This window comes from Hemitrygon akajei, chromosome 29 (assembly GCF_048418815.1).
Source record: "Hemitrygon akajei chromosome 29, sHemAka1.3, whole genome shotgun sequence".
NCBI classification, from domain to species: Eukaryota; Metazoa; Chordata; class Chondrichthyes; order Myliobatiformes; family Dasyatidae; genus Hemitrygon; species Hemitrygon akajei.
The window spans coordinates 28,691,811-28,755,028 of record NC_133152.1 but is presented as its reverse complement, the minus strand read 5'-3'; the positions used below and the strand labels follow the sequence as shown (position 1 = coordinate 28,755,028).

The window sequence follows — 63,218 nt, the reverse complement described above, 5'->3', positions numbered from 1 at the left end:
ACGTAGCATCCGGGCTGTGGTCTTAGCAGGCCCCAATATATTCTCAGTAAGATGTCATTACTCTAACTCAAATTCTTTTCCAATGAAAGTAGAAACATTGTTTGCCTTCCTAATTGCAACTTCTTGTAATTTTTTGTGATTCATGCTAAGAAACACCAAATTCCCCATGGACATGTTCAGGAATACCAAGATCTCTATTAACATGTTCAAGAATGCTAGGTTCCCTCTGAAACACCATCACTGTTCAATCTCAGCATTAAAGAACATTTCACACTTTATTCACAACATTTTCTGCCTGCCGTTCTCATTTATTCGCTTGGCCTGTCTATATCCTCCTGAAGCCTCTTTGCATTCTCCTAACTTGATTCTCTAAGCTTGAAGATTCATACGGCCAGATTTGGGAACAGCTTCTTTCCAACTGTGATAGGACTGCTGAATGGATCCTGACCCAGATCTGGGCCGTACCTTCCAAATATCCGGACCTGACTTGCACTACCTTACTTTCCCTTTTCTATTTTCTAATTATGATTTATAATTTAAATTTTTATTATATTTACTTCGATTTGTACTTCAGGGAGCGTGAAGCACAGAATCAAATATCGCTGTGATGATTGTACGCTCTAGTATCAATTATTTGGTGACAATAAAAATAACACCCATCTGTTCCATTACTAACATCTTATGAGGACCTTATGAAAGTCCAAACATACAATTTCAATTGGCTCCCCCCCACCCCCACCTCTTCTGCTACTTACTGTCCAATTTCAGATTTAGCCCCAAGATTCAGGGAAGTAGATTTAGGACAGATAAGGAGGAACGTTTTTTCCCAAAGAGTGGTAAATCTGTGGAATTTGCTGCCAATGAAGCAGTGGAGGCTACTTCAGTAAATATACTTAAGACAAGGATGGATACATTTTTGCATAGTCGGGGAATTAAGGGTTATGGGGGAAAAGGCAGGTAGGTGCAGATGATTCCATGGCCAGATCACATCTTATTGAATGGCAGAGCCAGCTTGGCAGGCCAAATGGCCAACCCCTGTTCCTATTTCTTATGTTCTTAGTGAACAGGATTTCTCTTTCAAAGTGCCCTGTCACCACTTCCTCTGAACCTGATCCAGCATTGTTTCAGCACCACTGCCAGGCTAACTTATCACTTTCTCTTCCCCCCTTTGTTAAATACAGGTCCTCCCCAGCTTACAACAGGAATCCATTCCTGTGCACTGTTCACAATTTGGAGTGTTTGTAAGCCAGAAATGTGACCACAGACAGAGTTCCCAGGTGACGGAAGATGCCTGCAACGTAGCATCAGCTGCCAAGACCATCCAGCTGGCATCACAAATGCTCATTCATATGTACATAAGTCAGGCATTTGTAACCAGAGGACCACCAGTACTGGGATCACAGTTGTTCCCTTCTATTCAGTGGGAACCATTCTAGAATGTATCTCTCCACCGCCAGCTCTTTAAAAAATCTTAGGGTGCAGCTCCACACATCATAAGAGTCATAGCAGAGAAAGAGGCCCTTCGGCCCATCTGGTCTGGGCCACCACCTACTCCCATCGAACAGCTCCGGGACCGTAGCCCCCCCCCCCAATACTTCTACCATCCGTGTACCTATCTAAACGTTAAAATCGAGCTCGCACCACTTGCCCTGTTCGCACTCTCACGACCCTCTGAGAGAAGAAGCTTCCTCCCGTGTTACCCTTAAACTTCTCACCTTCCACCCTTAACCCATGACCCAGAGTCGTATTCCCACCCAATCTTGTATTATGGGTTTTGCTAGTATTATCGCTTTAGCTTATTAATTAAGGCTGGACTTCTTATCCTGCTGGGGTTTGTGTCTTTAAGAATATATATTAGTCACTGCTTGTTTACTGTCATACATTTTAATGTAGTTTCCCCAATCCACCACAAATAATTCACGCCTCATTGCCTGGTTAGTTAGACTTTAAGACCCCGGTTCCCAGAATGAACTATCTCACTTTCATTCTTTATAGAAAATTCTATCATGACGAAACCGTCTATCACTTGTCAGGTGGCTCGGATGGCGGGCATTCTCCGCCGAGATGGTCAGACTCGGCACGTTAGGGGATAGGGAATGTGATCAAAAATATTGCTCCATAAGACGCGCCAGCGAGGGGAATTCTTAACCTAGGACAGCGAGGCGAAGTAAGAAGGAACATTTGGAAGAAAAGACTGTCATTATCAGGGTAGAGTTTACACGCGTTTCTCTCTCTCTCTCTCTCTCTCTCTCTCTCTCTCTCTGTCTAATCAGGCGAGAGCGCCCAGCTGCCATCCAGCCTACAAAGAAAACGACGCAGGACTTCAAAGTGACTTTGACCAAGCTCCTGTAAACACGGGGAAATAATTCTCACTCCCCAGTTTGCCGAGCTTTAGGAATACCACGAGAGAGAAAAAAATCAAGAGCAAGGCTGTTAGGAGCGCCGCGTCCCCCGCCTCCTGCCTTTAAGGAGAGTCGTAACAGCGCCCACGGTCCGCGAGGTCCGCCGCCCTCAAGGGCAAACCGCCGCTGACAAGGCGGCACTGGCGAACGACGCGGACGCAATCCGAACGTGAACTACACGAAAAAAAAACATCACTGCTGACCTTTATCCAACGACGCGAATGGAAACATTCAGAGTTCAGTCACCCGGCCTTTCAGCGGTCTGCTCTTGCTAAACAAAGATATTGTACATAGATTATGTCACAACCCGGTTGCAGCTCTAAACCTTCCCCATTCCACCACTTGCACAGAACTATTTAGATCTATAACTGAGGAACACACCACTTAGCCCAACCTGTGCACGCAAGCACCGGCCCCTGATATCCCTACCTAGTTAACCATCTATCCCCTTAGTGTCCGTGTACTGTAGCCTTCGCCTAAGTACGTCCAACTATTTGCCTCAAATATGTCTTGCAGGGAACTCGGTGAGACATCACCTTTAGAATTGTGAACAGTTTGGGTCTCTTACATAAGCAGAGGCGTGCTTGCCATAGAGGAAGTGCAGCCAAGGTCGATAGGTGCCTTTCCCGCCGGGCCGCTCTGTTCGGAGTTTTACACAGAGCTTCTGTGTGCTCCCAGTGCTCAGCCTCCAGCATCACCCCAAATGCTCCCTCACTTTGAGCAGTCATGGGCCAGAGGTTCGTTGCATTTCTTAAAGAAGGTTTTGAGCAGATCATGAAAATATTTTCTCTGTCCACCTAATGATATCTTACTGTGACACATCTCCTTTGCCATCTGGGACATACCTTCTTCTAATTCATACCTTCTTCCATCAAGGAAGAGGTACAGGAGCCTGAAGAAGCGTACTCAACATTTTAAGCTATATTGCAATATATTTTTATGTCTTGCAACAGTACAAATTTCATGAGATCTGATCTTGTCAGATGGGGACAAGGTGTACAGGAGTGAGATAGGTCAGCTGGTTGAGAGATAATTGCAACAACAACCTTGCACTCAAGGTCAGTAAGACCACGGAATTAATTGTGTACTTCAGGAAGGATAAGTCAAGGGATCAGCAGTGGAAAGGGTGAGCAGTTTCAAATTCCTGGGTTTTAACATCTCTGAAGATCTATCCAGGGCCCAACATATTGATGCAGTTACATAGAAGGCACAACAGTGGCCATACTTCATTAGGAGTTTGAGGAGATTTGGTATGTCAGGCACCAAGAGATAGCAGCATGGCAGGAGATTTGGTATCTAGCAATTTTCTACAGATGTACTCAGGCGAGCATTCTGACTGGTCGTATCGCTGTCTGGTATGGAGGGGCCACCAAACAGGATTGGAAAAAGCTGCAGAATATAAAGACGGAGATCACGTCACAACTTCATAGAACCTTGCTTAGGGCTGCAGCCGAAGTGTACAATGTTTATTTTCAGACAGCAGTGCGATCCTGCAGTGGTGGATTTGTAGAGGGCCTTTATGCTGTAGATCTTAACTTGTGTTAACATACAGAAACAACTTCAATAAAGACTGGTGTCAAACAGAGCTGTGACATTGCTACAACATTGTTTTCAATCCTTTCAACCTTGCATCTCATGAATGGAAAACTATTCAACCAATGGCAACTATATTTCAGAACCAATTTCACCCAAACTTTAGTCAGAAAGCTGCAGTGTGCAGACAGCACTTGCGTCTGCACATGTTCAGAGGCCAGACTCCAATCTATTATCAACACTCTCACTAAAACGTGCAAGAGAATCCATATACTATCAGCGGGCACTTTATTACACACCTGTACACCTGTTCATTTATGCAAACATTCAATCAGCCAATCATTTGACAGCAACTCCATGCATAATCATTCCGACATCGTTAAGCAGTTTAGTCATTGTTCAGACCAAACATCAGAATGGGGTAGAAATGTGATCTAAGTGACTTTGACCATGGAATGATAGTTGGTACTAGAAAGGATGGCTTAAGTATCTCAGAAACTACTGATCTCCTGGGATTTTCATGCACAACAGTCTCTAGAGTTTACAGAGAATGGTGTGAAAAACAAAAATAAACATTCAGTGACTAGCAGTTCTGTGGGTGAAAACACCTTGTTAATCAGAGAGGTCATTGGAGAATGGCCAAACTGGGTCAAGTTGACAAGAAGGTGAAAGTAACTTAAATTATCACGATTTACAACAGTGGTATCTCTGGACACACAAGACATCAAACCCAGCAGCAGAAGACCATGAACCTACTCTCAGTGAACACTTTATTAGGTACCAGAGCTACCAAATAAAATTGCAACTGGGTGTAGCTTCCCATTCATTCTGGGGGAAGTCTGTTGGAGATGAGATGCAAGGTTTTGGCAACAAAAATTGAAAAATGTGTTGCGGCACCAGTTTTTATTGAGACTGTTTCTGTTGTAGACCTGCTGGTTAATATCACAGCTTCTGGGACACAGTGTAAGACAGAGATGAAGTTCTGTGGGCAGTTGTATTTGAGGAGAGTGTTCCATATTCCTCTCAGCTGATGCAGTCAAAGGGTTTGGTGATGTTAAAGAAGACCATGTACCATGGCTGGTGCTGCTTCCTGCATGAAAATTGTACCTAAGCACATCCACACTATGATTCAGGGAGTAGCCCTTGAACTACAGGGAGAATGCACTTGAAGACGATCTCAGTAATGAGTTTCTCTGTGACACACAGCAAGGAGACCACACCGTTGTCACTACATCATAAATGTCAAACTCAAATGTCAAATCCGGCCCGCGGTGGAATTACCTTTGGCCCGCGAGATAATATCTAATTACTATTAAAGCCGGCCCCAGTAATCGAAGAGCCTCTGGCGTATGATATGGCTAATGCTGAGTTTATTCAGGTACCAGGTTTTCAGGGTTTTTAGTGTTTATTCGGCAGTCTTCTTCATAAGAAACGGAATTTGTAAAGTGAAACACTTTGTAGTTATAGCAGAGACTGAGACACATGAGAGCAGGCTGAAAAAACGGAGGCAACGAAAGCTGCGTTCGCACGCGTCCGACTGATCCGGCCCGCATGAAGCTGCATTTTGCTCAATCCGGCCCGTGACCTAAAATGAGTTTGACACCCCTGCACTACATTTAGGCTTGCCTCAATTGTTGCAATTACAGCATCTCTGAGATTCCCTGGAAAGTCCTCCTCTTCCCACATGTAGGTCAGAAGGCTGCAAATTTGTGACTAAACTGGAAGACCAGCTTGTGGGGCCTTGTTATTTTCAAACTGGGGTATTGCTTTATTTTCAGTCAAGAATGGCGAAAAGGCAGGCTTTAATAGATTGCTGTGGGATAGAGTCAAGGACGGACATGTCAAAGACAGAGTCACAGTTATGCAGGTCTTTGAAAGGTTCTTTCCAGCAAGGATGACTGTCTCTCTATTTTTCCCCCCATTCTTGTTCCTTAGATGGAGGAATCTTGAGTGTTTTGACCATTGATGGCTTTTAAAATGGTGAAGAGCCCATGCATGCTTTGATTTGGCAAGTTATTGAACCTCCTATCGTCTCTCCATCTACCACCTGTTCTTTAGGTCATAGGTTTTCTGCTCATCCTCTGCCTTCAGGGATCTGTAAAACTGTGTTGTTTCCCTTGAGTAAAGATGGATAGAAAGACCTTAGGAGTCTCAGTAAATGTGACATAAGCACACAACTCGAACATCCAAGACTCCAACAGCTGATAGCTAGCAACAGGGTTGAACTTGCCAGGGACAGAAAGGCAGTCATCATCACTGGCTTGCGACAACCTCAACCACAACTATGTCCTTGATCTGAAAACATATGATTCTTTTTAACAGAAGTCCCTTTGGCCCAATCTTGCTGTCATTCCTGACGGAAAAGTTGAAGCTTCTAATTCAGGGATGCCTTTTGTTTAGAGATAATTAGCTCTTGATTTCCTGGTCATTCTCATCAAGACCATCCTTAATCTCCTTTTTGAGAAGCCAAGAACCTCTATATAGAGACAGTAAGCAGTGGAGACCTTATGGTTCAGAGATGGCGGATTACTATAACTGAGTCTTCCATTGGTCATGGTCAACCAAAGATGTTGCTTCCTAGTTGTCTATGTACTATATATGCAAGCCAGGGCAGTATGATACGGAGGGCAAGGTGTTACCCATGCAGCACGTAGCTGATGAATCCAAAGGAATGGCAAAGACCAATATAGTTTGGTACCAGCGGCGTCTCAGGAGTTGCCAATGAACATGGAACTCAAACTAGGACTGCCTTAGGGACTCCAGATTTTTCCTCCCGAAGCCTTCCCCATGAGTAGGTATAGTTACAAGGAGGCAGAGCTTTGAGATCAGAGTTTTTCTTCTCCCCATTGAGGTGCCAACCACGGCTGACGAGCACTATCTGCCCAGGGCAATTGACTTTAAGGCACCAGTAACCCACCTTTGCCCCTTCTGTCAGTAGAAACGGTTCCACCAGGCTTAGTACCTAAGCCACATGTGAAGGCCAGGAGCTGGACTTGATTGTCAGAGGCTATTTGATGCACACTATTGGGAACATTTAATAAATAGTGGGAGCTCAGTCCCACTACCATTCCCCCCACCTGTGACAACTTTAAGGAACCAAGTTGGTGTACCTTAATGTACACTAACTACTTTTAAAAGACAGTTAGACAGGTATATGGATAGGAAAGGTTTAGAAGGTTATGGGGCAAACGCTGGCAAATGGGATTAGATTGGATGGCATGGTGCTCAGCCTGGTCCAGTTTGGCTGTAAGACCAGTTTCCACACTGTATAATTCTTGACTCTGTAACCTTATGAATCAAAAGTCAAGCCTCAGCTCCTACACTCTAGTGAAAACAAACACAGCCTATCCTATCTAGCACTATGTCTAAAAACTCTCTGTTCCTGGAGACATCCTTGATGCTCTTGCGAAGCCCTTCTATTACCACCACATCCTTCCTGCACCACAGCCAATGTTTTGTATAGCTGCAGCATCATACCCAGCTCTTATACTCAGTCTATGAAGGCAAGCATACCATCTTCTTCACTACCAACATTCCCTCTCATTTAGTTTTTACAACTGCATGGACCAACCCTTGCTCTGAGCAGGAAATTTTTACATGGCCTGAAAAGTGTGTGGCAAATTATATAAGAGAAAATACCAGCTGCACAGCAGTAAAGGCTATGGGTGTGACAGCATTTCAAATTTCACTATACATACCAGTGCTGATAAACCTGATTCTGATTCTGATTCTGATACTGGTGTGGTTTAGAGGGAACAGTGTCCGCTCTCTGTGTCACCAGTTTCAGAGAACTATGATGTCTCTGTACATCAATATTCCTAAAATCCATACCACTTACTGTTTAAATCCTGCATTCATTCGATCTTCCAAACTGCATTGCTTCAGACTTGTAATTAAGTTCTGTGTGCTAGTGCTCCAGCTAACCCATGCCCCTCTATAACTTTGACAACTCTTCCTCACTGTCTACAACTCCACATTTTTGTGTCATCAGCAAATTTACCAATAAGACCACCTATTTCATCGAAGTCACTTCCACATATGACAACCTACACATGTCCCAGCACTGATACCTGTGGTATGTTACTGGTTTCCAGTTAGAATAACCGTCTACCTCTACTCTTGTCTCCTGTCAACAAGGCAGTTTTGGATCCAGTTTCCCAACATGCTTATATCAAATGCTATGTGCTTTAATCTTCTAGATCAGCTTACCGTGCTTAAATTTAGTAAAAGCCTTGCTATATACAGTCCATGTATGCCACATTTATCATTCCACCTTCATCAGTTTTCTTAGTTATTTCCTTAAAAGTCAAACAGGTTTGTGAGAGGGTTTCCCCTGCACATACCATGCTGATTCCCCCTGCCAGTCCCTGTGTCTTTCCAAGTGAACATGCATTCTGTCTCTTGGTTTTTTCCCCAATAATTTCCTTTGTTAATGATCGATGGCTTACTGGCCTGTAGATTCCCTGCTTATCCCCTGCTACCCCATTTGAATAAAGGAAAACTTGCCTTCCTCCAGTCTGCCGGTCACTTCACCTGAAGATATCAAATATTTCCATTGGAGACACGAGGAGATCTGCAGCTGCTGCAGATCCAGGCAACACGCACAAAATGCTGGAGGAACTCAGCAGGCCAGGCAGCATCTGTGGGAAAGAGTAAACAGTTGACATTTCGGTCTGAGACCCTTCATCGGGACTGGAGAAAAAAGAAGTCAGAGTAAGAAGGTGGGGGAGGGGGGAAGAAGAATACAAGGTGGCAGGTGATAGGTGAAACCCAGAGAGGGGAGGAGTGAAGCAAAGAGCTGGAATGTTGATTGGTGAAAGAGATACAGGGCTGGAGAGGGGGAAATCTGATAGGAGAGGACAGAAGGCCATGGAAGAAAGGGAAGGGAGAGGAGCATCAGAGGGAGGTGATAGGTAGGTAAGGAGATAAGGTGAGAAAGGGAAATGGGAATGGGGAATAGTGAGGGAGAGGTGGGCCATTACCAGAAGTTCAAGGAATTGACGTTCATGCCATCAGGTTGGAGGCTACCCAGACGAAATATAAAGCGTTGCTCCTCCAACCTGAGTGTGGCCTCATTGCGACAGTAGAGGAGTCCAGGGACTGACATATGGGAATGGGAAGTGGAATTAAAATGAGTGGCCACTGGGAGGTTTCACTTCTTCTGGTGGGCGGAGTGTGGGTTCTCGGTGAAGCAGTCTCCCAATCTGCGTCGGGTCTCACCAATATACAGGAGGCTGCACTGGGAGCACCAGATACAGTAGACAACCCCAACAGACTTGCAGGTGAAGTATCACCTCACCTGGAAGGACTGTTTGGCATCCTGGATGGTAGAGAGGGAGGAAGTGCAGGGGCAGGTGTAGCACTTGTTCTGCTTGCAAGGATAAGTGCCAGGAGGAAGATCAGTGGAGAGTGATCCCTGCGGAAAGCAGAAAGTGGGCTGGAGGGAGGGAAAGTTGTGCTTGGAGGTGGGATCTTGTTGGAGATGGTGGAAGTTGCAGAGAATTATGTGCTGGACAGGGGGGCTGGTGGGGTGGTAGGACCCCTGCAATCTCCCCTTTCTTTCCACAGCATCCCAGATTAGATCTCGCCAGGCTCTGGGGAATGATCCACCTTAAGGTGTGCCAATATCATTACATACGTGTCCCAGAATATCAGCACCCCCACCCCCAAACTCGTCATCCTCCACACCAATGCTCCCGGTGACGACTGAGGAGACAAGACGCTCTTCATCCCTGTTCGGGTGCCAGCTCAATCACTTCATCGTGCCAGCGGTCACCATTTGGGGTTCAATTCCTGCCACTGTTTCTGTCTGCAAGGGGTTTTAAACATTCTCCCCGTGACCACGTGGGTTTCCTCCGGGTGCTCCCGTCTCCTCCCATGTTCCAAGCACATATGGTTAGGGTGAGTAGCGAGCAGGCCGTGCTGATGCCAGAAGCATGGCGACCCTCACGGGCGGCCCCCAGCACACGCTGGGGCTGTGATGGCCACGGAGGCAGTACAGCCCATTTCACTGTCTGTTTTGTTCTTTCGCTACATGTGTGACCAATCAAACTAAGATTCCTTTGTTCATCCCCTGAGCTACATCCTACCTACTATGTCACCAGAGACGCCCTTTTCTATCAAAATTATCTCTTTCCATCCTGCCCCATCTTATCATGACCACAAATCTACCCTTGCCCTTATCCTGATCTTCACCTACCCCGCCCGGCACCCCTACACTTCCTACCCCATCACACCCTCGACCACCACACATCCTCATCTCCACTCCACCCACATACTCTCTCTCCACCCTGCTCAGACATCTACCATGGCCCTCACATTCCCCTAATCTTCCACCTCCCTTATCCATATCCCTGTCTGGACCTTTCTCATCCTGGATTTAATACCCGACTCTAATGTAAAAGCGTTGAATTTTATAATTAAACCACAGAATAAGCATTTTACTACATTTTCAATGCGTCAACTGTTAATTAATCACGTCGCATGGCTCCAGGAGCCGTCGACTTCTTCGTCCAACCGGAAACGCAATTACAAGGGACTGAATGGGCAAGAGGGATAAACTTTCACCCCCAGAAGATCTGCCGAACTCAACCCAGCTGGAGGGCTAACGCGAGCGCACACTGCCCTTAAATTACTGACCCCCGGCTCCTCGTACAGTGAACTCTGAACTTTCACGGGTCGTTGATTCCAGAAACGGCCGCGAATTAAGAAAGTTGTGAGCTCATTTCTTCCCCGCAGATTAAACCGTGGGCGGGTTTATTTTCAAATTGGAATGAGGGACTATTTGCTGGGAGAGTTTCCTCGAAAGGGTAGTTTAAAGGGGCACAGGTAGAGGCACCAGCCCTGAAAACTTCCCCAGTATAGGAACACCTAGATGCCGATGGGTTCGGCTTTTCGCCACTCACGCATTAGTTTTAAAATTAAGGAAGAAACTCTCACGGGATTTCCCAGAGAATGAAATTCATTGTGTTGAGGAACTTCTCCATTAGCGAACTAATGTCTGAAAAGTCTGCTAAAACCACGTTGGTAGCTAAAGAGGGATTCCATACTATGGTTTGAAGTGACCAACAGTTAAAAATTGTGGGCAGGCATTAATGTCAGTGAAACAAGTATCAATGTACAAGTACTGGTGGAACCATTTCTCAAATGAGTTGCAAAGGTGTTGATAGTGGTGCAGAAAGGTGGAGATATCAGTGTTGATATTCTGACAAAATCGGAGAAACAGTGTGTCCAAATCAGCGGCAGGACACACTGACCACGGTGTCACGGACAGGTTGACTTCCTGCGTGGTGCGCTCAATGCCACATGAGCGGAGACTATCCTTCGGAAGTCTAGAAGTTGAGGCCCAGTAACGAAAACCCTGGATCTGCAAGACCTCTGGAGAAGTCAGAGGCAAACCCGTGAGCCCACGGGGGCCGGGAGATGGTCTGGAGGACTGTGTACGTGCGCGGGTGGGAGGAACAAGGCTTGTTTTGCTGTTTTTGTTGCTTGTTGTGTTCTGCATTGTCGGCATGCTATATTGCTGCCGGAATGCGTTGGGACACTAGCACACTACCCCAGAACATCCTTGGGTTGTGTTGGTGAACACTAATGATGCATTTCACTGTATGTTTCAATGTACATGGAAAATATAGATATAGGAGCAGAATTAGGCCATTCACATTATTGTCTACTCTGCCATGCAATATATTCCATTGTATATCTTACTGTATATACCATTTATGACAAATTACTATCATTTGTTCATTGCACATTCAAGCAGAGATGTAATGATTTTTTACTCATGTATGTGAAGGCTGTAAGAAATAAATTCAATTCATTTCAATAATGGCTGATTTTTTTCCCAACCCCATTCTCCTGCCATCTCCCCATAACTGTTAACTATCCTGATCAACACAGACTGCACTGCCAGTTCTTCACTCAGGGATAAAGATGGGTTCCCGCCACCTTTGAATGGAGAACCTTGATGAAATCCCTCTGTAGTTGGTTGGAGCATGGCTAGGCCAGGAGGTTGAGGATCAATTCACCATCAGCACTGTCCAGCAGCTGTCAGCAGATCACAGAGACCCCTAACGTGAAAGTCTTAGCCCCTGGGTACATTGCTCTTCCAGGAATTGGACAACGAAGTGTAGATTAGCAAAGCCCTGGCTGGTTTCTGAGCTCCCCCTTTCTTCTCCCATCTCCCCAAGGAAGCTATGGCTTCAGATTCCCTTTGCTCATTCAGGCTGGAGATAATGACAACTCTTGTTGGACGGGATCATCACACCTCACTTCAGTTGTACAAAAGAAGGGGAGAAGGTGCAATTTTCTGGCTGGATTTGGTTGAAATATGTCCCCAACACACCAGCAGGTAACTGGGGAGCCCCTTAAAACTGTGGAGAAGAGGAGGTGAGGTTTCTTTCTGCTTTTCATAGAATCAAGCAATTAGCTTGATAGAATGCGATTGATCTCAACTCCATTCTCCTGGTTGAAACCTTTAATGCATCAAAGGTTCCAGGCAGAAGGAAAGAAAACAATTGAGGAAAGATACATCAGTTGTGATTGAATGACAGAGCAAACTTGTCAGTCCAAATGGACTAAAATTAGCTCCTATGTGTAATGGTTTTATGGTCTCTTTGAATTGACTTTATTTCTTACATCCTTCATATACATGAGAAGTAAAACTCTTTACGTTATGTCTCCATCTAAATGTACAATGTGCAATTTATAGTAATTTATAATAAGTAGTACGTACAACAGGACAGTCAATACAGTTTTGTCAGCATGAATTAATCAGTCTGATGGCCTGGTGGAAGAAGCTGTCCTGGAGCCTGTTGGTCCTGGCTTTTATGCTGTGGTACCATTTCCCGGATGCAGCTGGAACAGTTTGTGGTTGGGGTGACTCAGGTCCCCAATGATCCTTCGGGCCCTTTTTACACACCTGTCCTTGTAAATGTCCTGAATATTGGGAAGTTCACATCTACAGATGCTCTGGGCTGTCACGCGATCACAAGAAGTATAGTTCCCATATAGTTATCAGGCAGTGATGCAGCCAGACAGGATGTTCTCAATTGAGGTGTGAAGGTCATATGTAGTTTCAAAGAAAGCATTGTAGATACATTGTAAATATAGAATTGTCCATTGATGTTTAGCACATAAAATACCGAGCCCCACGGTGGGCCAGCAAGGCCTTTCCACCAAAAGCATCTCTATGTGATGCCTGCTGTACTGTGATTGGTCAAATAAAGAAGCTGCTTTGTATCTACCAGTCATTTTCTCAGGTGACTTCACTGACGTCGCAGACTAATGCCATTTTGTCTTACAAAACTTCATTTTGTGTTACACATTTTACCAGCACTGTAGCTTAATGCTTTACAGAGCCCGCAACCTGGGTTCAATTCTGGCTGCTGTCTGTAAGAACACATTCTCCCCACGCCTGGGTGGGTTTCCTCCAGGTGCTCCAGTTTCCTCTGACATTCCAAAGGGAGACAGGTTAGTAGGTTAATTAGTCTGGACCAGACAGGCTCATTGGCCAGAAGAGCCTGTTACCATGACGTATCCCAAAATATATATATATATATAAAGAAAGGAACCGAATGTAACTCTTTCCTTATGCCAGTAGTCAAGGAAGGTGGGCAAAGGACTGGAGAGTTTAACATCGGTAGCTGAGCGAAGGGCGCTGAGTAGGCTACGGTCAATTATGGATAACTCTGAACATCCTCTACATAGCACCATCCAGAGACAGAGAAGCAGTTTCAGTGACAGGTTACTATCAATGCAATGCTCCTCAGACAGGATGAAGAGGTCAATACTCCCCAATGCCATTAGGCTTTACAATTCTACCTCCAGGACTTAAGAACTTTTTAAAAGCTATTAATGCTTTTTGAGACGGTGATTTAGATGCATATCATATTTTTTTACTGAGTTAAGTATTGTATGTAATTAGTTTTGCTACAGCAAGTGTATGGGACATTGGAAAAAAAGTTGAATTTCCCCATGGGGATGAATAAAGTATCTATCTATCTATCTATCTATCTATCTATCTTTATAATCCAGTTTCTAGACCTCTGTGAAAACAGAGCACAATCCTGCTCCTCAAAACAGGACAAAAATGTTGGTAGTGGTGTAGGAGAAGGCAGCGGTTCAAAGGAGATTCACCTGGCTAATTCTTGGGATCTCACGGTAGTCCGAGCAAGAGTCGGTTAGAGAGTTTGGGTCTGTATCTCTTGGAGTTTGGACCTTATTCAAATTCTTGGGTTTCTAAGGGAGCTTGAGAGGGTAGATATTGAGATGTTTCCACTAATGGAAGAGTCATGCACAAGGGGAAACAGCAACAAGATAAGAGATAGCCACTTAAGACTGAGGTGTATAGAATCTTCTTCTCTTTGAACACAGTGAATATCTGGAATTCTCTGCCCATTAAGGTGATGGAGGCCAGATCATAGATAACTTTCAAAGATTCAAAGTATACTTATTACCAAAGAATGTATAAATTACACAACCTTGAGTTTTGTTTGCTTACAGGCAGCCACAAAGCAAAAACCGGAAAGGACCTAATTTAAAAAATAAAGACCAACACCTAATGCATAGAGAAAGAGGAAAAAAAACACAAATCACACAAATAGACCTGAATCCCTGCAGCAGCCCGGCATAGGCCCAAAGCCTCATCATATCGCGAAGCTCGCAGACCTGAAGCACAGCAATCAAAATCAAAAGCTTCAGCACAAAATCAGCCGGACCCCCACCTCCAAACCAGACACCCAGCCTTCCCAGTCTACCTGGGCTGGTGGTTGAATTGTCGAAACAGCAGATTGTGCCTCGCTTTAGGACACAGGCCCCTCTGCAGCAAAACGCTCTGGGGTTAGACCTCACTGGCCAGCCTAAAGCCATCCTTGACTTCTCCAAATCAGCTTGGCACTTTGAACAATGCGATTATTTGAAGGGGAGATAGATAAATATTTGAAAGATCAAGGAATTGAGAGTTATTGGGAACTGACATAGAAGGGGAGTGAAGGCAGCTTAGATTAGCCATTGCATACTGAATGGCAGGGTAGGCTTGAGAGAGCATATGGGCTAATCTAGCTCTTCCCCTGTGTTTTTGCTCATTCTGTTGGTTACTGAGTGGGTGGGTGGAATCTCTTAGATCTCCTTCTCATGCTGTCCCACCCTCTAATGGCCGGTCTTCAGTTAGACAGGAACTGGTGAATGAGCTAGAAGGCAAAGATGGCGAAGATCAGATCCAGCCCCCACTTCCACCAGGCTCCTGGTAAACAAAATTCTGGACTTCTGAATTTGCTGTAGTGGTCATTTACTAGATTTGTAAGCAGGAAGGCTGGGAGGTCTGCTCATGTGGCAATTTGGCAAATGAAATCCTGTGTAAAAGTCTGGAGCTAGTTGGGGCAATGATACAAAGTTGGATGGCACAGAGGTGCAGCAGTTACTTTCCAGTCCCAATGATGGGTTTCAGCCCAAAATATTAACTGTTTATTGCCTTCCATAGAAGCCTGTCTGACTTGCCGAGTTTTGTCTGTGTTGTAGCAGTCGGTGGCTTTTCTCAGCTCCAATGACCCTGGTTCTCTTCGCGCAAGTGAGATGTTCATCTGTCATCTCTTGGGGAGGGGGATGTGATAGGGTCCACTGAAACAACACAAAGACAAGCAGAGAATTCCCCTGGCATCCTGCCAGTGGTATATCTTCTCACAAATATCACAGTCATTCTCTTTGTGGGAGGTCACTGTGTGCAGTTCTAGTGCCTGCATTCAACAATGACCACATTGTTAAGGACATATTGCACTACTGAAGGGTGCGATATGTTTGTTGGTATTTTAGGTATTTCCTTCCCACTACAAGAACTGCGGGAGACCTATTACAAAGCAAAAAACAGGCCACTGATTCATGCATTTACGAGAGACACTTCCTTACAACATGAGTAACCCAGGCTCAGCCATGACCACTAGTCCCCCCGTGGACTTTGAATGAACTCCTGTGAGTGTGGGGTTCTTCCATGTGCTTCATATGAAAGGCTAGCTGCCACCATATTTGCCCCATATCAGCAAATAAGTGAAAGAATCAAAGGGAAGTTGATGGGAATGTAGGGAGCATAAAAATCAGTTAAGCGTGTAACTCTGGCTGAATCATACTTGCATTGTAGAAGGAGAGCGCCAGCCCATCGGTTCTTTGAAAGAACTACCCAGCTGTACTCTTTATGAGTTAGTCAACGGGCAGTGAATAGGCTGGTGACATTAGGTTAAAACTTTTCACACCATTAAGTTCTTGTTCATGATCTGCAATGGAATTTGGATTTCTCAGTGTCTGATGCAGCCAATCGTAAGCAAAGAGTTTCTACAGATTCTGCAAATGCATGCTAACACACACAAAATACTGGAGGTCCTCAGCGGCATCTGGAAAGGAGTAAAGAGTTGACATTTTGGGTTGAGACCCTGTGGCCTGGAATGTCACCTCTGTATTCCTTTCCATAGATGCTGCCTGGTCTACTAAGGTCCTCCGGCATTCTGTGCGTGATCCAATCACCCCTGTTCTATAAATATCCTCATAAACCCAGTGTTTCTTAACACCCAGATCACTGTGATGAGACCTGATGAAGGGTCTCAGCCCGAAACATTGACTGTTTACTCTTTTCCATAGATGCTGCCTGGCCTGCTGAGTTCCTCCAGCATTTTGCGTGTGTTGCTTGGATTTCCAGCATCTGCAAGTTTTATCTTGTTTGTGATTATTAACCAGTTGATTCAAAAGGTAATCAGTAGGCATGACCATGCATGAACATCCACAGCATGGCTACTCCCAACACCTCTGCCCTGGCTGTAAAGCTGGGCAACTGAAGGGCAATTGTCAAAAGGACCCTGGTCAGACCCCACTTGGAGTACTGTGCTCAGTTTTGGTCGCCTCACTACCGGAAGAATGTGGAAGCCATAGAAAGGATGCAGTGGAGATTTACAAGGACGTTGCCTGGATTGGAGGGCATGTCTTATGAGGATAGGTTGAGTGAACTTGGCCTTTTCTCCTTGGAGCGACGGAGGATGAGAGGTGACCTGATATAGGTGTATAAGATGTTGAGAGGCATTGAACATGTGGATAGTCAGAGGCTTTTTCCCAGGGCTGAAATGGTTGCCACAAGAGGATCCAGTTTTAAGGTGCTGGGGAGTAGGTACAGAGGAGATGTCAGGGGTAAGTTTTTTACGAGAGAGTGGCGAGTGCGTGGAATGGGCTGCTGGCAAAGGTGGTGGAGGCGGATACGACAGGGTCTTTTAAGAGACTCCTGGACAGGTACATGGGGCTATAGGTAAGCCTAGTAATTTCTAGGGTAGGGACATGTTCGGCATAATCTTGTGGGCTGAAGGGCCTGTATTGTGCTGTAGGTTTTCTATGTATGTTCTCTAATTAAGTTTGTAGTTTTTAAAGTCGCTGTGACACATTTCTCAGAGATAGCTCAGACACTTCAAGTGATCTGAATAATCTTTAAGAACATAAGAAATAGGAGCAGGAGTAGGCCATCCGGCCCATCGAGCCTGCCCCACCATTCAATAAGATCATGGCTGATCTGTCCATAAACTCAGCTTTTTTTTTTAATAAATGGAGTATTTTTGGAGTATAGTGACTGTTGTAATCTTCTTCTTAGGTAGCAGACATCCGGGATGGGGGATAACCTGCATTCACTCTTGTTCTGTGGATACTGAGGTAAGACCAAAATGGAACCCACAGATATTGCCATTGATGGGGCAGGAAGTATTTGATGGATGGAAAGTTGGGGAAGTATTTTTGGACGGCTTTTCGTCATTTCTGTTGCATTCATAACAATGGACCCAAGTTTTGCAGTGGCATCCTAAATAATCCTCCTGGGTGGAAATAGGCTCAACGTTACCATAATTCAGTGGGAATGTTAAACTGTTTTGAAGGAAGCATCTTTGAATATCTTCCTCTGTCCACCTGGTGATCTCATGTTGTGATACAATTCAGATGAAAGGATCTGTTTCTGGAGTCTGTTGATGAAGTGGTCTTAGTGTGTAGATGAGTGGTGGAATGTTGTGGGAGTTGAGGGGAATTGGGGCTGGAGGAGGAAAGGTGCCAGTAACAATCTGTTTGTGGCGAGTTTGGATGGACGTGCTTTGTGCAAAGAAATCTTTTGAAATCTTGTTATGCAGGCATTGTTTGCTTAATAATAATAATACACACATATTTAAGTGATCCCAAATGGGAAATTCTTTCATTACAGCAGCAACATTTAAAAACACACTTAGCAGTGTGCAGACTTCTCTAATAATAAAGTACATAATAATTATATACACCATAATAATTCACCGATGTGCAATCATTAGCAATAATCTGCAATAATAATCTATGAAATAATAAAGCACAGATTATTGTGCTCTGATGCATGTTCTCCTGTCACACAAAGATAAACTGTTGTATATGCTCATTGTATTTGGTGGGAAAGATTTTCTGTAACGATCCTTGTCAACGTGGATTCATTTTGCTTCAATAACACTGCAGATATTAGGAGACATTAAAGCTTTTACTTTTTCAGCTAAAACATATCCCCCATTATGAATTTGGTATATCATTCCATAGTTTGACTTGTAATATGAAAAGACATGTCAAACAGCTGAGGCAGCTGCTAAGCAGCGAAGAGCTGAGGTTCTGTGCACTCAGTGAGGCCCAGCGAGGGGAGAGGCAGAAAGAACCCTACCTGTAGGTGGAGAGATGACTGTTTTACCATGAACTTAAGAGCTTTCAGTCAGTGTTACTGCAGTCAGGAAGGATGAACTGATTGGTTGGCAGTCAATATTTGCAGGTGGGTCTATGCGTCAGGGCTAATGCCAGGAAGGTAGTGATTCAGTCTGAAGAATTGTACCCCATGAGAAGGTTATCAGATTGATAGCTGTGAGTGTACAGTGAGTTCAGCTACGTGTCTTAATGTAGTCTATACATAAATGTACTGTCAACTGTCACCTCAAAATAAGCATCTTTTTCTCAGTAACTTACTCATCCCTTAAATACACTCAGTGATAAATAAGTTACCAGCATGGCATCAGAGTTTATCATCAGAGATTTGGTCAGTAGATCAAAGTTCAAAAAACAAACAAACTTCCAAGTAAATTTTTAATCAAAGTACATATACAACCCTGCAAGATGCTGCCTGGCTTGCTGAATTCCTCTAGCATTTTGTGTGTGTTACTTGAAGCTATCCCTTTTGGTTCAAGAGCCTAATGGTTGAGGGGTAATAACTGTTCCTGAACCTGGTGGTGTGGGTCCTGAGGCTCTTGTACCTTCTTCCTGATGGCGGCAGCAAGAAGACAAGCATACCCTTGGTGGTGAGAGTCCCTGATGTTAGATGCTGCTTTCCTGTGACAACATTTCGTGTAGATCTGCACAGTGGTGGGAGGGCATTACCAGTGATGGACTGGGCCATATCTATTACTTTTTGTAGGATTTTCCATTCAAGGGCAATGGTGTTTCCATACCAGGCTGTGATGCAGCCAGTCAGTATACTCTCCACTATATATAAATAGAAGTTTGTCAAAGTTTTAAATGTCATGACGAGCTCCTAAGGAAGTAGAGCTGCTGCTGTGTTTTCTTCATTATTGAACTTACGTGCAGAGTTCAGGACAGGTACTCCAAAATAATAACAACTAGGAATTTAACGTTGTTAACCCCCTCCACCTCTGATCCTCCAATGAGGACTGGCTTATGGACGTCTGATTTTCTCCTCCTGAAGTTAATAATCAGCTCTTTGGACTTGCTGATCTTGTGTAAGACGTTGTATTGGCACCTTTCAGCCAGATTTTCAATCACTCGCCTTTGATTTGGCCTACGACGGAGGTGTCATCAGCAAACTTGAATATGGCATTGGAGTTGTACTTAGTCACACAGTCACAAGTATAAAGCAAGTTGAGCAGGGGGCTAAGCACACAGCTTTGTGGCCCACCTGTGCTGGTGGAGATCATGGAGATGTTGTTGTCAATCCAAACTGACTTTAGTCTATAAGTGAGGAAATAAATAATCCATTTTGCACAAGGAAGTGTGGGGCCAAGGTCTTGAAGCTTATTGATTAGTTTTGAGGCGATAATGGTATTGAATGCTGAGCTGTAGTCAATAAGGTGCATCCTGATGTAAGAATCTTTGCAGATGTTCCAGGGTTGAGTCCATTTACTGTTGTTCCACTAGGCAAATTGGAACGGATATAATAACTTCCCAGGCCAGAGTTGGTATGTCTCATCACCAACCTGTCAAAGCACTTCATCACAGTGTGTGTAAGTGCTACTGGATGATAGTCATTAAGGCAGGTTACCACGTTCATCTTAGGCACCGGTATAATTGAAGCCTGCCTGAGATACGTGGGAACCTCAGACTGCAAGCGAGAGGTTAAAGATCTCACTGAACACTGCAGCCAATTCATCAGCACAAGTTTTTAGTTTTTGGCCAGGTACCCTGTCTGGGCCGGAAAGCATTGAGCTCATCTGGAAGCGAAGCCCTATTGTCGCCTGTGTCACTTGATTTCACTTTGTAGGAGGTGATAGCATTCAAGCCCTGCCACAGCTGTCGAGCATCCTTCAGTCCAGAATTGCCACTTCACCTGTGAGATGGCTTCCGGAGATCGTACCTGGACCTCTTGTAACTTCCTTGGTCACCAAGGGTGAATACTATGGGTGCAAAAGGAGGACATTTTTACAAACAGGGGCATAAACCTAGTTGTGAAATCCATGGAGATATGGCAAAGCTATAGTCTGAGGTCCTGTTTTGTTCAGCAATCAGCTGAGGCTTGAATTTTTTGGGGGAATTGGTTGAACAATGAATGAACCTTAAAGAATGACCTCAGCGAAGGCTCTGATGCTGGGTGACGACACAGGGTGCAACTTGCTGCAGAGCGAAATGGCATTTGAGCAGATGATTTTCACACAGTTGAGCACAGGCAGTTACCATTCACACAATGAGTATGAGCCCTACACAGAACTTCCCACGTCTTGACATCATTGATGGGACCACCTCCCCCTTTGCAGCAGCCTCCGGTTAGCTCAGTCAGTTCAAGAAGCTCTGCGAGACCTTCCTATCCGAAACCACAAAGATCTGCTTAAAAAAAGCAACACTCTTACACGAGATGGAAACTAAGCATGAAGTTTTAAAAGCTGCACAGGCAGGCTTCGTACAGTGGAGTCCATGCAGGACCGTTGCACTCTTCCCCCTGCCCTGCTTACCGTGTTTTCTACCTGCCTCCCCCAGGGCTTCATGTCGGTCCACAATTCACACATCAGCCTCCTCCCACTGCCCCCACCCACCACCACTGTGCTTTTGCTCACGCCTAACCTCTGTTTCGTTGCACCATTCACTGCGTCAGAATCTGACTGCAGTGTAGCAGCAAAATTTATGAACGATGAGTCTTAAACTTGTGGGTTCACATTCACCCAGTGACATGACTTTGACTGGTAGTGTGTGCAGTGCTGACAGAAATAGTTCCTGCTGCTAAAATAAGGTCCTATCTGCAGCGGTCAGTAGTGGAAAGGCTGAGTCGTTCAAGTTTCTGGGCAACGACAGCTATGAGGATCTGTCCTGGGCCCAAAATATAGATGCAATATTTTGCTGAGGAAGGCACATCAGCAGCTATTTTTCAATTGGAGTTTGAGGAAATTTGGTACGTCACCAAAGACTCTAACAAATTTCTACAGATGTAACATGGAGAGTGGTCTAAATAGTTACATTGCCATCTAATACGGAGGAGCCTCTGCCCAGAATCAGAAAATGCTGCAGAGAGCTGCAAACTCAGGCACTAGCCTTCCCAGTGTCGAGGACATCTTCAAGAGGTGACATCTTAAAAAGGACCCCCCCACCCCCGCAATCACCCAGGACATGCTCTTCTCTCATTACTACAATCTGAGAGGAGGCATATGAGCCTGAAGACACACACTCAACATTTTAGGACAGCTTCTTCCCTTCTGCCATCAGGTTTCTGAATGGACCATGAACACTACCTTGTTATTTCTGCACTACATTTAATTTTGTATATTTCTTATTGTAATTTATAGTTTTTTTATGTATTGCAGTGCCACGAAGCAGTAAGCTTCACGACATTTGTCAGTGATATTAAACCCGATTCTGCTAATCAATGTAAATGATCCAAGACCCTATATGAAGAATGGTCAGTTCCTCCTGCCTCTCTGTCCTGTATTTATCAGCTGGTTGTCCAGTTGCTGCTATTTATTGAACACCACATTCTCCACTGCCACTAACACACTTCATCAATCATAAGGAGCAGTAAGGTGTTCAGAAGCTGGGACTTCACTGAAGCTACCATTGTTTCATACTCTGTGTATTTTCTTGAGATTCATCTTCTTTCAGGCACTTAAAAAAATTAATACAATAGAATTTACAAAAAAACTAGATATAAACGAGCAAAGTCTGACAAACAACCAATGTGCAAACAAAAACAAATTGTGCGAGTAAAAAATATTGCTGAGAACATGAGTTGTAAAGAGTTCTTGAGAGTGAGTCTGTACGAGGGGTGATTGATAAGTTTGTGACCTAAGGTAGAAGGAGTCAATTTTAGAAAACCTAGCACAGTTATTTTTCAACATAGTCCCCTCCTACATTTACACACTTAGCAGTCATGGAGCATACGGATCTTGGACCTCCAGAAAGTGTCCAGAGCATGAGTGATTGTGGCCTAAGGTTGAAGAAGATGAGTTATACAGCTCTCGTTACATGCACATGCAGTTCAACTCTTTGAGTGATGATGCAGAAAGTTTGAAGTTAATAACTCATCAGGGTGATTGATAAGTTCATGGCCCAAGGTAGAAGGAGATGAGTTATTAACCTCAAACTTACTGCAACCTGGAAGTGCCTTTAGCAGACTTAGGACTGATGTAGGTCATTCAAAGGTGTCACTAAGCAAATGGGGATATACAGCCAGCTCGACAACTTGTGAATGTGGAACTGAGCCACAAACTATGTAACATCTCCTGCAATGCCCATCGCTAGAGGAACCCTGTACTGTTGCAGACCTTGGCCGAATTCAACAACAAGGCACAAAAATGTGTCCAGTTCTGGCTGGACCATGTACGATAAGTCCGTGGTCACGATAAGAAGAAGAAGTGGCCAGAACTGAGATGTCATTATTGGGAGTCACAAGACTTGGAAGTGTGGTAACCAAGGAGGGATGGTATCAATGCAAGAGGGCAGAGACAGCCTAACTGAATGGACATTTCAATGGTTGATAAATTTGATACAGGACCCCTGCCCTCTGAACCATGCTCTCTTCTTGCTGCTGCCATCGAGGAGGTGGTACAGGAGCCTCAAGCCCCATGCCACCAAGTTCAGGAAAAATTATTACCCCTCAGCCATCAGGCTCTTGGACCAGAAGGGATAACTTCACTTATCCAACACTGAACTGTTCTCTCAACCTGTGGGCAACGTTTGAACACACTGTTAAGGACTATACAACTCATGTTCTCAGTATCTATGCTTATTTATTTATTATTATTACTATATTTTTCCTCTTTTTTTGTATTAAGGAGTCTGATGGCTTGGGGGAAGAAACTGTTACATAGTCTGGTCATGAGAGTCTGAATGCTTCGGTGCCTTTTCCCAGATGGCAGGAGGGAGAAGAGTTTGTATGAGGGGTGCGTGGGGTCCTTCATAATGCTGTTTGCTTTGCGGATGCAGCGTGTAGTGTAAATGTCTGTAATGGTGGGAAGAGAGACCCCGATGATCCTCTCAGCTGACCTCACTAATGGTGCAGGGTCTTGCGATCCGAGACGGTGCAATTTCTGAACCAGGCAGTGATGCAGCTGCTCAGGATGCTCTCAATACAACCCCTGTAGAATGTGATGAGGATGGGGGCTAGGAGATGGACTTTCCTCAGCCTTCGCAGAAAGTAGTGACACTGCTAGGCTTTCTTTGCTATAGAGCTGGTGTTAAGGGACCAGGTGAGATTCTCCACCAGGTGAATCCCAAGAAATTCATTGAATCTGTTGTGTTTCTTTGAACTTACTGTGAATGCCCACAAGAGAATGAATGTATATGGTGATATAAATGTACTTTGACAATAAATTTACTTTGAAGTTTGAGTGTTATAAAACGATATACTTCAGCACAAAAGAACATGAGGGCACAAAGTATACTAAGTGACACAGGAAGGGAGGGGCCAGGGTTTATACAAGTTCTTCAAAGTATCAGGGCATGTAGAGATAGAGCTTAATCAAATTATGATAAATTCAAAGATTCAAAGTACATTTAATATTAAAGTGTATAAATTATACAACCTTGAGACTTGTCTGCTTACAGGCAGTCACAAAGCAAGAAACCCAGAAGAACCCAATTAAGAAAATAAAGACCAATGCCCAATGCACAGAGAAAGAGAAAAAAAACAAATCATGCATACAATAGAAGCAAGCAATGGCATTCCGAACCAACTGAGACAGTCTCATGGTCCCGACATCCTGCCTGGGCCAGCGTTTAAATTGTTCAAGCAGCAGATTGTGCCTTGCATTAGGACCTAGGCCTCACAGCAACGAAATGTCCCACTCCACCCACTCCCGAGACCACGCCACCCAGCGATTCGCTCTAGGCCTAGATCTTGCCACTCAGCCCAAAGCCATTCTCGCCCTCTCCAAATCAGCTATAAACTTTGCTATAAAACATTGGCAATCTACAGCTGAAGGTTTGTAGATACAGGGTTGTAAAATTCCTAGAAAGGCTGAAGAAATAAGTCCCTTAGGGCAAAGAAGGTTGAGAGGAGATTTGATAGATATATACAAGGTCAGAGCCAGTCCAGGTAGGGTAGATAAAGTTAGATAGGGGTCCAAGGGCAACAGGGAGCACAAAGTTGGATAAAAATTACAAGGAAAAGCATTTTACCCAGAGCACAGTTGTGATCTAGACTGTATGGGTGGTGGGCACAGAATCAGTCAGAGTTTCAAAAACAAGGCATTTGAGAGAAAATGAGGTGCAGAGTTATGTGGAAAGAGTGGAGCAACAGTAGGCTTGCTCTTTGAGGAGCTGGATACACTCAATGGGCCAAATGGCCTCTTTGTGTATCTTGACGATTCTATTAATTGTGCATTGTGAGTGTCAATTCATGATTCCATGGACAAGCCGTTTGCTTTAATTCTATTTGTGTAGATGGAGGAACAAGGAGCTTGTAGGCAGTGGTAGCAAGGCATTTTAACTTCTCCAGTTCAAGGATACTTAGAGTAATTGCAGCCCAGTTATTCTGCTGGGGTCAGTGACATGTCGGATCACTGGGATCTTTGTAAACTTCACAACAATCTACTCAAAGCACAGATTATTGGCTCCCATTCATGCCACTCAATACATTACTTATTCAAAAGCAGAATTAGGTTAAAGATTAGTTGTGACTTGCAACATAGCTTTTTTTCATTTCCACATGTAGAAGTCAATTACTGTCATGTGAAGGATTGTGAAGAAGAGCTGGCTATATGTTAATATTTTCACATGACACAACAAATCCTTTACCAACTTAGCTCCTTAAAATCCTCCAGCTGCATTTTCAATTCAGAATCAGGGTTAATATCACTGGCATATGTCATGAAATTTGTTAACTTTGCAGCAGAAATACAATGTAATACATAATAAATATAGAAAAATAAACTGAATTACCATAAGTATATGTGTATATTAAATAGTTAAGTTAAAATAAATGGTGCAAAAACAGAAATAAGTGAAAAAAAGTATTGAGGAAGTGTTCATGGGTTCAATAACCATTGAGAAATCGGATAGCAGAGGGGAAAAAGGTGTTCCTAAATTGCTGAGTGTGTGCCTTTGGGACTCTATACCTCCTTCCTGATGATAACAACAGGAGAAGAGCATGCTCTGGGTGGTGAGGACCTCTAATGATTGACACCACTTTTTTGAGGCATCGTTCCTTGAAGATGTCTTGGATATCACAAAGGCTCGAACCTATGAAAGGGATGAATAATTTTACAACTTTCAACAATATTTCAAAAGATACTGATTGTACAACCTCATGACAATCAACCCTTGTGTGTATGTGGGAGTGATGATGATGGGAGGAAGGAAAGGATTAGGACAACATGCACTGTCTCAAAATAAATGCTGGGAAATTAATGTCACGAGATCCATCCTACATTAACAATGACAGATATTTCCTGTCTAAGGTCGTTGCCTTGAAGCGATAAAGACAAGACAGAGGGAAATGGAACAAGAACCCCAGTGACTTAGAGGAGGCGACAAAATCATCCAGCATGGAGATAAAGCAGAAATTAACATACTGGGAAAAGAAGTTCTGTGGAATGGAGAATTGGTGGACTTCCCGGGCCTGGACTTCCCAGGCCTTCTGTGCAATGTTTCCTGCTCTTTTCCAGTTTGCATAAGTAATGGATTGGAGAAAGAGCTGACTTTAGGATAAAACTTATTAAACAAATAGCAACTAGCATTTCATCAGAGTTCAACGCAAATCCAGGAACCCAATTTCATGACTGAAACACTTCTGCACAGCTCCAAGGTCAAAATTACTTTCCCTGACGAAGGAGAGCTATACAGTTTGGATGATGCCACCTATGGCAGTGATTGACCCAGGAATTAATCCATTTTGCTCAGAACTAATGCGGCCAAATAGAAATTCGTAACCACGTTCCACGATAGCTTCAGTAACCTGAGCTGAACCAGTTTCACTTCTACTTTTTGTCTCAGTGTTGCAGTAAAAGAGGAATGGTTAGTGGAGTAAGGGCTTGGAGCTGCTAGTCTCGGTTTACTCATAGTGGTGAGATACATAGTACCGGGTAAAATTCGGGGGAGAATAACTAACCAGAATCAAAATCAAGTTTACTATCACCTGCATGTGTCATGAAATTTGTTAACTTAGCAGCAGCAGTTCAATGCAGTACATAATATAGAAGATAAATAAATAAATAAACAAATTACAGTATTTGTTTTATATACCCTTAGGGTTCAGTGTTTCTGTGGACTGTCACTTTAAAATCCCAAGAGAATGAAACTGACTTTTAGACATTGTTGAACTTCTGCTGACTGCAGAGTTGCTTGGTTACTATGGCGAGAGAGGTGGAGTCATTTGATGAACAATGAATGTTTACATTTTTCTTGCAGCTTGTTTTGAATAAGCAAGGCCAGATGACTTTCACGCAGACACAAATACTTAGAGTCAAGATGGATTCGGTCAATGGAAGACACCAGTGAGTGCGGTCGATGGTTTAAACTTTCAGTAGCCCAAAAGGGGTGAGTTGAGATCGATCCAGAGTATTGATAAATGACTGTCACAAGTTGCTGCAACTTGAAGAAGTTTGCAGAGAGGAGAGAAAGGTTCGACACAGAAGAAACCTAGCGACAAAGGTATCACTGTTTGGACTCTCTCTCCAAGTAGCCCATAAGGGTGAGTTTGATTCCATTTGAATATGAAAGTGTGATTGTCACATAGTTAATCCATGAGAGTGGGTTCACTGGTGAGGGTAAAACCTTTGTGAATTCCACGTGTGTGTTTACCCTTTGTCTGGGTGTGGTAGTTCACGGAAGAAAGGCAGCCCTGTGGCAAATCACTGTTGGAGTTATTTCGTATGTCGTGGAACTGGATAAGTGGCTATCACGTTGTGTGTGATGGGGGTAACATTGTGGAATCTACCGGTGTGTCGACCCTTGCCTGGGTAGTGGTTCCCCTGAAGATGGTCCCCTTTGTTAGTAATATTTCGTGTGAAGATTTGGAGGACATTGAGGAGGATCGACGACACCTGTTTACTTGGATTACGAATCTCTCTCTCTCACTTCAATCCTGTGCCACACCTTACCACACCATCATTAGACTGTATCACTTACCACTTGAGCTTGAAGAAGTTTGGGGTTATTATTTACACCTATATATGCATAACACCATTAACTCTTGATTTACCTGGTTTAAGTTACTATATGACGTAGTTACTAATAAAATAGTGATTGTTAACAGCAAAACCAGACTCCAGGTGTGTTCTGTTGCTGCTGATACTTTTACAGGGTTGCATGTACAGAACAACGTATATTGAATAGATTAAAAATCGTGCAAAAACAGAAATAATATATATTAGAAAAGTGAGGTAGTGTTCACAGGTTCAATATCTATTTAGGAATCGAATGGCAGAGGGGAAGAAGCTGTTCCTGAATCACTGAGTGTGTGCCTTCAGGCTTCTGTACCTCCCACCTTGTGGTGGCATAGTGGCGTCAGTGCTGGACTTCAGGGCAAGAGGTCCTGAGTTTGAATCCAGCCAGCTCCCTTGCACGCCCTCCATACATGCTCATCCTTGCTGGGTTAAGACCTGGTGATCTCTTTTTAAAAAACTCACCCGGCAGAAGGCAAAGGCAAACCTACTGTAACCTGCCACGTACATCATTTCCCAATGAATCAGAGCGGCGTGAAGGGAAATCGTTCACCAACTCGAAAATTCCAGATGCGACCTGCCGACGACCTGAAGGTGACAGTGAGAAAAGGGCATGCCCTGGGTGCCGAGGGTCCTCAATAATGGACGCTGCCTTTCTGAGATACCGCTCCTTGAAGATGTCCTGGGTACTTTGTAGGCTAGTACCCAAGATGGAGCCGACTAAATTTACAACCCTCTGCAGCTTTGTTTGGTCCTGTGCAGTAGCCCCCCCCCCCCATACCAGACAGTGATGCAGCCCGTCAGAATGCTCTCCACGGTACATCTACAGAAGTTTTTGAGTGTATTTTCAAATCTCTTCAAACTCCTAATGAAGTATAGTCACTGTTTTGCCTCCTTTATAATTGCATCGATATGTTGGGACCAGCTTAGGTCCTCAGAGATCTTGACACCCAGGAACTTGAAACGGCTCACTCTCTCCCTCTTCTGATTCCTCTATGAGTATTGGTGTGTATTCCTTCATCTTACCCTTCCTGAAGTCCACAGTCAGCTCTTTCATCTTGCTGACGTTGAGTGTAAGATTGTTGCTAGCACAACCAGCATCCCTGCCCTCAGGAGAAGGGAAGGCTGAGGGTGGAGCTAAGAGATTTTTAAAAAGACAAAATAGGTTGACAGTGTAGATTATGCAAAAAAAAAATCCCTGTGCTAGCTGAGCAAAGTCAAGGCAGCAACCATAAAATAAAACATACTGTATCAAGTAAAATAAAGAATTCAAGGTCAAAACCATTATTCAGAGAGTAATGAAAGTATGGAGCTTACTCCTGCAATAAGTGTTTTGGAAGCAGAAAACTGTGATGCATTTTAGAAAGCGAGATTATTTGTGTGAAAGAAGGGGAAACAAAGATGGGGGGGGGAGGCTGAGATAATTAGAAAGGAAGAGACTAATTAACTTTTTAAAAAACTGTTCGTCGCCCCTCCCCCACTCAATCGACGTGCAGGAATTCTCATTTTGTCAGGTGTGGGGGCAGAGGGTCATATCAGTGGTGATCTTGATCAGAATCGGGTTTGATATCGCTGGCATTTGTCATGAAATTTGTTAGCCGCAGCTAATGGGGTTTGCAAAACATGATAAACATAGAAAAATCGAATTACAGTAAGTACATATGTATATTAAATAGTTAAGTTAAAATAAATAGTGCAAAAACAATAATAAGTGGGAAAAAAAGTACTGAAGTAGTGTTCATGGGTTCAATGTCCATTCAGAAATCGGATGGCAGAGGGGAAGAAGCTGTTCCTGAACCACTGAGTGTGTGGAGTGTGTACCTCCTTCCTGATAGTGGCAATAAGAAGAGGGCATGTCCTGGGTGATGGGACCTTTAATAATGGACGCTGCCTGTCTGAGGCATCGATCCTTGATACTCTGGAGGCTAGAACCCGTGATGGAGCTGACTAATTTTTACAACTTTTCTGACTGCCTTTCTTCTGCATTGTAAGGACATGTGGAATTTGGAGAGAGAAATAGCTATGCAATCTTGGAAGAACCGTAGCGTCGTGGTTAGTACGCATTACAATACCAGCGAGGTGGGCTCCTATCCTGTCACTGCCCGTAAGGGGTTCGTACATTCTCACCGTGACCGCGTGGGTTTCCTCTGCGCGCTGCTGTTTCCTCCCACAGTCCAACGTACTGTCCTAATAACCAGGTTAGTAGGTTATTTGGACATTGTAAATTGTCCCGTGTTTAGGTTAGAACGTGCAGGCACCAAGCTGTCGAATATTCGCTGGGTAATGTATCTGACTGCGGGTGACCACAGCACTTCATCCTAACTATTCCAACTGACTTTTCATATGTACCCCACGGGACGGGTGGGTGGCCTTGAGTCAGTCTCTTGTCCGGGAGCTGGACGGTCTCATTCATACAGAGAACGAGGAAGCTCCGGGGAATGTGCGCTGGACCAGATTACAAGAATGTTCGGAATCTACGCCCACTGTCATCAGGGTCCCTGAATATTCGCATTAAATATCTTACTTGCTATCATCGAGTTTACTGGAAATGCCAGGTCGAATTGGAGGGAAATTCCGCGGAACAGCGTTGACCCGAAGACCCGGGGAAGGGTACTGCGTTAAGAAAGGGGCTCAGCGAGTAACCCCTCCACCCCGGCTACTCTCGTACGGGGTGGCGGGGGCCGGAGCCTGTTGCGGTTTGTTTGTGGGGACGAGCTCATGTGCAGAGTCACTGACCGAGGGAATTCCCCCTTATATACGTCACACCCGATTAAACACGGGGAGGGGGATAAGTTTTTACTCAGTCTGCTGTGTGGCGCCTTCAGGTAGGATGGAGATGGGACCTTGTGTGGTTCTGTTCGCCATGCTGACAACTGTGTTCACCGAGAGCAGCTGCCCTCCAGGTAGGGACATGTCCCGGAGTATTCAGCCTACAGCTCCTTCTTGCCATCTCGGGATTGTCTCTGTCCTTTACGCTTCGGGTGTTTCGAATTTATCCGCTCACCGTTTGAGTGATGCACGGCTGGGCAGGAGAAACGCCAAACTGTAAATGCAGATCAGTGTTTGGCTTACAGTGTATCACGCTTTCGGTTCTTCGCCAGAGGTGCTGAACGGCAAGTGGCACAGATAGCCCGGGCAGCGTGTAGGGAGAGAGAAGCGCGGGTCTTCCGTCAGCTGTTTCTTTCTCGCAGATTCTGCCCGACCTGTTGCGCTTTTATTCCAGGTTTCCAAATCCGCGGCCTCTCTGTTTTAGTTTCCTGCCCACTTCGCTTTATTTTCCTTGCCGCGGTCTCACATCTTCTCTCTGGCGACCACAGGGAAGATTGAGTTGAAACATTACCACCTCTCTCTGCAGATCCCGACCAGCGTGCCATTGAATTCTATCTTCGGGCTTTCAGTTTTTTTTTGGGGGGGTGGGGGTTCTATTGTTGCGCATTTTTCAGACTACAACAATCAGAGGAAATATAATCAATCGGTCGCCGATATGCGATTGTTCCTTCAACACTGGAGAGCTCCCTCTGCATTTTGAAAAGAGAGACGGGACCTTTCATTCATAAATGTAAAAGAGTTGTTTACACTGGAGAGTGACCATATCGAAGGTAAACTCCTCACCTCGGGTTCTGAAGGAAAATGTTGAATAATGCGCCTTTGTCTAATTTCTCCGTCTTGTTTATTTCGGCGCTGTCCCCTTTGTGCCGTGAACGATTGATCATATTATCCAGCGAGTCTTGCACTCACTCAGCCTGATCCTGATGAGTAAAGACGCGGGGGGTGGGGGGACGACGACAAAGAAGACAACGGTGGACCTAATGAACTTTGTTGGATTTTTAACTGTGGTACAATGTTGCTATTTGCAATCGCTGGACCTTAGCAATATGCTTGTTTTTGGCCGCTGGAGTTGTGAGGTGCCGTGGAAGGGGTTGCAGTTCAAGGAGGGTTGGTGGCGGCTTTCCATCGGTTTGTGAAGGGGGAGGGCTGATATCGAGCTGAGGGTTCACTGAAAGTTCAGGGTCTGCTGAAAGGTGCAGGGGCAAAGAGGTGAATGCAAGGTTGGGGGGTTGAGGAGCTGGGGTAGGTGAAGAGAAACCCTGAGGTGGGGGTGTGTTTGAAGGGTTGAATTGCACAGCTGACAGCTGGGAGGATGAACCACTTATCTCACTGACTAAGCCTCTTGCAGGGAGTTTTTAGGGGTTTCATGATTAATTATTGACCTGAGATTATTTATTTATATATTGTAAGAGCTATTTTTTCTCAATCTGATTTTCCAAAAGAAATTTTTGAAAATTTTGCCAGTGAGGGATCTGTCTTTAAAAAAGTCAAAGGAGGAAAGAATTTGCATTTCTGCATTTTCACAACCTTGGGATGCCCCACTTCACTCCTCAGCCAATGAAGTACCTACTTCAGTTCTACTTAATGCTATAATGCGGAAAGACAGCTGTCAGTTTGAGCACAGCAAGATGACACCTGACGCACCATAGTGGCCAGAAAATCTTCCCAGTCAGGAACAAATTGTAAGCAGTGATATGGGGAGAAGTCACGTTTGAAATAGATACCTGATTTCAGCTAAGACGACACATGGCTGTCAGTTTAGCATCTCACTAGAGAGGGTGCAACATTCCCTCAGTATAAGACCGTAAGATATAGGAGCAGAATTAGTCCACGTCCCATTGAGTCTGTTCCACCATTTCAACATGGCTGATCCATTTTCCCTCTCAGCCCCAGTCTCCGTGCCTTCTCCCCGTATCCTTTCACGCCCCGACCATTCAAGAACCTGCCAGCCCTTGCCTTAAATATACGTATTTCCAGCAGAGACTGTGCCCTCATCTCTCCTGAACTACTCCAGGTACGACGAGCCTATTGAGGGGTCATTGTGGAAATCATTTAAGAATGAAGAACTATTTTGCTTCACCACAACTGACCCTCCACATTTCGCAAGGGAAGGAGAGGCAGTTGATGAGGTGGACGAGTGACGGAGGAAGGTGGGAGAGATGGACCCTTAGTAGCTAAGCTAAGTGAAAATACACTCTCTGAGAATGAGTTGGGAACCTCTGGGAGTTTTCCTTCCCTCCCTTGCTAGAAAAGGATTCATTTCCAATCCCAGATCTGAAAGAGTAAATATGATCCTGGCTTATTTTTAAATTGCACGATTACCATCGAGTGCCACTTGCACCAGCATGCCCTTGGGTTTTTCAGGCAAGAGCGGGCTCAGATACGGAGGAGGCTTAGGCAGGGAAAAGGTGACACCCCTGGCCCTGGCCTAGTCTGGCTATGTCAGCTTTCGGACTAGTGGTTGACTGATTCCGAATATCCTTCACGGCCCTGGGCCAGGACTAGGAGAGAGTTTGTGTGAAGTACTGCGTGGTGGGTGGTTGGGTTTGTTACACAGGGTTCTGAAAAGAAATTGGTCCTGGTCAGCAAAACTAACAGTAAATATCTTTTCTTGTTGACAGGCTCATTTCGGAGTGCTAACGATGGCCAGTGTAAATCTTGCCCAGCAACAACGTACACAGACCGCCCGAACAACAATTCCCAGTGCAAGAGGTGCCACATGTGTACAGGAGGTGGGTGCCTCGGATGCAAGCATATTGGGTTGGACAGTAGCATAGGGTCTTTGTTCTAAAGGGGAAATGGGGAAGGAGCCATGTGGTGATGGGAAATGGGAGGCTTGCAGAAGAGGAAACGGGAATGGGGGGAAAGGGGAGAGAGTGTTAAGGAGGAAAAGAAGAAAGAAGGGATGAGATAAGAGGAGGGAAGGAAGATAAGAGGTGCCTTGAAAGAATTGCTATGCAGTACTCCGGTCCCAGAGATACAACCACTGCTGCCTATTCTCACCCTATGAGAAATGATGTAATTCCAGGTAACTTGCTGGGGTAACAGCAAGCTTCATGACACTCTGGCCTGGGTCTGTATTTCCTACAGCATTCTTGGTGAACACCAACTCACATTTACCCCCTCCTACCCTCCCCCTCTCTCTCCCTCCCACCCTCTTCCCCCCTTCCCACCCCTGCCCCTCCTTTCCACCCCTCCCCTCCTATCCACCCCCTCCCCTCCTTCCACCCATCCCCCCTCCCCTGTATTTTTTAATTCTCCCCCCATCTCCCACAATATCTCAGTGATACTGAAAGAACAACAGAGAGCATTGGTAATACTCAGCCGGTCAGGCAGCAGCTGCAGAGAGGGAAGCAAGAATTAACATTTCAGGTTTACAACCTTCCTTCATTTTCAACAATTGCCAGTGACACTTTTTTTTTGCTTTGGAAAGGTGCATTTTTAATCCTACATCCCTGCTTGGCGACCGCCAACACCGTCTGTGGTTGTAAACAGGGCTTCATGTGCACAAGGAGTGATTGTAAATCTTGCAAGCTCCAAAGGAGGTGTAAGAAAGGACAGGAGGTAACACAAAAAGGTAAGGCTCTTCTGACCTGTCTTGTTCTGAAATATCTGTTCATGCTTATTAGCTACTCGGGAGATGTTGTGACAGTTTACAAGTTTGATTAGCAGACTCCTATACAACATGAATGTTGTCCATTTGATAGGCGCTTCTCAAATCTACAATCTACTGGGAAATTCCTCACCAACTCATGCACCATCCTGACATGGAAATTTCTCAGAAGTCCTTCCTTGCCTGTGGGTCATTGAATTCCTACGCATTGCATTCACCACAAGGACAGTGACGGTTTTTAAAATAAAATTTTAAGATGTTCACAACTATCTTCTCAAGGCAATGAGATGTGGACAGTAAAAACATTGCCCTTTGCAGTGATGCCCTTACCTCACAAGTGTACAAGAATAAAATCTGTATAATCCTTAATAATTTGAGGATTGCCTGTTTACAGTGAATAGAATTGGAGAATTATCTGGTGGTTTCTGTCCAATCAGAATCCTGCAATGAGACCTTATCTGGTCAGCGTACTCAGTCCCAGAGTTTGCATGATGAGTGGACCAATGAGTCTGCTTTAGGATATTATTGGCCTGCTACTCATTTTGGGTTGGACCACCAGACCGGAACTTAACATTTGGCCCCAATTATTGTCTCTCACCACTGAACCCTGAGAGGCGTAAGAGGCCCCTGGGTGCACCGTCATTGGTGCAGACGTGACAGCCTGCTGAAGAGTTTCTGACAGAACATATCGTCACCAAAGCCACTTCCTTTTCTGGCCAATGGACTCATGTAAGTAGGTGAAAATGTTCCACTGCCATCGGTACTGCTTGCTCTATATCGTCCGAGTTCGATTGTGACTCATTCGTGGTGGTGGTGCTGGCAGCTGGGTTTGGGACAGGAAATGGGCTCAGGTCAGGTCTTAAGGGTACTGGAGAGGGTATTGAACACTGTATTATTCGGCTGGGAGTCCATGTTCTAGCATCTTGCCGTGTGGGCCATCCATAGATCCCACTGTTAGATTTCCATTGCTCCCATGATCGAGTGGGATGTTAGAAGAGTTAATTATGGAAGTGGAAGTTTTGATGTCTCTGGCATTCTATAACAGAACCCCATCTGTTTCTTTGGGCCCGCTGGATTCCTTCACACAGTTGCATCAACAGTGTGGTTAGGATCTTCCTTTTGCACATAACTGATCCTGGAGCTCCTAAACCTCTGTAATCTCCAAATCACTGTACACAACTCTGACCCCGGCATTCACCCTGTCTAATCCCCAACCTTCAGATCACTTCAAGTGGTCCTAATCCCAGTCTCTGTATCCTTATGTACCACTTGGTGGAACCCTCACCTCCAACTTGTGAGGCCATTCTATATGACCATAAGACATAGGAGCAGAATTAGACCATTTGGCCCATCGAGACTGCTCCACCATTCCATCATGGCCGATTTATTATCTCTCAACCCCATTCTCCAGATTTCACCACGCACTGATTAAAGAAATTTTTCTTCATCTCTGTTCTAAATGTATGTCCCTGGCAATGTTCCCCCTAAAGTGTGGACCTGTGCGCGCACACACATATTTTGCTACTAGAGCACAAAGGAATTTAAACTGCGCACAAAAGGCTGTCACCCTCTGCCTCATTGGCATGTTAAGTATATTTCACGACCCTCACAACCACTTTTCCTTTTCTGGTTTCTGATGCAGATGCTGTTGACAATGTGGAGTTGGCGATGATTTGTCTGCAGATTTTTAGATCTGGCTCATTTATAATGTTTTTATTGAAGAAGTTATTCAGTGCGCACATGTTGTTGTCACTGGGCAAAAAATTTGCGCAGTGGCACAAGATTTTTGCACACACTGTTCATTAAAAATTACAGGGAACATTGGTTCCTGGAGGCCTAACATTTCTGAACCGGCTTGGTGAGATCTATTTCCCCCCTCTCCCACCACTGCCTTGTAGCTCAGTGAGACCTGGTCCCTGTTGTACGCCCTCCATCCGGATTGGTCTCTGTTGTATCTCGTCTCCTGCATGTGAGTTGATCCTAGTATATAAAACAAACTTCCCCCGTGTGACCTGGTCCCTGTTGTACCCCTTCAATGTGACCTGGTCCCTGTTGTACCCCTTCAATGTGACCTGGTCCCTGTTGTACCCCTTCTGTGAGACATCGTCCCTTCTTGTATCTTCTCTGGCCCCGTGTAATGGATTATCACAGTTCTGGATCACAGTTTTTATAGTCTATCTGACTTCTGCTAGTTCCTCCACAAAGCATTCACTTTAACCCCATGTGTAGCAGAGTGGGGAGTAAATATTTCAAAATAATTGTCTGCCACCAGGTCTTGGAGGCACAGTTAACTGAATCCTCTCTGGTTTTCTCCATCAGGCAATTCATTTAAGGAAACCCAGTGTAAGGACTGTGAGAACGGCATGTACTCTGATACAGAGGATGGTGTCTGCAAACCCTGGACAGAGTGAGTTCGGTGTGAATGAGGGGGTATGTGAGGGGGCATGTACTCTGATACAGAGGATAGTGTCTGCAAACCCTGGACAGAGTGAGTTCCTACTCAGAGGTGTGCAGAGAGCATGAGGAAAGACGGTGTGAGTGAGGGGGTATGTGGTTGGGCCCTAGGAAGTGCAGATTTCCTGGAGGAAGTCTCAATGGCCATAGAAAGCATGTCAAATTGAAGGCAATAAAAATCCGAGAGATCTCGGCAGAGCCGTGCTAGCATTTGCCCTGGAGCCACAAAAGCAGGTGATGAACTGGTTGGTGAGGGGCAAGTGGGAGGAGAGGGAGGACAGCAGATTTCAGCTGGCTTAATCACCGTTCTTATCGGGGGGGGGGGGGCTGCCACAGGGTTGCAGAAAGTTGTCAACTCAGTCAGCTCCATCACGGGCTCGTCTGTCCTGCATCCTGGACATCTTCAAAGAGCGATGCCACAAAAAGGCGGCATTCGTCATTCCGGACTCTCAATGCCCAGGACATGTCCTCTTCTCATTGTTACCATTAGGGAGGAGGTACAGGAGCCTGAAGGCTCCCACTCAACAATTCAGGAACAGCTTCTTCCCCTCCGCCACCCAGTTTCTGAATAGACATTGAACCTGTGAACACTACCTCACTGCTTTCTTTTTCTCTATTTGCACTACTTAATTTAACATTTTTTAACATATATACTTTAATTCAGTTTTTCTTATTATGTACTGCTGCCACAAAACAACACATTTCATAACATATGCTGCTGCTATTAAATCTGGTTCTGGTTTGGATGTGGTTATATCTGGGAAGGGAATTCCCGAGGCTAAGATGGAAGAGATTGATAGCGTGGCCAGTGACTATGGACTGATTTGGGATGGAGGCACGAGTTGGGACTGGAGGAGAAAGGAGTCACAGGCTGGGGAGGGTGAGACCCCTCTGAATGAGGAATATCAGAGTGGGGCATGTGGGAGGAGGGTGGCGGGGCTGGAGAAGACAGACACAGGTTAGGGGGCCAGTCAGAAGTTAGAGGACAGACACATTATTTGTCTACAGCTGAGCCTGATTGAGATCCAGCTCTGGGCTGAACCCACCAACGGCTGACCTGAGCAGTGGACAAGGAAGCCATGGGAGAGTGGGACTCGTGGTGCCTGCGGGAGTGTTGTCGATAGGTAGCTTGACAGTGACGTCCCTTATAACGGGGTCATTATGAAGAGATCTGGCGGACCTTGGGTCAATTTTGTTTGAAGGAGGGCGGTGGGTGATTGTGAGGGAACTGAAAAGGCACGATGTGTGAACTGAGTGTAAGACATTGTAGTTTGGATGTCATCTTCTGTAACTGGACGTCCTGTCTTATTTTCCTGTACCAGATACTGCATTCATGGGAAGCTCGTGGGTGGCTTCGGTGCCCCTTTAAAAGGGTCTCTTAGGTAGTTTTAAAGTGGGGTGGAGGGAGGTTGTAGTGGCGTCTCTTTAAACACCCATGCTTGATCTTATTTGCGTTTGAACTGATAGACTAGCGCTTACGCTGCTGAGAGAAACTGAAATATTCCACTGCTACCCACAGGCATCAACTAAACTCATCGTCCTCCCTCTCTCAACACAGTGAAATGAGGGCTGATCTAACCATCACCATTGAGTAAACTATGCTTCCCTTATAATACTGTAACTGTAAAGTCAGGAAACACGTGTTGTAGAGTGTAAAAGAAAGTCAGATAATATCATAACCACTTTAAACATCAGACCTCCTACAGATAAGACCAGTCATTGCATAAGTTTCCAGTCTTCCAGCAGAGATCACTGATGTAGACTGTACGTGTTGTAATCTCTTCTTGGTGTTTATCATTCTAGCTGTTCAGCAAAAGGTCTCCAGGTGGTGCGGAATGGCTCCAGGACGGAGGATGTAACGTGCGGGTCTTTCCCTACAGTGGCGACAACCAGCCAAGGAAGGGGCAAATACAGAACTCTGATACCATCGGACCATCCGAAGAACCAAGGTAGAAACACTTGAACCAAAAGTGTGGTTGCTAACCTGCCCCGATGGAGTAGGACAAACTGCATCCTGCTGTGAGGTTGCAAAGTGACCAAAACAATCAGGGTTGACTAAATTTTAGAGGAGATCACAGAATGGGAAAGGGGAAGAGGCAATACTGTAAATGAAGGCAGGGTAAAGAAAGGGTCTTACTTGGCAAATCACAAAGCTTAGTCAATTTGAATGAAGGATGATCTTTATTTGCCATATAGAGCCAAGGTTCGACGGTTATAAAGAATTATATAAGTTAGAGGTTTAAGTATGATTATGGAATAAAATGTGTACAAATACATAAGTACCAGCATGTATTGCAAAGTAGGCAGCATTATAAAGAGTAGTTTCAAGTGCTTACAGTGCAGTGACAGTGGTAATACATAGAGGGGAGTGGGGGGCTATCTGGAATGGTCGCTCAGATGAATTGCCTGGGGGAAAGAAACTTTCAAGAGTGCGTGGTTTTTGTTTTAATAGCGCTTATAGGGCTATTAAAACAAAAACTTTATGCAATCTTAAACAAGCACCAAGGCAAGGGTTCCCAACCTTTTTTATGTCGTGGACCCTTACTATTAACCGAGGGGTCTGTGGACCCCAGGTTGGGAACCCCTGAACGAAGGATTAGAAGATATTGCCAAGAGTTGTCCCAAGCAGTAGAGTGTGATAACGTCAAGAAGCTGGAGGAACATACAGCAAAGGTTAATAGTAGGGTATTTTAATTCACATGGTTTACTGGAACTGATGTACTTAGCTTGGTATGTTGAAGAAATAATGAAATTACAGGCTTTTTTTGATCTGGTATTTGGCAAAGAGAAAGCATCAGTAATAATTGTGGTTCCTTCAGGGGAGAACAATCTTTAGGGGATAAAATTCTATACAAGCATTGAAAATGATTTGGTTCAATCTGAAATCGGGGCTTTAAATTTAAAGCCAACTACTTAGGTATGAGGCATAATCTGTCTACAATTAATTTTGAGACTACATTAAAACATATGGGAACTTTAATTTAAAGAAATAGTACAATATCCCTTTCTAAGAACCCAGAGGAAAAGTGGCCCAGCTATAGTTGACACAAGAAGTTAAAGATAGCATTTGATCAAAGGAAATGTTGCCTATAAGAGTGGTAAACTTGAGGACTGGTAGGAGTTCAGAATTTAGCAAAGGAGGACCAACGCACTGGTAGAGAAAGGGAAAGTAGAATATAGGAACGGGAAAACTTGAAACTTTCAAAAATGTATAAGTTTCTGTAGAAGTGTATTGAGTAAAACAAAAAGCTGAAGAATGTGTGGGTCCTTTGCAAACTGGAATAGCGGAAATGATATCAGGGAAAGGGAAACAATTGAAAAATTAGACAAATTATTTGTCTCTATCTTCATGGAAGAAGACACTTAAAACCCTCCCAGAAATAGTGGAGAACAGGTTTGGAGCAAAGGAGGAGATGAATGAAAATTAGTTTTGGTTAAAAATGTACTATTGGAGAAATTAAAGGGTCTGGAAGCTGATTACACCCGACGTCTGTTTGTTTTTGAGGTTGTAAATAGCAGGGTGCATATTGGGGTAAGATATTTGGATGTTCTGAAAGTTTTCTCTGGGAAACCAGGCAAGAGGATCTTAAGCAAAATTGGAGAGCATGGGATTGTGGATAGTGTACTGCCGTAGACCGATGATTAGTTAATAGATAGAAAAGAACGGGGATAAATGGGTAGTTTTTATGTTAAGAGCCCGTGACAAGTGGAGTGATGCAGTGTGTGTCAGTGATTTGAACATAAGAAATCAAAGCAGGGGAGATCATTTGGTTTCTCGTGCCTGCCTGGACAATCGTTAAGATCATGTCTGACCATTTGCCTCAGAGTCAATTTCATGCCAATGACCCCCTGACATTTGCTTCCAAACTATCCAAAAATCCAACCCTCCCTATGTGGAATATTCCCAGTCAGTGAGCTTCCAGAATCCTCCTGGGTAGAGAATTCCAACACTTCACCATGCTCTGCGTGGAGACACTTTCTCATCACCTGTCTAGAAAGGCTGATCCCTTACTTTGAGACTTAGACATCCCGTGCAGTGAAAACATCATCTCCGAATCTACACTGTCCATCTTCAGAGTGGGACTATGTTTCTCCCCAGTGGGAAGCTTATTCACCAGACGTGAGGTGATTGTGGAGTTTAGGAAGGTGCAGGCTGTACATAAGCAGTTTCTCCTTGGAGAGAGTTAGGAGCACCAGGTTTTTTGGGGGAAAAAAAGTTTCAAGTTCATCTATTATCAAAATCTGTACCCCATATACAACCTTGAGGTTCAACCTCTTGCAGGCAGCCACAAAACAACAAAACACGATTCACAATGGGCGATCTTTCCTGGTCCCTCAGCAGAAGCTCTTTGGTCAAGAAAGCACAGCAATGCCTCTGCTTCCTGAGGTGGTTGAGGCCAGCGAAGCTTCCTCTACCCCATTCCAACCAATTTTTACAGGAGTACATTGAGTGTCCTGACCAACTGTATCACCGTCTGCTATGGGAATTGCAAATCAACTGACTGCAAGACTCTACAAAGGATTGCAAAAGTCATCGTGGTCGCTCCTCAATCCAAGATATTTATCAGGAATGATGAGAACACAGGGCCCTCAGCATTGTCAAAGATCCCTCCCATGTGTCCCACAATCTCTTTGACCCCATACCATCTGGGAGGAAATATCGTAGCATTCTGACAAGGACGGTTAGGATGGGAAACAGTTTCTTCCCCCAGGCCTTGAGACTGATGAACTCCCTGTCACCACCCAGATGTCATCATGTATGAGGCACCAGTCGTGTTAAACTCACAAACAAAAGAAAATCTGCAGATGCTGGAACTCAAAGTAGTACACAAAATGCTGGAGGAACTCAGCAGGCCGGGCAGCATCTATGGAGAGGAATAAACAGTCAACATGTTGGGCTGAGCCCGTTCATCAGGAAGCATTATACTATTTACTTTTTAACTTGTGTCATAAATGCATCTTATGCTAAATGTCAGTCGTCTGGAATATAATCATATTAATTGTAGTAATCTTACTTTATATGTTGTGTGTGAGTTGTATGTATTGTGTTGTGCACCTTGGTCTGGAGGAATGTTGTTTCTTTTGGCTGTAAACATCTAAACAATAAACTTGAACTTGGTGCAGTGATCAGGTATGATTGATGGACAAAGTTAGCCAATGAATCCAGTGTCCTTAACCATTTGTATTTTAAGGCAGTTTCCAACTTGCTGCAGAACATTATTTTAATCGTTCCCTCCTTAGTGTAGAAAACATGAGGACTATTTGCTGTATTACTAGTGGGCTGAATTGCTGTGCATTTAATATTTCAATATTATTTGAGTAATCTTGTATATATTGGTTGATTAAGCATTCTTGTTCCTTTAAATAATTAATGAGTATTAATTACATATATCATCATATGACCATGTGATATGTGCATGCCTCGCTTAAAGTAAAGACAAAGTTACACCTGTATTCCCAGTCTTCTTGTGTCTTCCTTTGAAATAATTTAATGTTTTGAATTTGCAAAATGTAACGTGATCTCTGTTCCCTCTCCAGACAACAAGAACGATGGGATAGCTGCAATTATTGCCATTATATTGCTGCCGTGTGTCTTCATTCCATTCATGCTGTTCATGATGGCACAGTCCAAGAGAAAGCAGGAGCCTGACCAACTGGTTGTGAAAAACATTGGTAAGTTTATGTTCAACATCTCACACCTCTCAACCCACCCAGGACAAACGCTGGCTTAGTATAAACGAAGAGGGATCGGGAGGTGCAAGATACCTGAACTCTTCCAAATATGTCTCTCTGCTTCCCTCTGCCTACGCCCACAAGCAAACCCCACACCAGCTCTCTTGGACACACCTCGCGATCTGTGTTTGAGAAATGGGGTGTTTCATTGTCTTCCAGGCCCATCAGCTTTGCTTACGTGATTTTAGCGGGCGACAGTTAGTGCAGTTGCTTTGCAGTGCCAGTGACCGCTGATCAGCGTTCGATGGCCACCGCTGTCTGTAAGAAGTTTGTACATTCTCCCTGTGACCACATCTCCTGGTGCTCCGGTTTCCTCCCACATTCCAAGACATAAGGTTAGGGTTAGTGTTAATCAGTTGTGGGGATGCTATACAGCACAGAACAGGCCCCTCTGGTCCAGTGAGCCACACCACCCAGAACCCCCCTCCCAATTTTAACCTCAGCCTAATCACAGCACAGTTCACAATGACCAGTTAACCTATTAACCAGTATGTCTTTGGAATGTGGGAGGAAACCCACGTTTCTGGGGAGGACGTGCGTCGGAACTGAACTCCAAATACTGATGCTACACAACTGTAGCACCCAAATGCTGGCGCTGGGGGCATGGCGACACTTGTGGGTTGCTCCCAGCACAGTCCTCACTGTGCTTGTTATTGAGGCAAAATGATGCATTTTGACGTACACGTGACAGATAAAGCTAATCTTTTTTAATAAAAAAAGACGTAGGCAGATTGTTTTCGTCTCCGTACACCACCGTACGAAATTAGCAGCTCCCTTAACGGGACAGGTTGGTGAATGCATATGGGAGATGGGGACCAATGGATACGAGGGAGGGACGCGGTGAAGCATGGTGGATAGTGGTTTATGTGGGCCATGGACCAGCTGACATCACTGGTCTGTGGTCTTTCCACTACACCTGCATAATAGCAACCCATCCTGGGTGCAGATCCTTGATGATTAAAGTGGTGGGTTTTAAGGGGTATCAAGCTCTTGGAAAGGACTCCAGGGCTTTGCACCAACAGTGCTGGAGACCGTGGGGTTCTACATTCAATCAAGGGAATGGCTAGATGGTTGGAATTTGCTAAAGAGCGATTTTAGGAAGAACCTTTATTTTTCAGATGAGAAGCAAGCGCAAGCAGCAAACTGGAATTACTTTTTAAAATTCTTCTCTGCTTTGATATTTCAGAGGAACTTCCATTGGCCTTTACGATGCCAAAGGACATCGACGTGTGCAGCTGTCACTCTCCAGAAGAGGAGACCGGAGACTGGCAGCTCCGGCAAGAGACTACTCCCAAACCTCCGGAGTGACCCTGCCAACATCCTGAAGCAGGATCAGGGACTTTGAAATGATTGGGGCAGCATTACTCAGCACAATAATGAAACACAAGGTTAACAGCCTTCAGTCTACATTTCACTCTCAGCTTGCAACTTCCCAGAAAGAATTGGTTCAAAATACTTTGCAAACCAGATTCAAATTGCTACAGACAATAACTCTGTAGGATTGAAAATAATATCATACACAGTCATGGATGGCTTCTCCAGCCCCCGGCCCTCAATTTCTTTCCGTTTCTAAGATTATGATGTTTAAAATGATTCTTATGAAAGACATGCTGTAAATTATGTTTCTTTCTGTATGATCAAGTCTGATGGTGAACTGTTAAGTAACAGCTACAGTACATTCAGAAGATTCAGGGAAAGATGAGAATATTTCACTCGCCCTGTTCTGATTGATAGCAAACTGCTGGAGAAGGTGTTGAAGGCAAATGCAATGTTAGCATTCATTTTAAGAGGACTAGAGTATAAAAGCAAGGATGTAAAGCCAAGGCTTTACAAGTCATTGGTCAGACTGCCCTTGGAGTATTGTGAGCTGAATTGGGCCCTTACTTAAGTAAAGATGAGCTGGCATTGGAGAGAGTTCACTAGAACAGCCCTGGGAATGAAAGGGTTAACGTATGAGGACTGTTTGATGGCTCTGGGCCTGTATTCACTGGAGTTTAGAAGAATGATGGGGGCGGGGGAGGATCTCTATTTGACCTATCAAATAGTGATAGGCCTAGATAGAGTGAACTTAGAGAGAATGCTTCTAATAGTGAGGGTGGGTTGAATGTCCTAATTCTACTCCTATGTCTTGTGGTCTTATGCCTTCTGGTATTGTCAAGGGAGAATTCTTCAGAGTTATGGTTCCAGGAGTGGGAATAATTATGGAGTTGGTTCAGGAGGCTGGCTGAAGGAAGGAATGGATAAGGTTGAGAAAGTGGGTGTCAGATGATAAGGGGGGGTGCAGCAGCCCAATGGAGCCAACATGATTATGAGAAGCATTAATAGAATGATATGGTTTTCCCCAGGGTGGCAAACACTGATGCCAGAGGACATACTTTTAAGGCGAATTGAGGAAGGTTTGGAGGAGATGCCAGAGATGTGTTTTTTCTGTATATTAAATGTCTGGGGTACACTGCTGGGAGTGCTGATAGAGGCTGATACATTAGGGATACTAAAGAGACTTCTAGGTAGGCACATAGAAGATAGAAACATGAGTGCTGTGGGGTATATAGGAGGGAGGGATTAGATTAATCATGGAGTAGGTTTATTTTGGTTAGCATCTTGTGGGCTGAAGGGCCTAAGGTACTCTCTGTGTTGTAGCAGAGAAAAGTGAGCCTCTTGGTATTTAAGATGAAGCTCTAACATCCTGCCTTACATCATACAAACTGTCTGTTGTGTTGAGGCTGGTATTCTGGAGGTGGGAGAGAGAGAGCGGGGTCCTTGACCGCAGGAAAGATTCAGTCAATACAGGAAAGGGAGAGACAGATCATTAGAGAGGATGTGGGAGTTGAGTCTGCTGTGGAGTGGAGAAAGATAACTTTGATCACTCTGTCTACTTTTTTAAATTTTATTTTAAAAATAGATTTTATTCATAATAAAATAGCATATACAAAACCAGTGCCAAACTCTTTGCATTCTTAATGTCGTTAGGTCAATACATTCATCGAGTGACACTTCCCTTTAAGCTGAGCACCATCCAATCACAGCACAATTTCCACTTTTCTCCGATTCTGCAAGGCCACCATCTGAACAGTCATCGTCTCAGCTAACACACTGGCCAGTGCATCCTCTGCAAACACGAGCGCTGTGGCCATCTCGTTAGCCAGCACCGCCTTCTCGGAGGTCATGCGTATTGGTTCCTGACCATACCATAACAGGGGAAAAGCTTTCAATAGACAATAGGTGCAGAAGTAGACCATTCAGCCCTTCGAGCCTGCACCGCCATTTTGAGATCATGGCTGATCAATTCCTATCAATACCCGGTTCCTGCCTTGTCCCCATATCCCTTGATTCCCCTATCCATAAGATACCTATCTAGCTCCTTCTTGAAAGCATCCAGAGAATTGGCCTCCACTACCTTCCGAGGCAGTGCATTCCAGATCCCCACAACTCTCTGGGAGAAGAAGTTTTTCCTTAACTCTGTCCTAAATGACCTACCCCTTATTCTCAAACCATGTCCTCTGGTACTGGACTCTCCCAGCATCTGGAACATATTTCCTGCCTCTATCTTGTCCAATCCCTTAATAATCTTATATGTTTCAATCAGATCCCCTCTCAATCTCCTTAATTCCAGCGTGTACAAGTCCAGTCTCTCTAACCTCTCTGTGTAAGACAGTCCAGACATCTCAGGAATTAACCTCGTGAATCTACGCTGCACTTCCTCTACAGCCAGGATGTCCTTCCTTAACCCTGGAGACCAAAACTGTACACAATACTCCAGGTGTGGTCTCACCAGGGCTCTGTACAAATGCAAGAGGATTTCCTTGCTCTTGTACTCAATTCCCTTTGTAATAAAGGCCAACATTCCATTAGCCTTCTTCACTGCCTGCTGCACTTGCTCATTCACCTTCAGTGACTGATGAACAAGGACTCTGAGATCTCTTTGTATTACTCCCTTACCTAACTCTATACTGTTCAGATAATAATCTGCCTTCCTGTTCTTACTCCCAAAGTGGATAACCTCACACTTATTCACATTAAACGCCATCTGCCAAGTATCTGCCCACTCACCCAGCCTATCCAAGTCACCCTGAATTCTCCTAACATCCTCATCACATGTCACACTGCCACCCAGCTTAGTATCATCAGCAAATTTGCTGATGTTATTTTCTATGCCTTCATCCAAATCGTTAACGTAAATGGTAAACAGCTGTGGTCCCAATACCGAGCCCTGTGGCACCCCACTAGTCACCACCTGCCATTCCGAGAAACACCCATTCACCGCTACCCTTTGCTTTCTATCTGCCAACCAGTTTTCTATCCATGTCAATGCCTTCCCCCCGATGCCCTGAGCTTTGATTTTACCCAGCAATCTTCTATGTGGGACCTTATCAAATGCCTTCTGAAAATCGAGGTACACTACATCCACTGGATCTCCCCCGTCTAACTTCCTGGTTACATCCTCGAAAAACTCCAACAGATTAGTCAAGCATGATTTACCCTTGGTAAATCCATGCTGGCTTGGCCCAATCCTATCACTGCTATCTAGATATGCCATTATTTCATCCTTAATAATGGACTCTAGCATCTTTCCCACCACCGATGTCAGGCTGACAGGTCGATAGTTCTCTGTTTTCTCCCTCCCTCCTTTCTTAAAAAGTGGGATAACATTAGCCATTCTCCAATCCTCAGGAACTGATCCTGAATCTAAGGAACATTGGAAAATGATTACCAATGCATCCGCAATTTCCAGGGCCACCTCCTTTAGTACCCTAGGGTGCAGACCATCTGGACCTAGGGATTTGTCAGCCTTCAGTCCCATTAGTCTTCTCATCACCATTTCCTTCCGAATGTCAATCTGTTTCATTTCCTCTGTTACCCTATGTCCTTGGCCCATCCATACATCTGGGAGATTGCTTGTGTCTTCCTTAGTGAAAACAGATCTAAAGTACTCATTAAATTCTTCTGCCATTTCTCTGTTTCCCATAACAATTTCACCCAATTCATTCTTCAAGGGCCCAACATTGTTTTTAACTATCTTCTTTCTCTTCACATACCTAAAAAAGCTTTTGCTATCTTCCTTTATATTCCTGGCTAGCTTGTGTTCGTACCTCATTTTTTCTCCCCATATTGTCTTTTTAGTTAAGTTCTGTTGTTCTTTAAAAACTTCCCAATCATCTGTCCTCCCACTCACCTTAGCTCTGTCATATTTCCTTTTTTTTAATGCTATGCAGTCTCTGACTTCCTTTGTCAACCACTGAGGCCCCTTTCCCCCCATTGAATCCTTACTTCTCTGGGGGATGAACTGATTTTGCACCTTGTGCATTATTCCCAAGAATACCTGCCATTGCTGTTCCACTGTCTTTTCTGCTAGGCTATCCGTCCAGTCAACTTTGGCCAGCTCCTCCCTCATGGCTCCATAGTTTCCCCTGTTCATCCGCAACACTGACACCTCCGAGCTGCCCTTATCCTTCTCAAATTGCAGATAAAAGCTTATCATATTGTGATTACTACCTCCTAATGGCTCCTTTACTGCGAGATTGCTTATCAAATCCTGTTCATTACACAACACTAAATCCAGAATAGTCTTGTCCCTGGTCGGCTCTCGTACAAGTTGTTCCAAGAATGCATCCTGTAGGCACTCTACAAACTCCCTATCCTGTGGTCCAGCACCAACCTGATTCTCCCAGTTCACCTGCATGTTGAAATCCCCCACAACTACTGCGACATTACCTTTGCCACATGCCAATGTTAACTCCCTATTCAACTTGCACCCAATATCCATGCTACTGTTTGGTGGCCTGTAGACAACACCCATTTGGGTCCTTTTGCCCTTACTGTTCCTCAGTTCTATCCACACAGACTCTACTTCTCCTGACCCTATGTCCCCCCTTGCAAAGGACTGAATCTCATTCCTCACCAACAGGGCCACCCCACCCCCTCTGCCCACATTTCTGTCCCTACGATAGCACGTATACCCTTGTACATTCATTTCCCAGGTCTGATCTCCCTGCAGCCATGTCTCCGTTATCCCAACAACATCATAGTTACCCATTCGCACCTGGGCTTCAAGCTCATCCGCCTTTTTTCTGACACTTCGTGCATTCAGATATAGAATTTTTAACCCATTTCTCCTCTCCCTGTTTGAATCGCTGCCTATTGTGCTTAACCCAGCTCCCCGAACTCCCATCGGGCTATACGCCCCTAGAATTTTGTTGTCCTTCCTACATTTACTTATTCTTTCAACACATTTAGCTCCATGTTCCGTCAGACCATCCCTCTGTACACGAGTCCTCCTTATCACTTGTTCCGCCCCACCTTCCTCTACTACACACTTAATATTCCGGAACCGTGTAGTCCCCACCTGTCCTTTATTCTTCCTCTCGCTATCCTCTCTCACATTCTGGATCCCCGCCCCCTGCAAATTTAGTTTAACCCCCCCCCCAAGAAGCTCTAGCAAACTTCCCTGCAAGAATGTTAGTACTGCTCCAGTTCAGGTGTAAGCCGTCCCTTTGGAACAGATCCCACCTTCCCTGGAACAAAGCCCAATTATCTACAAACCTGAAGCCCTTCCTCCTGCACCATCCTCTCAGCCACATATTAATCTTTATAATCCTTCTGTTCCTTGCCTCACTCGCACGTGGCACAGGTAGCAATCCTGAGATTGTTACCCTGGAGGTCCTGCTCTTCAGCTTCGCACCTAACTCCCTGAACTCCCTACGCAGGACCCCCTCACTCATCCTACCCACGTCATTGGTCCCTACATGGACCACAACATCTGGATTCTTGCCCCCCCTCTCGAGAATAACCTGCACCCGATCTGAGATGTCTCGGACCCCGGCACCAGGGAAGCAACATACCATCCGAGACTCCCGATCTTCCCCACAAAATCTCCTATCCGCCCCCCTGACTATAGAATCCCCTATCAATACCACTCTCTTCTCTTCCCTCCTCCCCTTCCTAGTCAAGGGTCCAACCTCAGTGCCAGAGACAGGACCACTGCAGCTTGTTCCTGGTAGGTCATCCTCACCTATCACTTGTCAGTTTGTACTCCTTTCCCTTCCTCACCCTCTTATTCCCCCTGGCTTCTCCCCCCCCCCCCCCTTCATTTCCAGATCTGATGAACGGTTTCAACCTGAAACACCGATTGTTTGTTCCTCTCCACAGATGGTGCCAGACCTGCTGAGTTCTTCCCGTATTTTGTGTGTGTTGCTTTGGATTTCCAGCACCTGCATCATCCCTTGTGTTAGTGAAACTAAACTTTTGTTTAAGTTTCAGATTTATTTAATTAATATGAATTTGTATTCCCCAGTCTTCATTGTGTGACTCAAACTCACAAGTTTAGATCAAAGTTCTTGAAGTCTGCAGAACCTCTATATTACTGAACTCTGTATATTGAGACAACTTCATTTGGACTTTTATACCTCAGTTCACATGGAGGTCACAATGCATTTAGAGTGTTCAACACATGATCATCAACAGCCCACTGACTCAGTTCCAATGCTTTCCATTCCTGGAAAATTAAGGACTTTCCTGATTGGTGCAACTTCACAGTGACTAGGAACTAAAAAGCAAAAAGAGAACTGCACATACTGAAAATCTGAAATTAAAAACCAGTGTTGGAAATTCTTAGGGAGAGTGAGAAACTGGACAAATGTGCCATGTACTCAATGATCAAGGTAATTTGTACACTTGTGACTGTATTTTCAAGAAAATGGCAAGGAAGTCCAGTTTGAAGGCTCTTTTCCTTATTGTGCAGAGCAGTGCTAATGAGGTCTGTAAGTTCAAAAAGAAGGTAAAAATAATAGGTGATGGTTTGGAAGGCATTAACGAACTGTAATTGCATGATGGTCAAAGTTGGAACTGAATATTCTGGGGCTCTCGACATTTTGTAAGAATAGGCTGAAAGGGAAAGGAGGCTCAATCATTCTAATTAAGGTTGAGATTAATGCAATGGTGGGAAATACTCTTGACTCAGAGAAGCAAGATGTAGAATCAGTGGGACTGGAAAGACGAAACAATGGCTGAAAGATGACGATGATAAGAGTATGCTCTGCTCACCCTGAACAAATATATTAAAATATGTATAAAATATTATGCAAAAGTTTTCGGCACCTATGTTTAGCTCAGTTGTATATGATAAACCTGATTCTAAAATGAATCTTCATTGGGGACCAAGAGTGGGAATGGGGCAGGGAAAGTGGAATCACAGTTGGGAAAAGGGGAAGGGAGAGGGGAAGGGAGCAGGAAGCACCAGAGAGATGTTCTGTAATGATCAATAAAACCAGTTGTTTGGAATCAAATGACCTTGCCTGGTATCTTAGGCCTTGGGTGTGTTTACAACTGTGTCAAACCCTGCCCCTGCCACTTGTCTCTCAGCCCTCCCGCAGTGTTCCACCCTTGTCATTTCCAACATCCATTCCTCCCGCAAGGTTTACAAACTCGCTGTCCGCTCCAGATTACAAATACAGTACTGTGCAAAGGTCTTGGGCACCCTGTTTATATATGTGCCTAAAATCTTTGCACTGCACTGTATAACACATACTAAATACCTTTGCTTTTTCCCTTCTCAATAGCCTTTTGGTTTCTAATAATTCCAAGAGTATCCAACACCGTGACAGTATTTGTTAAATTGCTCTGTTATTTCCAATTATAAATTTCTGGCTGTAATAGATCTACATCTGTCTTCACTAATCTCTATCTTTGTTCGTACTTCAATGAACTTTTACATCCATCTTTAAAAAGCAGGAAGGTTATGCTCCACCTTTATAAGCACTTGCTCCTCAGCGGGAGTACTGTACTCAGTTCGGTTCACCACACTATTGGAAATTGTGTTGGAGAGGGTGCAGAGGAGACTCACCAGAACGTTCTCTGGATTGGAGTGTTTCAGTTACGTGGAGAGAGCATCTAAAGCAACACCCACAAAATGCTGGAGGGATTCACCAGGTCAGGCAGCATCTATGGAAAAATCTATTTTCCATGGAGGCCACGAGGGAGTCATGATAAAAAGAAAGTCATAAAATTATGTGGAGATGTGAATTATGATAGTGTAGGAGGCTTTCCCCCCATATCAGACTTAAACTGAAAGTAAGGGGTAAGAGATTTAGAGGGATCAGGGAGTCCTTGACTTTTCTCTTTAGCATTCTTGATTTCCAACAATTGGGATCCTCCCCCACCTTTGGTTTATCTTTGATTTGGTAGAATTCCTGTCCCATAAGGTCCTCCCCAGGTTATGGCAGGGGTCTATTCCTTCATGAGGAAATCTGCAGATGCTGGAAATTCAAACAACAACACACACAAAATGCTGGTGGAACACAGCAGGCCAGGCAGCATCTATAGGGAGAAGCACTGTCGATGTTTCTCCCTATAGATGCTGCCTGGCCTGCTGTGTTCCACTAGCATTTTGTGTGTGTTGTTGTCTATTCCTTCAACTGTTTTTAATCTGAAAAGTTTGCAAATCAGAAATGTAGTTGTTCCCACACAGCAGAAAATGCCTGCAGCCCTACAGCGTCAAATCCATCCTGACAGTCTCCCAAATGCTTGTTTGCATTTATGGGCTGTTTATAAGTCAAACATTCATAATCTGTTCTGAAATGTAGTCTCTCTGAAGGGAATAGCTCTCTCTTTTTCCTTGCACAGATGCCAGTGTCTTACCAACTGAAAACCACTTTGTCCACAACAACCTTTGGGCCACAAATTCATCTCTCTCGTCTACAAAAGCCCTGGTTAGCTTGCTTGTGGTCAGGTAACAGTCTACAGCAGGACCACTTTCTTAGTCTTACCTGTGCAGACCACAATAACTGGATGTTCTTTCTCTGCCACCAAGTTCCTCTCCAGTCCAGAGCTGTCCCTAACTTTGGACTTTGCAGGTAACAGCCTTCAGGTCTCATGCTCCCAGTTGCTCATCCTCCGTCCAGTTCCAACACTGTTAAACATTGTTAGAACTTCAAATTAATGAGTCAAGTGCAGGGGCTAAGGCTCCTGCAATACCTTCTCATAGATCCCCATTACTGACATAATACTTTTCTTCCTCAAACCAGTTGTCAATTCCAAAAGATGTAATCTAAAACAACTGGAATTGTCCGGGAATTTATATCATGATATACTACCTGGTTAGTTGCTAGCTATTTAGTATCTTTTTTAGACATTTTAAGGAGTTTTGTTAGTGTGCTTGGGTTTTTTTTGTTACTAACTGATGCCCAGTTATGGTAAACACAAAGTACACTGCAGATGCTGTGGTCAAATCAACACGTACAAACAAACTGGATGAACTCAGCAGGTCGGGCAGCATCCGTTGAAATGAGCAGTCAACGTTTCGGGCCGAGACCCTTCGGCAGGACTGAAGAAGGAGGGGGCGGGGCCCTATAAAGAAGGTGGGGGGGAAGGTGGAAGGTGCCAGGTGAAAAAACAATCAGAGGAAAGATCAAGGGGTGGGGGAGGGGATAGGCAGGAGAGGTGAAGAAAGAATGAAAGGGGAAAGCACTATGGGTAGTAGAAGAAGGCAGAATCATGAGAGAGGTGATAGGCAGCTAGAAGAGGAGGCAGAGTGAAAGTGGGATGGAAAGCACTACTGCTCCGTCCGCCACAACAGACAGGATTTCCCGGTTGCCACCCACTTCAAATCTGCTTCACGTTCCCATTGGGATATGTCCATACATGGCCTCCTCTACTGCCATGATAAGGCCAAACTCAGGTTGGAGGAGCAACACCTCATCTACCATCTGGGTAGTCTCCAGCCCCTTGGTATGAACATCGAATTCTCCAACTTCTGGTAATTCCCTCCCTCTCTCTTCCCCCATCCCACTTTCACTTCAGTCCTGACGAAGGGTCTCGGCCCGAAATTTTGACTGCTCATTTCAATGGATGCTGCCCGACCTGCTGAGTTCATCCAGCTTGTTTGTATGCCCAGTTATGGTTTGCTCAATTACTTCATCTATACTTACACAGTCCTTGCAACCTGTCCCCAAATCTTCATCCCTTTTCTCCTATGGTCCACTCTCCTCTCCTATCAGATTCCCTCCTCTCCAGCCCTTTACTTTGCCTGCCCACCTATTTTCACCTATCACCTTTTAGCTATCCTCCCCCTCCTTACCCTCCCCCCTCCACCTTTTTATCCTGGCATCTTCCCCCTTCCTTTCCAGTCCTGAAGAAGGGTCTCGGCCCCAAGCGTCAACTATTTGTTCATTCCGTAGCTCTCCCTGACCAGTATTTTGTACGTGTTGTTTCATGCAATTTATTCGTTTGGCCACTGGAGTTCTATGCCACACTGTCTCGCCGTCACCACAGGTTCTTCCTTCAACTTCCCCTCAGGGGACTTTCCAGTGCAGGTGAGAACAGTGTTAATTCTGTGGTAAATTGAGAGTTTGGAGGTGTGGGCGAACACAGTCAGACGATTCTCTTTACACTAATTGCTCTTCCTCTCTTTTCTCCATCAGGTTCAGCAAAATTAAATTGCCCCTAGATCCTGAAATAAGAGCAGAAAATGGCAGAGACCTGCAGCCAGCCAGTAAGAATCTGCAGAAAGAGTTAATGTTTCAGTTCAAAGAGCCCTCGTCAGAATTGAAGCCAGCGCTTCCCAATTTTGCCGAAGGTTCGAGACCTGCGGAATGCTTCCAGCGTTTCCACATAGGTCGGTTTTTCTTGTTGTTTTGCCATTAGAACTGACACCAGTATTAAATGTGCACTCCTTGAGGAAGTGAAAATCGAAAAGATTAGATCTTAATGATATCATACAATTCCTTAGTGTCTCAACCCCTAAGAGGTTTCCATACCATCTCGCCTACTCCTCTAAGCCTCATGTTTGTGGTTTGATATTTTTGACCATATTCTCTGCAGCTTTCTTAAAAATCTCCTCGAATTATCTTTATAAATCTGTACCAAGTTACCTCATCCTCCAGCCTTTGGTTAGGGCCATCACCAAGCATAGCGGTTAGCATAATGCTATTACACCAACAGTGACCTAGGTTCAATTCTGTCCCAGTCTCTGGGATTTAATGCAAGTGTGAGTCGTTTGGGATTTAATGTGGTGTGAGGTCTCTGGGATTTAATGTGAGTGTGAGTCGTTTGGGATTTAATGTGAGTGTGAGGTGTCTGGGATTTAATGCGAGTGTGAGTCGTTTGGGATTTAATGTGAGTGTGAGGTGTCTGGGATTTAATGTGAGTCTGAGGTGTCTGGGATTTAATGTGAGTGTGAGGTGTCTGGGATTTAATGTGGGTCTGAGGTGTTTGGGATTTAATGTGAGTGTGAGGCATTTGGGATTTAATGTGGGTGTGAGGTATTTGGGATTTAATGAGAGGGAGAGATTAAAAGAGGTGGGGTGGCATTATAGTCAGGGAAATGTCATGGCAGTGCTGTCAGGACACACAAAATACTCTGCAGATGCTGGGGTCAAAGCAACACGTATAACACGCTGGAGAAACTCAGCAGGTCGGGCAGCATCCGTGGAAAAGAGCAGTCAATGTTTCAGGCTGAGACCCTTCGTCAGGACTGAAGAGGGAGGGGGCAGGGGCCCTATAAAGAAGGAGGGGGGAGGGTGGGAAGGAGAAGGCTGGGAGATGCCAGGTGAAAAACCAATCAGAGGAAAGATCAAGGAATGGGGGTCGTTCTTCACCTTTCCTGCCTATCCCCTCCCTCACCCCTTGATCTTTCCTCTGATTGGTTTTTCACCTGGCATCTCCCAGCCTTCTCCTTCCCACCCTCCCCCCACCTTCTTTATAGGGCCCCTGCCCCCTCCCTCTTCAGTCCTGACGAAGGGTCTCGGCCCGAAACGTTGACTGCTCGTTTCCATGGATGCTGCCCGACCTGCTGAGTTCCTCCAGCGTGTTGCTCTGTCTGGACAGACTGGAGAGGTTGTTCAGTGAGGCATTACTACTGGAACTGAGTGATAAGAAGGGTATGGCCACGTTACTTGGACTATATTACAGATCATCCAGAGTCCATGGGATTTAGAGGAGCAAATTTGTAGGAAGTTTGCAGACTCTTCCAAGAAACATAAGGTTGTTACACTAGGTGATTCTAAGTTGTCACATATTGACTGGGAATCCCATACTGTGAAAGGACTATAATGGATAAAGTTTGTCAAATGTGTTCAGGAAAATTTCCTCCATCAGTACTGTATATAGAAGTCTCAACGAGAGAGTGTGCAATACTTGAATGAGATAGGGCAGGTGACCAGAGTTTGTGTCGGAGAACACTTGGCATCCAGTGATCACGATGCCATTAGCAAATTCAAAGTAATGTGCAAATAGATAGGTCTGGTCTGTGGGTTGAAATTGTAAACTGGAGAAAGGCCAACTTTGATGGTATCAAAAACGATCTCGAAAGTGTGTATTGGGAACAGGTGCTTTCTGGCTAAATTGAACTTGGTAGGTGGGAGGCTTTCAAAAGTGAAATTTTGCGAGTACAAAGTTTGTGTGTGCCTGTCAGAATAAAAGATAAAGATAACAGATGTAAGGAACCTTGGTTTTCATGAGATGTTGAGGCTCTGGTTAAGGAAAAAAGGAAGTGCATAGCAATTATAGTATAGGTAGGTACAAATGAGGTGTTTATGGAGTATAAGAAATGCAAGAGAACACTTACGAAAAATCAAGAGGGCTAAAAGAAGGCATGAGGTTGCCCTAGCAAACAAGGTGAAGGAGAATCCTAAGGGATTTCTTCCCTTTAGAGAACAATGGATTTATTCTTTGACAGATGAGCAAGAGTGAACACCTTAAAAGACTCAAAACAGACAAAATTAAGACAGACCATAAAACCAAAGGATCAGGAGAGGAAATGACAAATAAGTTGCTGTGAGTGAAAATAGTATCATCAGCTTACAAGGAAGATGAAGACTCCTTCCCTAAGAACTCATCAGGATAAATTACACTGGAAATCAAGAGTTTAAGAGAAATGTGAGTCATACTTAAGCTTAACAAGGTGGCTTAAAGGCAGATCCATCCTTACAAACAGGAACAAGACTCACTGGAGTGAGTCATACACAATGTTTGAGAAAAGGTCATTTAAGTGGAAGCAAATTATTCAGTTAATATGGTTGTGCGTTCAGAGATGCTCTTCTGCTTATCATAGTTGTAATGCTTGTACATTTGAGCTACTTATGTCTTTGTCAACTTGAACCGGTCCAGTTGTCCTCCTCTGACCTCCCTCAGTAGAGCATTATCTCATTACCAAGGCATTTTTACTCCAAAAACTGGATTTTTTTTGTGTGCTTTGCACCATTCTCTATAAACTCTGGAGACTTGTGCATGAAAATTATAGTTTAGTGTTAAAATTGTGTTGTATAGAGGTCATATTGCTATACAACCTTTTGTAGTACTTTACATTATCTAAAAGACATCACTCACCACTGTCCTAACAACGGAAACTACACTGTGGCAAACAGGAGGGCTCTATAATAGGTAGTCAAAACTGCCCAGTACATCACTGGCACCAGCCCACCTGCCATCAGGGACACATACACAAAAAGGCCAGCAATATCATGAAGGAACCCACCCTCCCTGCTCATTGTCCCACTCCCATTAGGGAGAAGGCTACCAGCAATCATGCCAGGACCACCAGACTCAAAAACAGTTTCTTCCCCAAGCAGTAAAGTTTTTTTTTAATATATTTTTTTATTGTTTTCAAATAGTTACAGAATAAATGTGTATAAAAAAAAGTGTTACCCAGCCCCCCTCCCCTTAACCCCTCCCCCCTAACATCCCTATTAAAGAAATAAGAAAGAAAATAAAAGGGAATGCCTGGATGTTGGAAGATCCCCACATGCCCCACGGAGTTCTCATTTTTTTAATATATGTTAAAATCCTTTTTCTTTTTACTGGCCCATTAAGCCCATTAACATTAAAACTTAAAAAATTTAGTAGATTAGTCATTATTTTTTATTATTATATTACTCCAATCTATAATAATACCTAATCTTTCCACTTTTGTGGTATCCTGGGAAATCTTTATAAAAATCTCCATGTTGCTATGTGTGTCTTCACCAATCATCCAGGCAAAAAGATAGAAAAAAATTAAAATATAAAGAAAAAAAAAACCAAAATACCCCCCTACTAATGTTGTGGAGAAAAATCACATTACCCCCCTCTGCTGTACGGGTCATGGCAACCGCCATGATTACACACGTGAATCCCGCAGTAACCGATCCACAGCCTCCCAGCCCCCCCCCCGCAACATAGAAAAGTATATGTATAAGAGAAAAAAAATACTATTCTCATTTAGTATTTCTAAAATTTTGCTTTTCTCTTCTATAATATCCATAAATGTCCATTCCTTCTGTTCCTTGGGTCAATCTTCATCTTTAATCCATTACGTTTGGAAGCCTCTATGTGTAATTAGCGAATAGATGGAAGTTCTTGTACAAACTCCTCCGCTTTTCGATAATCGGAAAAAAAAAAATTTCTCTCCTCCAAAAAAATTATCAGTGTTGCTGGATGACGCATTGTAAATTTATAACCCTTTTCCCATAAGGCTTTTTTCACTGGGTTAAATTCCTTCTTTCTCTTCAACAGGTTGTCCAAGCAGTAAAGTTGATCAACATCTCCACCCATTCCACCAACCACCACCACCACCACGAGTTTATCATTTCCCATCAGTCACCTTACATACAGCCACTCCTATGTCTGGCACTACTTTATGGACGTACAATCAATGTATATAAGCTATCTCAAAGTTTTTATTTTTATTGTGTCTTTTTACAATTATTGCATTCTTTATCATGTTGTGTTTTTTGTGCTGCACTGAATCCTTTATACTAATGTACTGGAAATGGCCTTAAAATCTGGAATCTATCATACACAGTATAAAGTTTATTGTATTATGTTGCATTGTATGCAGACTTGTATTTATATGAATGCAAACACGAGGAAATCTGCAGATGCTGGAGATTCAAGCAACACACACAATATGCTGGTGGAACGCAGCAGGCCAGGCAGCGTCTATAGGAAGTACAGCTGACGTTTCGGGCCGAGACCCTTCTCTCCACTGAGACAAGTGGGGAAGCAAGCTTTCTCCACTTGTTGCTGCCTGGAGACGTTGGAGGATAAGTGGATGAGGCAACAAACAACTGAACTGGTGTCCAGGATGGAGCTGAATTAGAGTAAACAGAAGTTAGGTTGGAAATTGGGTGGAAAGTCAGAAATAAACAAATGTGCATCCTAAAGAGACAAAGAATGGATGGCAGCTCCTTGTAGAATGTAATCTGTAATGAACATATTTTTGTTAAAAAAAAACACAGCTAAGGAATATTAAAATGACTAAGAGCTGTGTGCTTATTAACTTCTGGATGGAGAATACAGAATGAGGTGACGGGCATGAAAAGAAAACTGTAAATGGGTGAAAAGCCGCAGGGAACGGTCAAAAGTTGTAGGAAAAGTCTGCTTTTCTAGGGATGATAGATGAGAGGGGAGAGGGGAGAGGAGGAAGGATCAAAGACAGATGCCAGGCACACTGAATTGGAAGTACAGGCAGCTGCTGCATGAGATCGACAGGGAAAATTGTGGACGGTAAAGGGGAAGAACACCAGAAAAGGCTGCACACGAGGAAGAAGAAAGGAAATCAAAGGATTTGTAACTACCCAAAAGTACAAATTGAAACAAAATGCTGGAAATCTCAACACATCTCCCTTCCACCTGTCCCAGTTACAATGCCTTCTTCCGTGTCATAAGGTTTCCCTGAATCAATGACTGGTTGCAGAGGTTAGTGGATATGTTTGTGATCTTCCAAAATTCCCTGTGTTCTGGAAAGGTCCCAGTAAATGTAATTTCCCTTTTCTAGATAAAAGCAGATGACAAAAAGCATAAAAGAGAAAATTTGTAAGCTTAAAATGTCATTAGGAAAATGCTGGAAGCCATTATTAAGGAAGTAGCAGTGGTACATTTTAAGTCATAATACAATTGGTCAGCACAAATATTATGGTTTATGCAAGTCATTCTACAATTAGAGTTCTACGAGGACATAACTAAATAGACATTTTAATCAACAATATTTTTAAAATTAATTATGAACAGTGGCTTCCTGAAACTACATTGCTAGATCTAAACTTCAACAACTGGTATATGAGTCAAATACAATTTCCTTTCATAATTCTATGCTGACTTTGCCTAGTCAGTCTGATCTGCTGTCCACATTACCAAGTGCTTACAATATTCAAGCAGTTTTGCTAACACTGCTTGGGCTAAAGTTCACTTCAACACACACAAAATGCTGGAGGATCTCAACAGGCCAGGCAGCATCTGTGAAAAGAGCAAACAGTCAACCTTTTGGGCTGAGACGCTTCACCATGACTGTTAGGTTGAACCAGTCTGCCCATTCTCCTCTGACCTTCCTCATTTACAAGGCATTTCTGTCCACAGAACTGCCACTCATTGGATTTTTTTTTTTTGTCCCATTCTCTGCAAACTCTAAAGACTGTTGTGCATGAAAATCTGGGGAAATCAGCAGTTCCTGAGATTCTCAAACCAACCTGTCTGAAATTAACAATCATTCCACTGTCAAAGTCGCTTAAATCACATTTCATCCCCATTCTGATGTTTGGTCTGAACAACTGAATGTCTAGACCAGGGATGGCCAACCTGTGGCACATTGCAGCCCAGTGATAATAATAAAAACAGTAAGCCTACTCATGCAATAAGTATTAACCAAAAACCGATTTGTAGAAAAAAATTATAACAGGAATTCAAGTAGCTTAGAGCTAGAAATGGGTTTTACTGAGAATAAATCTAAAACTTAGCAATTATTTTTAAGCGATTTTATTATTTCGTGCACATCTTTTGGCGAATGTTATCTTCTTTCACATTAATGTTTTCAATTTTAAAAAATGTTCAATGAGTCAAACTAGAAAGAAGGACTTTTGTTCTGCATCGTTCCATAACTGTTCAATACATGTTTGACAATTGCTTGATCCTGAGGCGCCAGGTGTCTGAACCAGCGGTACGTCGCAGGTTTTTGCCAGTCAGTTTACAATTGACACTCGGGCACTACGGAGTTGTGCTTTGTTCATCCTTTGTGAACATTTGCAGTTTTGTACTTTTTCGAAATGTAAGCCTTGTTTTTACATTCAGTTACCTGTCACAGTGAAAATAAAATGAGCAAAGGAAAAGCAGAAAGTGATAGCAAGCATGAATTCAATGAACAGTGGGAAAATGAGTTCTTATTTATAGTGGGTCCGTCAGGAAAACCGTTGTGCATTGTTTGTGAAAACACTTTCTCACGTAATAGAAGACATGATCTTAATAGACACTATGAAACAGAACATCAGACTGAACTAGAAGAAAAACTAAAGCTAGTTACGGAAAGAATATGTGATTAAGAAAAAGGAAAAAAAATCAAGACAAAATATATTTGTTAACAGTCTCATTAAGGTAAGTAATGTTTATCTTGTTTTTATATTTAATCAGTATATCATGTAAAAATGCTAAATATGTCTATATTAACATATTTTACAAGAATTGAATGGGGGTACAAGAGTTGTATGGCCCATCTGAACTCGTATGTGAAAAAATTGACATATGGAATGTAAAAGGTTGGCCACCCCTGGTCTAGACCATGTCTACATGCTTTTATGCATTGAGTTGCTGCCACATGTTGGGCTGATTAGATATTTGCCTTAATGAGCAGGTGTATAGGTGTACCTAATAAAATGGCCACTGTATCCAAACCTTATGGACCCACTTCCCACTGTGGGGCAAAAAGGAGGACACATCTTTAACCACATTACTAGTTGGGCTGCAAGACCAAAAAACAGCTAAGTTAAAAAAAAACAATAAATACCCACTGCATCTGTGAAACCCATATTCTATAAAGAAATGAATTCCATACCATGCAAAGACATTCAAGCTCCAAAATCAAAATCCCTGGACCCTGCCTGGCTGTGCAGGATTCTATTTTCTTTAATTATTATCCAGAGTAAGACAGAAAAATAAAATACAAAACTGGTGTGGACATGGAAAATTAGTTACCACCCTACCCAAAACCCAGGACAATTATACAACCTCATCTCAAAACAATCCAGGATCCAACCATTGAAGACTGGATTGCCTACCAGTGCAGCTTTGAGACAAAGTATTCTAAAGAGGACAAGACACTTCCCTCCTCACTTCAGAGCAGGAAAACACAGGAGGCTCACTTGAAAGAGATTAGATAGGTACAGTTTCACTCTGGAGGCAAATGGAAGTTTTAGAAGGAAGGAGGCAACTTGTCGTTCCTGAGCTGCCCTGGGCAAATTTGTGCTTGAGATCCAGCTCAATGTAGAGTCTACGACCCGGGATTGGGAATTAGCTTTAGGGCACGTCATTCACCAGATTATCGGGAAAGCCCTCTGGACAGGACATTAAAATAAAATGAGCCAAGGAAGTGTATCTATTTTTACGGAAATGTTCGAAGTTACACAGATTGAACAACAAAAAAAACCTGTCTACAGGACTCAATGAGGGATCTGTCTGGGCACTGGGTTTCAACCTAAAACATCCACAAGTCCTTTCCACCCCATAGATGCTGCTCTTCCAGCAGATGGCTTGTAGCACCAGTCTGCAGCATCGACAGGTACTTGTGTCTCCAGCTACCCTATGGGATTGAGCATGTCTGGCTGGAGGACAATGGATATGGCCAATAGGTCATGGACTGGGCTGTCAGCAAAAACATGAGCAACAGGCCACAGGTTGGAAGGTCAGTGCATGTGACTGCAGTTGGCAAATGAGTCACTTCAATGCTGAGTTACCCGTTCATGTGAAGATCATCTGCTGGGAAAACTGGAGCTACACACTTGTGACTCATTCTTGGAAGACCATAAAATAGTAGTCTTGTTCTTGAGAAATGCCCCATCTTTGAGGATAGGTGGTGAAATGAGAGAACACCATTAGGCACACTGGGCAAGTGACTTCTTCCCTCATCCAGGGATGTTTTCTTTGAATGTCCATCCAGCAAACCTTGAGTCAGCCATTTTGTGAAGCTCTAACAGAGAAGGAGAAAACATCTCCTAGCACTGGGAATGATATTGATAACCACGATGGGAATGCACTTGGGGGGGGGGGGGGGGGAGGGAGGAAAATGAGATTTTAAAAGAATACTAAAAGAGAGAAATTCAAGGAGCCTGATTCTGAACCTTGGAGAGCTGGGGAAGAATTCTGACAGCAAGGCGAGTCAATGTGCTCGGTGGGGATTTTCTATGCATTTTGAGATAAAATGGATAAACATTGGCATTTCTTTTTAAAAACAGAAACTCAAGTGGCAGCTGCGCCAGTCATGGAACTTTTCCTAAAACTGCCCTTTTAAATCTAAGAATTTTCCATGGTGATCACAGGCTGCAGCTTTGAGTGGGGGTTCTTGGCTGCAGTGAGTATCCGTGGAGATGGTTCCTATGGTGACAACAGTCAGGGGACTTGGAGTCCTCAGCTCAAAGAAAGAAAGGGAAAGTGACTCCTAAACTTGAAAGGTTTGGGTAGACAGAGAGAGGCCTAGGGTCAACGAATACAGATCTCTACCCAACAAGATCAATGCCTTTGTCCAATGACCAGGTAGCCTTCGGTACCCACTCTGTACTCTGACAAAGAGAGCACTTCCGGTAAACAACATTAACTGCTTTTTGTTTGGTAACTGGCTTCACTAACCAGCCACTGGCAGGGTGAAGTCTCATACTTACTGCCCCTGGTCAGTGGTAGTCCAAAAATGAAAAGAACAGGACAGAGCATCCAGGTGGAAGAGGCAATTGTGATTTCAGGAAATCTAATTATCGGACTTCTCGACCTTCAAAGTCATCTGACACCTCGGGAAGCCTTAGTAGCATCAGAGAGATCCTGAAGGGGCCTGCTGTTGAACTGATCTCTTCTCCCCTCATCACTGAGGGGCAATTCAGCCTG

General features: G+C 44.1%; 1 protein-coding gene across 3 annotated transcripts; it reads left to right on the top strand.

Annotated features, from left to right (window-relative positions):
• The first annotated feature begins 27,072 nt into the window (after nt 1-27,072).
• Nucleotides 27,073-45,326, top strand: LOC140718386 (tumor necrosis factor receptor superfamily member 9-like). 3 transcript variants are annotated; one of them, XM_073032053.1, is made up of 7 exons: nt 27,073-27,291; nt 33,214-33,324; nt 34,026-34,169; nt 36,525-36,612; nt 38,463-38,608; nt 42,198-42,332; nt 43,579-45,326. In XM_073032053.1, the coding sequence occupies exons 2-7, from the start codon at nt 33,312-33,314 to the stop codon at nt 43,698-43,700; spliced, it is 648 nt and encodes a 215-aa protein (XP_072888154.1). In that variant the 5' UTR covers nt 27,073-27,291; nt 33,214-33,311; the 3' UTR covers nt 43,701-45,326. The 3 variants fall into 3 exon arrangements, with proteins under 3 accessions (XP_072888154.1, XP_072888153.1, XP_072888156.1); XM_073032052.1 differs by lacking the exon at nt 27,073-27,291 and adding an exon at nt 30,537-30,666; XM_073032055.1 differs by lacking the exon at nt 27,073-27,291 and adding an exon at nt 31,067-31,362.
• Nucleotides 45,327-63,218: the final 17,892 nt, after the last annotated feature.

Coding starts and splice junctions, on each gene's coding strand:
- LOC140718386 (XM_073032052.1), top strand. CDS start 30,594: ATGGAGATGGGACCTTGTGTGGTTCTGTTCGCCATGCTGACAACTGTG. Junction 36,613..38,462: donor GTCTGCAAACCCTGGACAGA/GTGAGTTCGGTG, acceptor TTATCATTCTAG/CTGTTCAGCAAAAGGTCTCC. Junction 42,333..43,578: donor ACTGGTTGTGAAAAACATTG/GTAAGTTTATGT, acceptor TTGATATTTCAG/AGGAACTTCCATTGGCCTTT.